At 51.8% G+C, this 55392-nt stretch overlaps 5 protein-coding genes across 5 annotated transcripts; 2 read left to right on the forward strand and 3 right to left on the reverse strand.

The window, feature by feature from the left end:
* Nucleotides 1-16584: 16584 nt before the first annotated feature.
* MIND_00409700 (uncharacterized protein) lies at nt 16585-16963 on the reverse strand (the record flags this gene model as incomplete). Its single annotated transcript, XM_037360921.1, has 3 exons — nt 16585-16598; nt 16646-16778; nt 16841-16963. The coding sequence occupies 3 exons, from the start codon at nt 16961-16963 to the stop codon at nt 16585-16587; spliced, it is 270 nt and encodes an 89-aa protein (XP_037221213.1).
* A 599-nt stretch (nt 16964-17562) lies between these two features.
* Nucleotides 17563-18854, forward strand: MIND_00409800 (uncharacterized protein; the record flags this gene model as incomplete). The annotated part of the gene is made up of 2 exons (XM_037360922.1): nt 17563-18379; nt 18430-18854. 2 exons carry the CDS (start codon nt 17563-17565, stop codon nt 18852-18854), a joined length of 1242 nt encoding a protein of 413 aa, XP_037221214.1.
* A 14079-nt stretch (nt 18855-32933) lies between these two features.
* MIND_00410000 (uncharacterized protein) lies at nt 32934-33391 on the forward strand (the record flags this gene model as incomplete). Its single annotated transcript, XM_037360923.1, has 2 exons — nt 32934-32939; nt 32993-33391. The coding sequence occupies 2 exons, from the start codon at nt 32934-32936 to the stop codon at nt 33389-33391; spliced, it is 405 nt and encodes a 134-aa protein (XP_037221215.1).
* Nucleotides 33392-37481: 4090 nt separating this feature from the next.
* Nucleotides 37482-37865, reverse strand: MIND_00410100 (uncharacterized protein; the record flags this gene model as incomplete). Its single annotated transcript, XM_037360924.1, has 1 exon — nt 37482-37865. The coding sequence occupies one exon, from the start codon at nt 37863-37865 to the stop codon at nt 37482-37484; it is 384 nt and encodes a 127-aa protein (XP_037221216.1).
* A 1263-nt stretch (nt 37866-39128) lies between these two features.
* MIND_00410200 (CxC2 domain-containing protein) lies at nt 39129-41372 on the reverse strand (the record flags this gene model as incomplete). The annotated part of the gene is made up of 8 exons (XM_037360925.1): nt 39129-39714; nt 39763-39908; nt 39956-40121; nt 40173-40366; nt 40412-40786; nt 40831-40898; nt 40955-41049; nt 41104-41372. The coding sequence occupies 8 exons, from the start codon at nt 41370-41372 to the stop codon at nt 39129-39131; spliced, it is 1899 nt and encodes a 632-aa protein (XP_037221217.1).
* Nucleotides 41373-55392: the final 14020 nt, after the last annotated feature.

Here is a 55392-nt window from a genome sequence, read left to right on the forward strand (position 1 = left end):
GGAAACTATGGCGAGAAGATTGTCGCTGCCCACAATGTGGCGCTCCGCTGGCCAGATGCTCCATTCAAGCGCATGTCGATGCAGAACACAAATAATTTATTAGCTTCTCTTAAGTTGTACCTGCTTCAACCATATTTATTACTTAAGTGGCTACACAACTTAAGTTGCACAGGACATTCCAAGGTATCTACAGTAGTATGTGATATTGTACAAGATATCTTAAGTTCAACTATAGGAACTTAAGTTTGGCAGAAAGTTGCCTGGATGCTTAAGCTCTGGGTTACAACTTAAGTCCAAGGAAAGACCATAAAAGGAAATTACGCACCTAGCCCGCTTACTCTTGCGCTGCTCTGGATGATCTTCATCTGGTGCTGCACGTGTTCGTGTTTTCCGCTGAGGGCGCGCATCCAGAGCGGCCTGTGCTGCAGTCCGAGACCGTGAACCACGGGGCTCAGTGGGCGGTGGGACAGTAGCCGATGCTTTTTTCTTCTTTGCCACCGGTGGTTTCGATATGGTCGGCGATTTTGGGGGAGGAGAAGGTGGTTGTGAAGGAGGAGTTGGAGTTTCTGGCGGAGGAGGTGGGAGAGCCGAGGAGTCATCTGGAGGTGGTGCAGAAGATGGCGATGGCGATGGCATTCGATTAGGCACTGGAGACTTGGGTGGTGGCACTGCTCAGAAGAAACCCGCAGAACCTGCTCCTGCATGTTCCGCAAGCTCCATTGCAAGCTCAAGAAGGCGAGGCCGTGATAAATCTAATCCTGTCTGCGTGAAACGGAAACTGAAGACTTCTGTGTCGTAGTATCCACTAGGATTAGCAGATATATCAGCCCAAGGCATATCTGCCTCCCCAAAAGCCGCTGCTAAAAAAACTCGGTAAATGCGGATAGAATCAAGGGAAGAAACAGTACTTACCAAAAGACGCGGTAATGAAGGTCGTCACTGTTTGTGCAAGGACCTTCCCAGATGTTTCATCAACACCATCTGCAGTCAGCGGAAAGATTGGCATCGGAAGGGTAGACGTTGTCTCCTTTGATGCTTGGTAATCTGTTGAATTTGATACATGAGCAATCAAGAACACAAATAAAATGCATACCTTTGAGTGGTTCTTCAATCCACAGATGCATATTATTGACAATGCTCTCCATCACCCCCTTGTGCGCTTCCTGAAACGCTTGCGCAACATGGATACCCTCAGGTACTGCTTCGGCCCTGACTAGCCTCAGAACAGAACAACTAAATCCAAAGTGAAAACACACCATTCAAAATATAGACGTCCATCTTCGCCCAACCATGCGGTGAGGTTAAGCATTGCAAATGGGCAGAATTTGCCCGTCGCATGAGCTGTGTTGGCAAGGTGCTGAATGCCGGCGGGGATCAGACGTTGACGCCTGCAGATTCCAGTTAGCATTATCCACAGTCCCAAGTTCAACAGCACATACTCGGGCCAATCTACTCCTTGGTTACTCTCAGCCAACGCGTCCCATTTCGATTGGTCTGCTTCCTTCCAAAGTGCCGCTTGGGCCTGACGAACTTTGCCACCCATGTTTGAAGAGCCCGCCAGTGTTGCCGCATGTTCTCGAATCGTCTCTACGTTATCTTCATAGAACTTGTCGCGTCCAGTGTAGGTGGCAAGTCCATAGAGATCGGCAAGGGTGCGATCTGGAACAGCAACCGCAGGCCTGAGGGAGTCCCGGGTGTTCTCTACCTTGTTCTTAGTCGCTGTCCGTTTGTTGCTCATGAGACGTTGCGCAGCCTAAAAAAAAATCAGGCCGGTTGAAGGACGAGTACTGACTCAAATCGCGTACCTCGCGCCAACCGGCTAGCCGATAGCCGCGGAGAAGGTGGGTTTTTGCGTCTGCATCTTCCTCTTCATTGTCCGAGTTATCTTCACTCTCCACACCCTTGAAGGTCGGGTGTGCCGCTTTCCAGGCAGCGATGCTCAATGCAATTTGAGCTGTCTCCTCCGCGGCATCACCAGGTTGAACTGCGTGCTGGAACGCCTTCGCGTCGAACATCTTTTGCTTGATATCGTCGTAGACTGCACTTGCCGCCTTGCGACCAAGAGAAACAAGGTCGAGGCCATTGAGAGCATGGTCGAGTAGCCAGCTGCGTTGCCACTGGTTGAGTTTAGGGACTGCGATTTCTTCTCCTTTCGAGACCTTCATCGCAGAGACAGAAGGCAAGGGCATAGTGGCAGGGACGTCCGCCTCGATGTAGGTGGCATACATTTTTTTGGGTTGCTTGCTCATCGTGGGTTTGGTAGTCGGCATCGTTGACAAGATAGTGGTAGGCCTTGAGAGGACGAAGGAGTTTCAAGTTACCGTGACAACTCAGGCTGCTTGAAAGCATTCGCCCGTGACGCGACCGCTCTCGGCGACAAAGCGAATACAGAAAAGGTTCCCACCGTCCAACCTTATAAACGACCACCCTCGCAGACACTGTTTGCATTTTACCCCATTACCATGTCCCTCGACCTCGTCCGCCTGTTTGGTTCCATCCGCCCGCATCCCAACACCAACGCTCGGCATTGGGCAATCTTGCGCAAGGCAGTGGAAGTCGTTCCGCCTATGACCCTGGGCGACAAGTTTGGATCGTCCCCGCAACATCTCCGTGTCGTTATGGGCCGAAATTCACAAACTCGTCTTGGGGGGCTGACGAATAATCATGTCAGTCTATTTCACGATAGCTAACTAAACGGAATCCAAACTCACCACATCGTAGATGGAGAAATGCGAACGGACGGGCGAACTCAAGCTTGTGAAGCAGAATATTGAGGCACCCGATGCTAGCATTCACCAGGAGCTCGCGGCATACATGGCCAGCTTCGACACAGTTTACAAGAAGCAGGGGAAGCAATTTGTTGTACGCGATGCCGCAGCTCTCCCGGCGATGCAGAAAGCGGAGCAGAGGTGGCACCAATTTGCATCCAAGCATCTGGTGAAGCTTGTGAAGCAGAATATTGAGGCACCCGATGCTAGCATTCGCCAGGAGCTCGCGGCATACATGGCCAGCTTCGACGCAGTTTACAAGAAGCAGGGGAAGCAATTTGTTGTACGCGATGCCGCAGCTCTCCCGGCGATGCAGAAAGCGGAGCAGAGGTGGCACCAATTTGCATCCAAGCATCTGGTGAAGCAGGGATGGATTCGGCCTGCATGGGCTTTAGAGCCATTGCCGGGACTTGAGCGAGTCAAAACCGCCTTCCGCATCAAAACTGGTCCCAAGCCGCGGCCACCACAGCCCCATCCGTCTATTCCAGCAACACCCCCTCAGCCGCAGAAACGCGCTTTCATCGATTTGACTGGCAATGATGATACCGGTCCCAAGCCGCGGCCACCACAGCCCCATCCGTCTATTCCAGCAACACCCCCTCAGTCACAGAAACGAGCTTTCATCGATTTGACCCGCGATGACGATGCGCTTGTTGCCAAGAAACGCACCAAGACCTCGACGAGGAGAGGACCGGTGTCGAGTGAGCGGCAGAGCCAGAAGCGGAAGTTGGTGGGGTACATCGACCTGACGAATGATGCTAAAGACCCAAAAGTCATTGATTTGTCAGTAGACTAGTTATCTGTAGACCATTAGTTTACGATATGAAAGTTTTGCGACGATACTTGCCATAATGGATTTCATTTACCACCTTGAAAAGGTCCGGTCTCCTACCTTACTGAGGTAACGGCGCCGAGGAAGGGAGCACATTCTTAACCGAAACAAGCACGGAGTATATTGAAGATTAAACTGTGTATGTATCTGCATCCGCATGAGCTCACGATATCGATTTTCCAAAGGTATACGCGCACCATATCTGTAGTACCGCACTCTCGGCAGCCGTGTAAAGAGCTCAACGGCGGCTCGACACTGCAGATCAGGGTCTCCTCCCTTGCGGTAGCACGACGGCCGCGAATGGCCAGCTGACGAAGACTGTAAACGAGCTCAGGTTCCCAACTTTCGGGTGTCGGCGACAACCCTACACACCTTCACGGAGTCGTTCGGGGATCTGCATCTGCTAGTGACCCTTTTTTTCTGACAATTCCTACCACCGCCCAGTCCGGATTGCCTGCTAATGGCCCTCGTATATGTCGTCGGACCCTTGGCCCGAGACTGAAAGGCAACGAATAAGCTAAGCACTCGACTCGGTATGCTATGGACGACGTACCTTACCACGGCAAGAGGTAGGGACCCAACTCACAGTAGCGCGCACGACAACATGTCGAGGAGCCACGCGGAATGCTCTTTTGGGCTCAGAGTGCGGGCCCGGAGTGGAGCCTGCCTTCTGTGTGTGATCGTGTCGTCGTCAGAGTCTTGCCGTCGTCGTCGTCGTAGGCAAGGCAGTCATGGACCTTCCCACACTGGGTCCAGAGTTGATCCGCACTGCTTCTTCGGCATGACATCGCCATCATCCATCACCGCATGGTTACGCGTCGCTTCTGCTCGTCATCTTCCCTACGATTCGCTGCTCGCATGTCCTGGCCGTCGTCGCATGTGCTGGTTGTGTGCTGGTGGGCGTCGGTAGCACCGCCCGATTCGTTAAATCGTCAACAAAACTCAACTCGTTCCTTACATCGACTTTTCTTGTCAAGTGAGTTGGTTGACCTCTTCAACTATGACTTCCTGCCACCAAATCTGGATAGAGGCTGCTTATCGTTCGACCATCTCCCAGTCACAAACGCTGGCGATGGCGAGCGATCCCATATCTCGTCGTCTTTTGCACCTTGAGTTGGATGCTGACACTCTTTGTAGCGCTGGAAAGCGTGCTTACTTGGAAAAGGCGACGACTTGCAAGACTAAGCGCCAGCGTTCGGTGAGAGACTTGCTCAGGCTGTCCGGAAGAAGTTTGGGCGATTCGTGTTTGGTGGGCGACAGCTTAGTGCTTGCACGGTCAGTACTTTCCTCCGACTCTGTTTGTTTGGTTGCGCTGATATACTTGGACAGTGCCAACACTGGACAATAACACGTTCACAAGCGCTGTTACTCAAGATGGATGCGGGATACATAGGACTCAAAGGAGCAGTCGCTGACAGTACTCTCTTGGAGGGTTGCGCGCGAGCGCCGCCAGGTACCCGTCTCCTGTTTTCTTTACGAGTGGGGGCGATACTGACACTTCCACTGTGGGGGTTCCACAGGCGATGAAGCCCTGCTTGCGGTTGCTGGTGGGTACTTTCACTCGATTTGTCGGCGCTGACATGCTTCAGACGACAAGTTTTTTGAACGCACCGACTTCTGCCGTGTCATGAAGAATGCCGCTGTTGCGATTGGCCACCATGGACGCCGGTGTCCTAATGCTGGGCCTGCTCGCTCATTCACTCTCGTTGACTGCAACGGTATTCACGCAACTGCAATGGTATTCTGCCGTTGCAAAGCTCCTGGCCATCCTACGGGCTATCCCGAATTCCAGCAACTTTTGCGAGGCGGGTATTTTTCCGGGGAGCATCAAGGAACCGAAGACGGGATACACGCTGAACGTGCTCGAGTATTACCAGCAGCAACGTAACCAAGGAAAGGGATCGGTGTATAACTTTGTGCATGTTCTCCAGCGAATGGCCGACCCGTTTTTTTCAACTGCTGTACCTGTGAGAATTCCTACAGTTTTGCGACAAGGCAGTATAACTGATTGAATACCTTGCAGGACATTTACAAGAACTTCCTCGCCATTTCCCGCTTTTACTCCTACCTCGACATAATTATGCGACGTGGTCAAGCGCATGGGCTGGATACTCCTCTTCCTAATGCGTCGCAACGCCCATACCCCAATCGACCTTGCGGAAATTTAGCTTTGCAATGTGCTGCGTGCCCCGAACCTGGGGTCAACATGCCGCTGACAGTGAATATCATACCTTATCTTCGGTAGGTGGTTCCTCCACGGGGGTAGTTCTATTTGCTCAATTGCCGCCACAGCCATCTGATTTCAGTGCATTTAACTCTCGACAGCAACTTTAAAGCAAATGTCTTCTTCAAGCGCGACAACGGTACAGACCGCACCCTGACTGATGGACAGATGTACTTCCCATTGCAAGCGGAGTACGAGCACATCTCCAAGTCATATGTTATTCCGGATGAGGATAAGGTACTTGTCCTTCATGTTTGCCCATTTTTTTTTGTCCACTTATATTACCGTGCAGGAAGCGCCGTGTGGTTCCCACATTGGGTCGATTCGCCATCAGGGCCACGCAAAATACGGAAATACTGCAGTTAGTGGGGTTATCGCTTGTGCCTGTGATCACGCTGTTGTGGGGTCTCTTGTCGACATGCTCAAGGGTGAGGCATTTGCCTTGGTTACCTATGCCCAACGCGAGTCCCTCCGCCACACGCACTCTCCACCTCTCCCTGCCAATGCAACCACGGTGCCACATGTCTATAGCTATGATAGCTATTGCTCCTTTGTTGTCTACCAACTCAAACGAGCCCTTGCAATGTTTCCAGAGGAAAAATGGCTTCATGAGATACTTGAATCTGTCGAGGGCCAGATTCCTGCAGATCACATCAACGGCCACGGACATGATTGTCGGGTTATCTGGCAAGCCGTGTATTTCGCCTGCCGAGCACACTTCCACGGAGAGACGGGGGAGATGATTTGGGCATTCCTTAATCCGCTCGGGTCGTCTACACGACAGATGACTGCCGCTGCTCAACACGACACCATCAACCTTGTTATTGATGGCTGGAACACCTCGAAGGTGTTCCGTCAGGCAGGGCTACTCGCAGCCGAACGCCTTGACGCGCTGCAGCTGTTTGAGCTGCATATGGCTGTTGTAGAAGATCTTGCCCGCCAACATCCTGATGATGTCAGTGCATGGTCCCGGCTTTCCCGAACCCCCCGTAAGTCAAATACCGGAGAGTGGGTCAGTGCTTATCAACACTCATCTACTGCAGGTATGCAAGCGCTCTTTCTGTTTCTCATTTCTGATCTTGTTTCAGTTATTACCATTGAAGATGTTCTTGCAGCTATGATAGTTGAAGAACGCTCTCAATCAGCAACAAGAGTGAGTGGTGATGATGATGCTCCATTGGCTGCCCAGTGGATTCATGATGGGCTACAAATCGAGCGACAGCAGTAAGTATTTCATACTTTTTTTTTTTTTTTTTTTTTTTTTTTGATTTTCTTCTGACCAATTATCTTAGAAAGCTTATTATTGCCCTGCTTACTAGTCATCGTGAACATCCACTTCAAGAAACCTGGGATACAATTACCAGGCTACGTGATGGTGTCAACACGGCACTCAAGCAATTTCGGGAACAACAGCTGAGGGTTTATCCCCGTCTGCAGCTTAGCGCACTTGACGTGGATGAACCAGAGTTGACGGCTGTTCAGCTTCCTTCATGGCGAATCAAGTATCGACAGCGTTCCGAGTTCTCAACTGACCCCCAAGATATCATGTTGCGCAACACAGAGATTAAGCTGCGGTGCAGTCAGGCAGAGAATGGCATTCTCGCTGTTCAGGCGGCATCACTAGCACTCTCGGCAACTAAAAAAGCACGTGAGCTTGATTACCGGGGGCAGGGTGGCATGACTCGCTCACAACGAAATGAGCAAAAAGGAAATCTCGTCAAGGACCACGAAATCGGCATATATAATTGTGCACGTGAGGCCTTAGTCAGTCTGGGCCATATCAAGCGGGATTCTGACAAGCCCTTCCCACCTTTGACTCGACGCGATACCCGACGCAAAGAAACTCATTTACATCATGCTAAAGGCGACTCGCGACTATTCGATGGGACAGCATGGTATCTTCAGAGTGGCACAAAGCCCTTGGTACCCATAATTCGGCAACAGGTGTTGGCTGCAGGGGGGGACTCAGATGATGAGCCACAGTTGCTTACTGGAACACAGTCTCTCAAGCGATCAGGTCAGTGTACAATTCCTTGTTGAACTCAAGTACTGAAGATGATTCCAGGGTTCCATAAATCACCCCGCCCAGCTAAACGGGTAAAAGATATTATGCCTGCCGACAGCAGCGAGGAAGACATGTCTGATACACCATGTGATTCTGATGGTACAGGCACTGATCAGGCACCCAGCAAAAGGAGACAGAAGAAGAAGAAGAAAAAGGGAAAAAGGGTGATGGGTGGATATGGATGGATGGATGGGTGAAGGGAAGGATGGGTGATGGTTCAAAGCTTGCAGAATATAAGCAAGAAGGTGCGCTTCAGACTTCAGAGACATCCAAATTTAACTTTGAATAGCGGACCGTGTGCAATATCTTCGAGCAGAAGCGGAAATGTACCGCTGGCTAGAACAGTATGAGCGGAAACATGCTGAGCTATGGCGTGTTATTGAGCGGTTTGGTCGGGATGCTGCTGTCTGGGATGGCTTGGCAGAACATGCAGAAGCACGTGATGGGGGGATGTCAGGTGCAGTTTCATTTGCCCGAATGCAGGCAGCTATGTCCAAGCGGCTACAGCACAATGCCCGCGCAACATTCCGCAATGCTGACTTGGGTGCCCATCATGACTGGGTCTGTGCCACAAGCTTTGATGACTTGGTTTCACGCATTGATCACTGGCGTGAAGTGGTCTTCAAGTGGATGGATGATATGGTATGAACTATCCTTCAAATATAGTCACTCTGCTAATGTTTCCTCAGGGCATACACCGTGCATATAAGGATTTTTAGTATACATTTAGAGCATTCTTAGCTAAAATAATGGAGAGGATGATATGGTATGAACTATCCTTCAAAGATAGTCACTCTACTGATGTTTTCTCAGGGCATACACCGTGCATATAAAGATTTTTAGTATATATTTAGAGCATTTGTAGTTAAAACTTAAGTTAAACTTGAGTGTTATGTTCAAACTTAAGTGGTAATTGACTGAAGTTCCTAGCCTGGAAACTTAAGTTCTGCAACTAGTCATCTGTGTATATAGCAGAATGAGAGAGGTGAGCCTGGAACTTAAGTTACGGGCCAAAAGTTAAGTTGCAATTTGCTGGAAGCAGTAGAACTTAAGATAAGCTAATTTTATTTCACCAGAACAATAGCGACACCCGACTGATTTATCGTGGGCTGAAGGACAAGAAGTTCAAGTGGGAAAAACTTACCGACGAGCAAGTCGAAGCAGAGCTCAAGAGGTTGAAGCAGCTCGAGGGCGAGGGCAAGATATCTGCGCCTAAAAAACGGAAGCAGCGGGAGCGACAAAGGTGTATCGAGGAAGCGGAAGGCCAATGACATGTCGGATGGGGAAGGCTCTGATGGTGGCTCTGGAGACGAGGAGGAAGATGACGAGGAGAACTCGAGCTTCACTAAGGCGGACATTAACCGCAAACGCAAGATGCTCGAGGCTCTTGCGCGCGCTCACAAAACTGCCAAAACTGCAGCCAAGACCAAGCCGAAAAAGCGACCATCTGTCACTTCTTCCAAGAGCATCAATACCTCCCAAAAGCCTGTGTCGAAGAAACAGCGGCTCAACAATGGGGAAGGGGGCAAGGGTAAACGGAAAAGAGATGATGCGGACTCGGATACTGACTCGGATACTGCCCCAAAGCCTCGCAAAAAGCAGCGACGTGATAAGGGTGTCGACAAGGAGAACAGAGACGACGGTGGAAAAGCCTTGAACCGACTGAAGCAGCGTATGGCCCAGAAGCCTGCAGCTGGTTCTCGTCCCAAACCCCGACCCGCATTTGGCAAAAAGAGTATCAACGAGCAGACCGTCAATGAATCGGAGCAGACTGCTGCTCGTGCCTTTGTCAAGGGGAAGAAGGGGCAGGGGCCACCTGGACACAGAGCTTAGTGGAGCCACACCTACTTAACTTACCAGTCTAATTCTCTTTTCCCATTGTCTTTCTCTTGCGTCGCCTTCTATCACATGACACTACTTTACTATTATCTCATTCTAATAATCACTAGAGTTGTTGACCTTCACTACAGAAAAAGGTTCCGTTTTGAGTCTGCCTTTTAAATGGATTGATGAAATTGATCAGTGCTCCATACCTCAGTGTTCCTCATTAATGACTGACTTACAAAAATCATATACCATTGATGGGATCAAATTTCGTTGATTGGCCGCAAAGCGGCGAAAACCTTTGTTTTAGGTGTTAAAATATGCATTAGCAGAAGTTTCCATATGTAGCCATATCATTGATGGCATCAGATAGGATCAAAATCAATGATTTTCAGTCTGACTGGTAACATTTTAGTAGTGGACACAAATATACTCACCTACCTATATTTCCTTATATGGAAATATGATCAATTGCATCAAAATACACTGATTCATCATTGGGTCACCCCTTAGGACTCAAACAAGCCTGATATCTCAGAATTATTCAGTTTATTGCAGAATTAAAACCTGAATTATCACAGCACAGGCTCCAGAGACATATCCTTTCATGTTAGAGTGGTTTACCAACTGGGTGACCCATTCTAATATGTAGAGATATATGGGATTAACAGGTGGACTCGAAAAGGTTCTTGGGGTTCTTCCTGGAGTGGCGTTTTGGCGACATGGTGGGTGTGGGTAAAGATGAAAAGATTGATGTCAATCGGTGACGTGCTTCTTGTCACCCCTTTCCTTTTTCGTCCTCCTTGCTATTATCACGTTCTCACCGGCTTCCTCGGTGATCTTGGCCTTTCCGGCCTTCGACTCAAAATTTTCACAAGTCCAACTCTGACTCCGACTCTCTCTGATTCCGACTCCTACCTCTACGAACATTGCTCCTGTTTCTTGTGGGCAAGAAACGCAAGAGGGGGATACTGTTATATCCGTGCCGACTCCGGCATCGGTCTCCGATATCCGTCTCCGGTATTTGGTTTTTACGCAATGAAGATTTACTGAGCGTTTCCAATTACCCCGACTTATGATCTATGCAATCATCTATGCCTTGTTCCTCGTATGCAACTCCTCTTCTACTTTACTTGACTTTGTTCTAATCTCGTTACTTACTTTGTTATCCCTTATTCCATTTCCGTTACTTCTCGTACTATAAATTCTTTGATGTATTACTACATACTTCAGTTTGTAAATTAACGTTGCTGGTCTCTATCTCCCAGCGTTGTCCCCGCTCACACCACCGAAAGATTACTAATGAAATGGTAGGCGGGAAGCAGAGGCTTTTGCAGCCCGCGTTGGGAACCATGTCGAGGTCGAGGTGCTGGAGACGCCAGAGGATGTGCGCAGGTTTCGATTTGACTGAAAATGTTGTAAACGTTGGTAAAGCAAAGCATTACAAACTTCAATCTTGCAAAAAAACGACTGAGTTAACAAATTTTATTCGACCATCTTTGCAAAGCTATCTATGGTACATCTTTTTTTGCCACAAAGGCTGCAGAGAATGTCCAGAGCACACATGAGATACAAATGAGATACGAAAACAATGCACGGCAAGCACACCAAGCAACAGGCAACAGTACTTCGGCTTTACTCGTCATCAGAGCCTGGCAGGAATAGCGGCTCGCGTTTTTTGCCTTTGCCCGGCCTGCCAGATAACCCGCCCCCTCTGAACTTGCCCCGCCGAGCAGTTTGCTTGCGTTGAGGCTTTTGGCGAAGGTTCGCGGACGTCGTCGTCGTCGGAGTCGGGCAATTTTGCAAGCCCCCAAACGACAACAATCCCCATACCCAAGCACCCAGCTCATTCACTCAGAATTGCTAGCAAAATGTGGGCTACTGGTCAAGGGTGTTACTCACAAAACCTGGGGGACTGCCCAAGGGTCACAAATGTCACACTTTTTGAAAACTTATTTTATTCATATTTAGGTGTTAGATCATGATATTGATGATGGAATTGATGGCATCTAGATAAAGTAATTGATGTGGAACGATTTTTGATTGACATCAGTGCTTTTGATGGCTCTGTCAAGATACATCAATTTCAACCCAATTAGGATGTATACCTTTGCCCTGCATCACAAGCCTACCTAGATGTTTATCCGGGTCTTCGGCCTGAAGAAATGGTGATTTGCCTTTCCATATCTGGTAATAGCTTAGTCATAGCTATCAAACTCATTGAGATATTCACAATTGATTGAATGTCACATTTTCCTGTCACAGCATCCCGTTTGGGCTTGCCCAGTTTTGCGAGTAACACCCTTGACCAGTAGCCCAGGTTTTGCTAGCAAAACTGACTGCCTATCCTGAAGCACCAGAGCGCGTTCACTGTCACCCGTCTCTCCTTCCCGCGTCGATCGAGCCCACTGGCATTCATGGAGGAGCAACGACTGGTTCCGAATGTTGATGGGGCCGTAGTCATGACGCAAACATGGTGCGTCCCGCGATCTGATGCCTGAGGCCGCCACACACTACTAGTAGGGCCGACGTTTTGTTCAGTCACGCTGGAAACTTCTGACAGGTACCGCCCCGCCGCCGCCGCTGCTGTTGAGCACGCGCCCCATGAACCATCCTCCCGTTACCCACCGGTTCCTGCCAATCCACGTCCTTCGGTCAGACTGTCTCGTCCATCGCCAATCACTCACTGGAACCGCTTGTGCTGCTTCTTCCTCCCGCTCCCGCTCGCGAAACACAACCCTTGGGCTCACGTCAACTGACATTAGCGCTGCAAGATGCCACCTGACGTGGCGCTAAGTATGGTTCACGGAGTCCGATCTCCTCGTGTTCGCACTGCGCATCGGCACCAGTGTGTAATTGACAAAGCAATTATATGTGCGCGACACCCTGTATGGAACATCATTCGGTGCGGTGTCTCAAACTGGTTGTGGCGCGCCTTCTAAATTAGAACCACTTCTGGTCCACACCGTCTGTTGTCTTGCGAGCATGAGGATAGCGCGTTCGACGCGCGCTGTGATCATAGTAGATTTTGAGCGCTATGCCGTTTGAATTTTTCGTACGAGCGCGGCAGCGCAGCGCAGGCAGACAGGCGCGGAAGCGACCTGCAGGGTAGTACTACTGAGGCGGAGGAAACGAGTAGTGGCGGCGAAGAGGTGAACCAGTCCGTTGCGCCGCTGGTTGAAGCGTGCCAACAATGAAGCCCTCTCTCCGCTGCAGCACACGACGCGGCCAACAGAAGGGCGGTAGAGGGAGGAACTTGAAGGAAGAAGAGGGGCATCGGCTCGTGATTGGCCACGCGCGCACAGACCATGCCCTTCAAAGTCGTCGCAAGTACTTACAGCAGTTCCTGAATGTAATGAGAATGTCACAAAAAATTTTGCGCGTTTTGGCACGTGTTCCTAAAAAGGAAATCGTCCCATTTTGCCTCTGTCCGTCATCCCGTCATGCAGCAAGACGAGGTGGACGCTGGTCTGAGCCTCCCCGTCGGTGATACGGACCAGGAAATGATCAACAACACTTTCGAAGAGCTCGCAGCAGGTGCGTACCCCGCTGTCTTCAATTTGTCCCATTCACATACTCCCAGGTTCCTTCAATCGCTTCATTCCCTACAGCCATGCACCCTCGCCGCCCCCAAAGACCACGAAACGCACGCATGCTGCAGCAACCACTGGTGGCAGCAACGGAAAGCGCACTGTCCGCAGAAAGCCTGCTCCATTGAAGCCAAAGGTCGCCACATCGTCCAAGCCTACATCCTCGCGGTCTAGCTCGTCAAAGCCCGTGTCATCCAAGTCCAGCAGCGCGCCTAAGCCGACTTCTTCAGCATCTTCCACCATCGAAATTGATGATTCTGAATCCGACCAAGACATCCCTACCAAGGCGAAGCGTAGCCGTCGAGGGAAGAAAGTCCAGAGTGACGCAGAGGTTGGGAGTGACATGGGCTCCGAAGAGGAGGACATAGACGATGAACCTCCCGTCAAGCTTATCGGGTATGCTTATGTCGAGAAGCGGGGAGTTGCTGCTGCTCGTGGTCGGAAGCCTGCTCCACCCGAACACACCAAGCGTGGCCCCTTCCAGTTCACAAACCGCGACTCCTTCGACAATTTCCTCTCCACATTGGCTCTCACTCTTCCCTGCCCCAAGAATCATCTTGTTGTTTCCGCGTTGGAGGCCAAACCGGACCACCCGGGGAACGCCAAGCTTATGCCTATCGCAAATGAACTTGGCTACGAAGTGCTTGTCCAGAAGCTGGTGGCGCTCAAGTCTTACCAACGAATTGCTCATGTCTACATGCCACCTCCCATGAAGCCTGTTGAGGAGCCGCCGGTGCGTTGTCTTCCCCACTTTCTGCGAACGTGTACTAACCCAGAAACAGCACTGGGATACTGGCATTGATGATACCGATGACACCCGCTTCGACTATTCTTCTATTGAGTCCGTGTCTAATGCAACGACATTCCGCGATGAGATGGTGAGGCACCGTATAGAGCCCTTCAAATTCTGGTCACTGACATCTCATCTGTAGACAAGTCTCACTGCTGGCATTGCGCCATACAAAGAGACACTCGTGACAACATATCCGAAGGGCAACTTTCCCCATCTCAGCCTCGATAAGCGCTTCTACTACGACAAAGACGGCGACCGTTATTTTGAGCTTGACAATCCTAAGCTGACCGTGTGGGGCAAGGCTATGGTTTGTGCTTGTGCTCTATTATTCATCTTGCTAATGAATGGTAGCTGGATGGCAAGACCGATCAGCGTCGACCTCCTCTCAATAACCCGTTTTTTGATGACACAAAGAAGTACATCGTGAAGAAGGCTACCATTCCCGTTCCCGTTCCCGCCCTCGCCCCCCGCCCTCGCCCCCGCCTCCGCCCTCGCCCCCCCTCTTGCCCCTCCACCTGCGCCCGCTGCCCCAGCAATGTCCATTGCTGATATGTATGCGATGCAGCTTCTGGCACAGCAGAACAATCGTATGGTGCTGCCGTTTGGTCAGAATCATGATGGGCTTGTGTCGCAGCATGTCCAGAACCCTACCTCCACCCCACACTCACCTGTCAAACGCCACAAAGTCCCTGTCGAGCGTTTTGTCGAAGCCTACGATTTGGAGCCTAAGGATGTCGCACGTTTGGAAGCAATGGACTTTCGGCCAGGAGACCCGCTTCCCAGAGAGCTCCCAAAAGATGGCATAGATGCGGGATTCAAGACGCTGTCGTGGAGACGTGTTTATGCTGCAAATATCAAGTTCCGGGCGGACCTGAAGGCAGGTGTTTTTGATCATGGAGTGTAGGTGGTTCAGTTCTCTGCTCGGTTCTTCTGCCTCTCTTGTCGCTCTTTCTCGTCGCATATTCTTGTTACTTACACACCATTGTACTCATGCTTACACCTCATATCCACACTTGCACTTTTCGGACTGTATCATATTGCTCGCAACTCACACATTGTACTTCGAATCAATTCCAAATGTACCCTGCATGCCTGAACCACTCCGTTGCCTTCTCTGCTGTAATACAAGCCGTTGAGTCAAGCAATGCAGCCACAGGATCCTCTGCCTGCCCAATTGCATGTCCATTAGCCCGCAGATGGGCCTTCCAGCATGAGAAAGACTCCTCAATGGGGTTGAAATCGGGAGAGTATGGGGGGAGGAAGAGCATCATGATTCCTTTGTTGTCATGAGCGCTGAGCGTAGGCACCATGTCAATGCAGTGTAACACACCTAGATCATCAAGGATCTCCTTCAGAGTGTCGGTGTGGTGTATACGGCAGTTGTCAAGGATGAGTACGCTCTGTGTATCAGGATATGAGTTCATTTGCGGAATCTGAGGAAATGTCAGCAGTAGGTAAATGGTCACTGTAGCCACGCACTACATCCTCAATAATGAAGTCAAAAAACTGGGATGCATTCATTGAGCCCTCCACGATCTGCATTGCAATGTACCCATTCTTTGACATTGCTGCTGTCAACGTATAACGCTGGCCACGAACGAAGGGTGCGGCTAACTGTGCTCGTGTCCCTGCAGCAGAGCGGCCATGGGTACGAGTGAGAGTGCGCTCATCCTTGCTTGACTCATCAATAGCGACAAACTCGAGCCCGGTGCCCGAAAAAAGCTCTGGGTCCTGAATAAGCTCAATATGGTCGGACCGCCGTGTCTCGTCACGTTCCGCCGCAAGCCTCTGGAGAACCTTGCGTGTCAGCCCTGCACGCTCAAGTGTAGCCTGGAGGGCAGAGATGGAGATAGGAAGGTCATGGTAGATAGCAAGGAAAAACTGGAGCTCGCGCAGCATGACAGTTGCATCTTTTTTGAAGACCTCTTTGACGGCAGTCAAGACAGCAAGGCAGACAATGCGGGGGCGACCGATGAATGGGGAACGGGGCTTGCAGGGTGTTCCAAACTCCGCAAATATGCTCCGCCAGCGATACAGGCTGCTCGGGGACACGCACAACACAAAACAGATGTCCTCTTTTGCCCAACCAGCCTGCCAGAGGCGGAGAGCACACCGCTTGAGGTCTTCACTGATCCGGCGGTTGCCCATTGGAGGTATTAGGCTACCAGGACAGTCTACAGAGACGTGGAGATGAGCGCCGGAGTCAAAATGGGACGATTTCCTTTTTAGGAACACGTGCCAAAACGCGCAAAATTTTTTGTGACATTCTCATTACATTCAGGAACTGCTGTAAGGTTTCATCCCGCCGCAAGATAGTAGCCGGCTGCGCTAGCTACTGGTGGTCGTCTTGATGGAAAACGAGCAGGCGCGTTAACTGGCGGCGAACGCGCACATTAGAGGCATACTAGTAGGCGTTCTCAGGCGAGAGCTAAAGTCTGAGCAGGAGGGCATTCGGGATGTGCGTGCTGGCTGCGCAGTGCACGAGAGGTCATGGTCCACAGGCTCGTGTTTGTTGAGAATGCCAGCGTGAAGCGACACCGAGCACGCACCTTTCTCCACTACACCACACCACCCCGCAGAGTACTCTGCCATCCCCAGCGCCAGCAATCTCAACCTTCCTCCAAGTTCCGCGGTCGCGGCACTGGCTTCTGGTGGGATACCGAGTGGAAGCTGGCGTCGCACCTTCAAGTTGGTCCAAGTCAGAGCCAGGAATCCGTGACGCGGATATGTGCGGGACAACGCACCAGTGACGAGAAGAGCCCGTGCTGAAGGAAACAGGGCACCTCATCGCGTCGAGGGCGCCCAACGGAGCATACCCAGCGCTCACGCGCTCGTCGTCGTGGAGCGGAAGAACCGGTGATATCCATCTGTCACGGTGTTACGCCGAGCCGAGAGCCGATCAACGCTCACACGCTCTCTCAGCGCCTCCACGACGACGCGTTGCACTGGCCCGCATCCAGCGCGGTACTGGACGGATGCGCAAGCGGACTGGCGTGGGCCTTTGGTAAGCCTATGGCAGTGTTTTCAGCTGCGAGCCAGGCTGATTCGACGCGGGGCTGTTGTGAGGTGCGTAGTGCGCCCTTTTCGTGTGTAAGGTCGACTCATTTGCGCTGCAGTGAACGATGAAAGTGCCATCCGAGTCCAAAACAGGCCCGCCGGCGTCTTACAATGCGGTGGCCATGTTATAAGACGCGTGGCCAACGGTGGCCTCGGGCCCGGCGCCCCGCACCGGTCACGCCTTCTACGAGTCATGGCACATGGAAGAGCAACAGCGGTCCTCGACTGCAGCTGCTGCCCGCTGCGCCTTTTCCACTCATGTACAGCAGGTGCGAACGCGCTGCGGACCCATCAGCCAAGCCAGCATTCCCTGCCTTGAGGAGCTGGCCGCAACAGACACGGTCTCCCATTGAAACCCATTCTCGTGCGGTTCTTTTCATCCAGCAGTCATTCGACCTATTTATATGCAATGCCAATCAACACAGCCTGTGACAGCCTCCCTCCCTTCTTTCCGCTTGCCGTCATGACCTCCCCTCTCGACAAGCTTCCCATCGAGCTGGTGGATGCCATCGTCGAGTTCCTCCCTGCGAAGGCACTCAAGTCCCTCGCGCTCGCATCTGCGCTCTTCCGCCATCCGTGCCAGCGTTGTCTCTTCTGCAATGTCGCTATACGTCGACCGTTGCTGGACGTTATCCCCCAGACTGGGCCCCAGCCGCCTTCCCTGTCTGACTTCCCCACCTCTCCGCGTCTCCTCGCGAACATCGCATCCCTGACCGTGGCCTTTGCACGCGCTCATGGCTGGCCGGACGAGCCCGCCTTCAGCACCGCCTTATCGGCGATTGCCGCGCATGGCAATGTGCGGCGGCTAGCGGTGATGGGCACGGGACCGTGGGCATGGCTCGCTCCCGACACACGCGCGGCATTGCTAGCAATACTGAACGATGTCCAGTTGAGAACACTCAAGATGCACGACGTCCTCGCATTTCCGGCGGCGGAGATGTACCACTTGCTGTCGCGCGGCGTGGAAAAGACGCTCGTTCTGAGTGGCTGCACATACCGCCTTCACGAGGCTACCGGCTTGGACATGGGCGTAGCGCGTGTGCAGAGCTTGGTGCTTCGCAGTAACCTGGATGAGGCTTACGCGATGCTGGCCTCCACAGAAGCGCCTAGTCTCCAGAATATCACCAAGCTCAGCCTTCGACACGCGGATGTTGACCTGCGGCACAACACCCTCTTCAACTCGACGAGCATTGCTCACGGGCTCGTAGAGCTGACGCTCATCTGCTGTGCGTTCATGGTTGTTTGTTTCGGCATGCTAACATCAATTTGGCGATAGACACGTTGGATGCGCCAGGCGTCGTGCTCCCCGCCGCCCCGCGGCTGCAGCGCCTCGAAGTCCGCACCCATATGTCCTGGATCCTCCCGTACGGCGTGGCCCCGACCCTTGCGGCGCTCCCCAGCTCGCTGCAGCGTTGCGTGTTTGTGTTCACGCTCGCGATCTCCAACCCGCACCGCTTTTACCCCTCAGCGGAGCAGTATGCCCTCTTTGCAGCAGACGACAGCCGCGGCCCGCCATCGGCCGTGGCGGTAGAGCTCGTTGCGCGTGTCGTAAACGGACATGCTGGGGTTGAGCTGGATGTGGCGGATGAGGAGATGGTATGGGAGGAGTTCCAGGACGTTGTGCGAAGGGGATTCGAGGGAAGCAAGGCGCCTGTCGTGCGGAGGACCGTTGCGGAGTTGGATGGCTTCGAGGACGACTAGGTAATCGGTAAGGTCCAGCGCGGCGCAAAACTGGACGGAGTCGAAAGCGCCGCGCAGTGTTGCCAGGCTTATGCGCCAGGGAGCGAGCACATGTGCTTCCTCCTCTCCATATCTCCCTGCCTGCCTTATTGTCCCCCGTGCCCATCTTGGCTGAGTTCGCTCCGCGCAATCAGAGCCATACGCGCGTATGCAGCGTGTCGTTCAGGCACTAGGCGCAGCTAGGGCTCTAATACTACCGATCTCGTCATTCCAACACGTTCAGAAGAAGCGCAAGATAGCGCACCTGACATCCTTCCAACAGCTGGTCTTCTTCAGCCGCGGTGACCATTCCATCTAGGTACTAATCAAACACGTGAGCAAACAGGCCCTGGAGCCTATGACGTCTTACCTTGGGCACGGCCACACGTTCTCCCCGCCCCCGTAGACCCCAGGACGTTGCGCAAGCGGTGGAGGCTCTGGGCACATGGGCGTCGGGACGAAGAAGCGGATGAGGTGGCACGTGCGGCACCGCCTGGTCCGTGCGCGCCATGTCAATCACGCGCCAAGCCTTGCTTCCTTTTCCCCCACTCCCGGAGCGCGTCCTTGTGCTTGCGCGGCTCTGCAGCGGGCGCGCTTACTAGTTCTTGGCGCCGACGACTTGGAATGCTGGCGCGCTGCGTCAGGCGCCGACCCTCACGCATGCAAGCTTGGTGTCTATTCCGTAATACTCACTCTGCTTCAGTGGCTGTGCAGGTCTGGGTCCGAGTCACTCTCCGGACACCCGTGGGTTGACCCGTGCTCATCCCTACGAGTCGGCGCTATTGAAGTCTCATGTAGCGTCAATGCGGACGAATGGGGAGCAGCTGCAGTTAAGCAACTTGAAGTTTGTTGTCAGCCACCACCGCTGGGAACCGTCCCAGATGCGCACTGGGCTACACAGTGGAGTGTAATAGTGAAGATGGTGCGTTCGACGCGCGCCCTGGTTGTGAATGCTTGTTGAATGGTGCTATATTGCTTTTTCCTATAGGGCTACTAGGAGAGAGTTGTGCCAGTAGAAGAGGCCTCAGCACCACGTAGGACCACTCAGCCCATTTGCGCACGCTCGTGAGTCCCATCCCGGTTAGCACATCATCAACGGCGATGGCACTGGGAAAATCAAGTCAGGTGGCGCCCTGGCCGAATGGTGAGACTTTCAGGCTGAGCCGCCAAGAATTCTCACCGCTCTCGTGTACAAGGCCGTCAGCAGCACGCGCGGCCTACACAGCCTGCCGCAGGTCGCCGAGACGCATCGGCAAAGCTGTCTTCAGTTGCGGGGGCTATCCCGGATGTGTTCGGCGCACTCCCGTAACCTCTTCCGGCCGAAACGGCCAGGAGAGGGAGCGGGAGCGTGCAGCTCCAATCCATGAGAGTTTCAACATCAGGAAAAACCTCCTGGAGAAATCTTATGAAATTTCTGGAATTTTCAATGGGCTTTAAAAATCTAGAGAAATTTTACTGGATTCCACAAAATTTCTGGAAATTTCCAATGATTTCTGTAGCATATCAAATCAATAGTCAAATGAACACAAGACCAGGACGGAATATCATGCATAAGAAGGGTGAATGTTTATCTCTACAAGGTCTTATGCCTAGGGTTGCTATTTCAATTCTACACTTCAAAGTAACATTCAGATGGTTTCCAAGTCCGCCATAAAAGACCGGCCCTAAACGTATCATGTTGTTATGTCGTTGACAGATCTTTGATAGATTTGTTACATGTGTGTGACATCAAAAAAAAAAAATCGTACCACTCTTTCCTTTCCCCGCTCATGTTCCCTTTCCCTCTTCTTGAGCCTTTGCTCAGCGCCTTATCCCCCTCTCCAGCGCCCGGCAGCGCGCCGTGCAAGAGGCTGTGTGTTATCGTTGTTCCCATGTCCACGCGCCGTCAGCTCTGACATTGCGCCCTGAAGTCGGCCACCAAGCTACGAACAGCCTCAGAGTGGGCACCCTAACCTGGTACGCCCACTACTCTCCTCTCTGTGTCCTTCCGCTGACGGTTGCCCTAGCTATAACAGTCCTGCGACTGCCTATAGCTAGAGCGAGAGCAGATTATTGCCGCTGCCGCTGCTGGTGCCGCTGCCGCCCAGAACTACGCCGAGCAGGCCGTGGAATACATCCAGACCACTACCGCTATCTCGACCTCGAGTGGTGCAGCGAGTTCACGCACCCGCGCCACACCGTCATCTGGCACAACTTCCAGCGTACCGCCAGCCGCTTCGGCACATACACGGTGTGTCGCTGTCCTCTGCAGAGAAAGGCATCGCTGACCACCTACTAGTACGACTGCTCGCTCAAGATGCCGACCTTTGGGGATGTCGACCTGCAAAGGTTCCGCGAGGTTACGCTCTGCGCGGCCTTCTGGTTCGCGCCGCCCGCGGGCGCCAGATTGCAGGGCGGCGCACTCGTGTACTTGGCCTCACTGCTCACCGACATTGCCGGCACACAGTCGAGCGTCAACGGCCTCAGGGAGGTCCGGAACCTTGCGTGCGACGACCCGAACTCCATTCGAGGGCCATGTGTCGCGTGACTGCACTCTTCGAGGATGCCCGAATATAGGCAGCAGGAACAATTGGGCCATCCCCTATGGTATGTCGCTTCACACCGTTGTCTCGCGTTTGTGCTGACACCGGACAACAGGGCCTGGAAACCTGTGTGGGCATAGGGTGTGGTTGCTGGGATTTGATGACGCCGCAGGACTGTGTTGTAGACATAAAGTCGACCTCTTGTATTGTCGATAGGTCTTGAATATAATAGTGATATTGCTCTAATATGATTGCTCTAATATGATTGAAAGCCATGAAACAGCAGTAAAATGCCTGGAAATTTATGGGAAATTTAGGGGAAATTTACTCTAATTTCTCGAAATTTCTGGGGGACTAAAGGAATCCCAGAAATTCTGGAAATCAGAGAAATCAGTCAAAATTCAAGGTGATTTCGGGAAATTTCCTGAAATCTCATCAAATTTCTGGGGGAGGTTTTTCCTGATGAAGCCAAACGGGCAACGAACACTGCCTGTCGACAAGGCCCGGGGCCACTGGGCTGAATTCTGGCGCGTTCCGCCTATAATTCCTAGGGATACGAGGAGCAGCGTGTCTCTCTTTGCGTATAGATCTCGGGCAGAAGGACCGAGCGGCTGGGTCAGCGCGGACCTTCCTCCGTCTTTTCCAGCGTGTCGGCCCGCCTCCCGCACGTTTGGCCGGGGTCCCGACGGTGCCTCGTCATTCTCCGAGGGCAGGAGCGCACCTTCCGGTGTTCGCGATATGGGGGGAAAGGACAGGGTGTGCCTGCGTAAGTTTTTCGCGCAGGCGTTGACATCAATCTCTGACATCAGCACTCTTCTTTTCGTCTTCCCACCACTCGCCTGAAGCTGAAGGTCGACAACAGTCGTGCTGGACGGGTGCACGCGTGCGGGAGCAGAAGCTTGGGAGGGAGGGAGCCGCATTTTTGGAGCTAGGACATGGTGTGCTCCCGCGATCTTGCTCCCGCGAATGGACCTGCTGACGCATTTTTCTTCTGGACATTGTTTGCGCACGCCTGAAGCTTCCGCCCGGTAGATAAATCCTACAAGGATTCACTGCAGGAGTTCGGGAATAAACGGTGCCCCTTTCAATCCATTATACACCTAAAATCAGTGTACCAAAAAAAGAAAAGTTTTTATACCTCTATTTGCACCCAAAAGAAATTGTTCCAAATTTGCCTGCTTATATGAGAAATAGATGCTATAAACAGACTCAGTTTTGTCCCCCGGTTTGGGGGCAGATTAAACACCCTTTTCTAGACCAGCTTTTGCATCAAAATAGGGACCTAAAAATATGGTCCAGGGCCCTGATATATATCATATAAGTGAATATATGTGAATATTTTTGGTTCATGTTTTGATACAAAAACTGGTCTAGAAAAGGCTGTTTGATCTGCCCCAAAACCAGTTGACAAAACTGAGTCCGTTTATAGTATCTATTTCTCATATAAGCAGGCATATTTGGAACAATTTCTTTTGGGTACGAATAGAGGTATAAAAAAATTCTTTTTTTGATGCATTGATTTTAGGTGTATAATGGATCGAAAGGGGCACTGTTTATTCCCAAACTCCCGCAGGGATTGTTAAGCCAACGGGCATGATGATGGTAAATCACGTTTAACCTGTTCAAGTTAAACAGTGTTAAACGGAATGAGAAACAGCCCAAGTGGGACCACAAAAATGACACCACTGGGAGTTGAACCCAGGATTGCCAACACACACATGCCAGGGACCACAAGTCCAAGAGGGCATAAGAATGTGCCCCATCTATCAGCTGACTGCATAGGATGTTTAATGACTTTAAATCGAACTACATAGCATTTTTTGTCCTTTAACCACAAATAAAACTAATTAACAAGCACTTTGCTGTCTTACTGCTTGTTTATCATGCTTGCTACAACTGATAACTACCTATTTACTGCTGTAGTAAAAAGGTCATCCTCTTTTGCTCTCTTGGCTTGGACCCATTGAACCAAATTAGCATTGTCCTAAAGCAAATCATCATGTCCAGCCTTTTTGATATACACCTCTGTATCCTGGGCCATCCGTTGGTACATAGCAGCTTTCTGTTTTGCATATGCACAGTGTCCAGGATATGTCACAGACTTGGCTAATTGCATCCAAGTGTCCTCCATTTTCAAAAAGCTCCGGCGGACACGAAGAAGTTCTGCTATTTTTTGTTCAACTTGTTCCCTCCACCGAAGCATTTCTGCCTCAGCTCTAAAGCATTGAACACGATCTCCTATATAAATATTTAAGTATTTCTTATCCAAAAACGAATAATTGAATAGATACCTTCCTGTGACCATTCTTCAAGTTCAGTGTCTGACATTTTTGTTAATTTCCCCAACTGCCAGATCCATCCATTGGGACATTCATCTTTTGAGGTTAAGCTCTTTTTTCCAGTTTCTCCCTCATCATTGGCTGTTGTATGGTGCTTCCCGCATCACGGTCCACATTAGCTGCTCTGCGGAAGCCCAAGGGCAAGTCAGCAGCCGCTCCGCCGCCGCTTGATGACGTGAATGTACCCACCCCACCATCCTCGCGTTCCGCATCGCCAGCAGTGGTGCTTCCCACGTCCACGTTGGCCGCTCTGCCAGTGGGGAACCCCAAGGGCAAGTCGGCAGCCGCTGCCAGTGCTTCCAAACCGCCGCTCGGGCTGCCCATAAACCAGCCCACGTTACTATCACCTTCGACACCCCCTTCACGACCCTCGTCTCCCACTGGGGCACTCGCACAGGCCGCCTTCATTCAGAAACCGGCGGAAATCGCCCCGCTGCCAGTGAGCACTGCTGTTGTTACGCCGGCGCCGGCACGGCCTCGAAAGGTGCTTACGAAGCGCAAGGCTGGCGAAACCGATGACAATTCACTGGTCACCAGCAAGCCAGCAAAACGCGCACGAGTTGTTCCGCTTCCTGGGCCGGCGGTGTAAGTCACCATACTTCCATTTGGCTTCATTACTGATCGTTTTGCAGCGCCGGCGGGCAAAACTTGATGGGGTATTATTCTATCATTTGTGTTTATCAAGCTCATAAGGGTTGCAGTGCTGGTTTAATGTGTTGTTTAACAGGAAACTCCAGGTGGGTAAGTTTGAGTTTGGAACCCGATTATTACTGATCTGTGTTTAACTAGTTAAATGTGTTAAATTCTCCTTTCCCTTGGTAAGTCAGCCTGCTCACTCTGTTTCTGTTGAACTCATATATGTTTAACAGGATTTTCCAGTCTGGTAGTATTGTAGCACATATTGCATTAATTAACAGTGTTAAACTTGATTTACCATCTTCATATTGGATTGTTTATCAATCCTTGTAGGGTTACTGCCCGGTATCGGCCTGCTGCCCAGCTGGGATGGATCTGCGCTCCGCAGCTATGCCGTGCCGTTATCGTCAACGGGTCTTTCTACACCTGCACTATGCCGGTGGGTTGTGACCATCCATGAAGCCTTTTTGTTCTAACTCCGCGCTGCGTGAACAACCTCTATACCAGGGCCCTGGCAATGTTCGTGCGCGGGTGCGCGGCAAGCTTTCGTGACCTGTCAAACTGCACATTAGCCGATCAATCCGTGTCGGCGTTAGCGTCTTCCACTTACGATAACAAGAGATCGGCCAAGTCGGCAACGCTCTTTCCGTCGGAGTCTGATCGGAGTCTGAAGACATCGAGTGAACGACTGGGTGGGCTATTGTTGGCATGGCTGCTACACCTTTTCTGTGTGTCCACCGACAGTCCACGTATTATTCATTCTGCGAATCTAACAGTGTGACGATGCCAGTGCGACGCCGCGCGTTCAAACACGGTGCAGAGCATTTCATCTTTTTCATTTTCTCGGTCCCCTAGAGCATCTGGATCCATTCTTTCGATGGTTTCTAGAAATTCATGCATCCATCATTGGAATGTTAAAGTATCTAGCCTTAATGATATATCCCACTCTTGGACCATTGATGTAGTCCGAGTCTACCTCAGCATATCATATCAATCATCTTGCCGATTGGTGCTACTTACCATCCTGAATTCAGTCCAACTTTAGCCCTAGAACATAATCCAGCCTAATACCAGAGATTTGGAGACCAGAGTTGCCTAGCAGTACTTTCAATATTGGTATGGCATTGTCAGTTAAGTCGGTGCTTTGCCTCGGAAACAGTAAAGAGGGCACTGGCAGTAGGATAATGTAGGTTGAAGATAGGTCCAGTATCAATTTGGACAAGGAGGCCACTGGCACTCTTTGGTGCAAGCCACGAAGACGCGGAGACTGATGTATGGACTTGAAATGAAGCTAGATAGTAGAGCATAGTGTAACAATTAAATGTTCCATTCAAATATTATCTATGCTATTTTGAAGTATGCGAATTCTCTTCCTTCCATATACCAACATACATCGGATATGCAGACGCAAATGCGTCGAAGTGGTCTCTTGCATAATCTCGGATTGGTGTTACCGTTCCATCAACCACGATTTCCCAGTCCAAGTCCAGCTTTCTCCCGCGCATTTTAGCTGATTTCTTGCGTTTGGTCGATGGCCCAGCGGACGTCTCCCCTTCGCGTTGACGTTTCGTAGTTGTCTCGGGAAGCGAACGCCGATCGACCACTGGTTGGATCGCTCGCGTTGAGCGTCGCACAGCAGGGACATCAACGACGACGTCCAACGTTGGCCCTTCGACCGGGTCGCCTGCTCCATGTTCGACTTGCGCAGGAGCTGCCGGCGGAACGACCAGAGCTTCCTCACTCTCCTGGACGAAGTCCAGGTAGTGCTTGGTTTGGGCGTTGATGCGAGGTCGACCGACGCGTCCAGATGAGTTAGACTGCCAGATTTGTTAGTACCTTGACTCGAGTCACCAGGGAACACACCTTCGCTTCGGCCTTTGCCTTTGAAAGCTTTGTTTTGGCAAGATGGACCTGTTTCTCGCATACCTTCACCCTATCTTTCGCATCGGTTGAGGGATGAGACTAGGAACAACAATAGAGTCAAAGAGGGAAGCTGACTCGGAGAGCATGGGCACTAACCTTGGCAGCGAGCCTTGCCTTCTTTAGCTCAGACTTCGCCTCTGCCACGCTAACTACGCGCATGCGAACCTTCGAATCGATGAAGCGGCTTCGACGAGTTTTTTCGGATGCGGACAGTCGACGATTATAGCGGCTAAGGTATCGATGAGCGACGCCGTTGTATGCATTTCGCGAGTCGCCAGTGCGGTCCTCTTGCTGAAGCTGAGCCTCAATGGATGCATCTAAAGCTTCATACCTGTAGTGATATCAGCCTCAACAAGTGTCTCGACGCTGGAATACATACTTTTCCATTGATTCGATGACGCTCATCTCCACACCTGTCTGGATGTTATTCCATCGATGCTGGCCTTCACCCGCATTCGTGTTTGGCTCGAGGAGATCCCAGTCGGCGCCAATATTTGAAAGAAACTGTATCAAAGCCGGTCGAAGCCAGCAATGCATCGTCTTGTGGTTGTACCATGCTGAGAACGTCAAATTTGGAACCAGAAGACCGAGTTAGTCTACTTACTTCGAATGCGACCCGTCGGATCAGCTACCCCATTGAGCCACAACTCAAAGCTATCGAGTTCCGCCTGATTTTTGACGTGACGAAGCTCGCGTAGTCGGTTGCGAGTATCTTCGGAGAGGTGTTTCAGATCGTCAATACCACTGAGGAGACAATTAGCTGCTGCTAGTCGAAACTCGAGACCGAAGGTAACAAACCGATTGAAATGAACACTGCAGATGCGAAGCACGTACGATAGTGCCGCTTCTGGAGTGCCAATCCGTGCTTGAGACTCGGGTGTCAACTCATCCCACAGAGCAGCAGCAAATCCGAGAAGCGGTGCTGCCTCCATATCGGAGAGTAGTCCCAGGATTTTACCCCCTCGGTGGACACGCTTGAAACGAAGGGGCTTGCCCGTGAGCTCGAAAACCAAGCGGAATATTTCGGACCAAACGAATTTGAAAGCAGCTTCGTCATGGACCTCCATCCAGACTCTGAGGACCGTGATAACTACGAGTGTTCAATGCGGGGAAGGGGAAGCAAGATCGAGATGAAACATACCCCGAGCATATTTAGCAATCCATCTATTCACTTCAAAGATCTGCATATCGACCTTCTTTACCGGCTTGAATGTAGTATCAACATCGAGAGCGCGCAGGTCATGAATCCGCGTAAGGAGAGCTGCATTGGCACCGACAATGATGCGCTTTCCGTCTCGATAACTCATGCTATGAATATATCGCTTTTGTGGGTCAGAAATGGATTGTTGTCGGGCGACGTAGGTGGCGATTTCTGGCAGGAGTTAAGATGTGGAAGGATATATGCCCTGCCATACCTTCATCCACGGACTCTCCTGTTTGCGACTCTTTTTTGACCTCACGCAAAAGTCGGTTCTTCAGGGCCGTACTCATCAAACTTGAATGATATAGGCTCGGTGTCGTTCCGAGCAGTGCTTTCGTGCTTGGCGCTTTTGAGGAAAAGATGAGAAACGAGTAGAGCAAAGTAATATTAACAAGTACCATTCTCCAGCTTGGCTACAGTTGCACCAGGTCCAAATATACGAGCAGCCTCCTTGTATTTATCCTTCACGGTACGTGGACACTTGGTCCCGATCGCCGTTGGGTGCTTATGGTACGTTTTGGGCTCGGGAAATGCAATAGCCGTACGTATGACGTCCCAATACCCCTCCTTATCCGCATATTTACGCTCCAGAGGACAGAAGAATGTGATTTGAGCTTTACATTCGATTTTGGCGAGGGGTGCAACGAACGGGTGTCCGTCTTTCGAATGATTAAAGTCTGGATTGATACACTCAGCGACAAACCAAGACAGCAGCGGGAAGCTTACCGCAATGTGTCAATGCTGCTGTCTTTGTCCGTACGCTCAGAATCCCCGCACACACTTCCTCCTCATCCTCCTCCTCAACAATCGGCTCCCCTCGTTTTGCTCGTAGGAAGAGATCCTCGTCGACCAGAATCGGGTGGGTTGAGTGGCTGAAGCTAGGTGCGAGTGGAGCATTCGCATTAGTGCACCTCAGGGCATGGTCTTTGCCGTTCGTGCGCTGAAAAGCAATCAGCATTCATCAGCAAGACAGAGCTTGGAGTCTTGGACACACCTGTGCGAGGCGTCGGACATCGCGAGCCATCTGCGCAAATGGCCCGGCATTGCAACTTCTCGATAGCACGAAGAGCACTGTATATAAACCATGTTAGCCACGCAATACAATGAAATAGAACACGCACCTTAGAACTTGTCCGACCAGGGTGTCGTCCTGGCGCTCCTGTTGACGAAGCTTTGCGTCAATGAGCTCGGTCTGAAGGTTCGGATCGAGCGCGCGTCGTGGCTTGTTGATGAACTCAGGGTTGAAAGAGGGACAAACCCACACGCCTCTGCACACGGGCGTCGCTCGCCGACAGGCAATCTTCTCATCAACGTCCCGGCCCCAGAAAAACCCCGACAGATACTTGTCGACATCGCTTTGTCTCCCGGTCGACGACGTGAAAGAATGTGCACACTGAGAAAAGCAATTAGCTTCAATTAGTTGACAGCAGTGCACTTACCAGATTACGGAAAACGTTGTCGACAGTCATGCTGGCAGGGAATTCATCTGGGACATGGATAATAAACGCGGTCGCTCTTGCTGCCTCGAAATGCGGTAGCTCGGACGGCATGCCGGGGACGCGCTCGAGTCGGAAGAACTTCTTCTGAGACGAGAGGTTGACGCCTTCGGGGAATTCGACCACCTCCGACCAGACCCCTTCGTCCAGCCATACTGTATCTGACGGTTTCCACTCGAGACGGTCAAATGGGCCAAGGTCAGTTATGTTGAGCACCCCGTGCTTTTTTGTATGTTTTTGTTTCCGTTGAGATGGCCTCGTGGTAGCGGGATGTAATGGAGCGGACTGTGGCGAAGCCTCGACCGAGATCCTACAAAATAGTCAATATGCGCTGGCAAAGAGAGAAGAACACTCACACTGGCGCTCTTAACGGCTCGTCTTCCTCAAATATGAGTGGGGTAGCGTTCCATCTGCAACAATGAATGTAAGCCAAGAACAGAAACGCATGGATAATCCGACTTACAAAGCTGCATCCTCAGGATCAAGAGCCGCCAGTCCAGGCCGTCCAAAGTCGATCGAAGCGGCTGTCGAGGAGGCGGACGACGGAGGTCTACATTCAGGCATCAGCGAAAGCAGCTTGGAATGCAAATAAAGCACATACCGCGAGCGTGGAGGGTCGTAGACATCTGTTGAAGGCGTTGACATTCGGGAAATGGGAGTCTGAGGCGTCGAGCCGGCGGAAAGAGGTATTGCACTACAGGTAACAAGTGAGATATCGTTACGCGACCAGGATTTGGAGACAAACCTGCTATATATCGTCGAGTGAGTGAAAAGACAGCTAGAGAAGATTAAAAACCACGACTCACAGCCAATCCTGCATATCCGACGCATGAATCGGTCCAGCATCGGATTCTCGACTCGTATGAAGAATGGTAGACCTGCTACCCGTCAGTTTAGTTGATAATGTGTCTATTTTAGCTTACCAGTCGCACCAGTCGTCGCTTACAACGCTCGTCGCTCGGCCTGCATGATAGCTGGAAGAAATTGAGGGGGCAGTATCACTCATGGCAGCGAGACTCACTTTTGTGGGGTGTCGACGTCAAATTTTGCCATGCCTCCGCCCAAATGGCCTATTCCGGGGTCAAAATGCGTCGACCAGTCAGGTCCGCCGGAATTTGGATTGGTCCAGACAGGTGTCGATGTCGGGGGATAAGGAAGTGACGGTGGGATTGTTGGGGCATGATTCCATCGAGGATCGTTGGCCTGAATCAAGCGCGTGGGGTATCCCGTTGCGGATGGCAGTGACATGGAAGATGATGCCATGGCGGTATCGACAGAATCTGTTGGATAGAACCTGTTCTGCGGGTCAGTATGCGGGAGAGCAATATAAACGGCCACGCACGGTGAATGACCCCTGTCCTCGCCGTTTCCGCCGCCAATTCCTCCGCTGTTCACCCACTGCTGCCCGCCGTCGTCCATTGAGGAGCCATACGCCTCCCAGAAGGAATCGTACATGCCCTATGGCGAGTCAGGCCGATGGGGGAAGGTGTTTGGAGCATGTACTCACCGCGTTTGACACGCTAGACCGGCGTCGTCGACGTTGCGAGTGGTGGGGATGGAAAGAGATGACGGAAAAGAAGCAAGCGGCGATCAGCCACGTCACGTCTGACGGACGCGTGACTGGCCATTCTGGGAAATTTCCGATGATGAGCGGAACTCACGAAAGCTGACCGTGAGCCGATGACAGCTCCGCCGACAGCCATCAACCTCACGAAAGTCGACACTCGGCAACATAGCTCACGAAAGCGCTCATCAATCTCACGAAAGCTTCCCATCAATCTCATGACAGCGTATCGCGCGCCCGCGCACGAACATTACTATTACCCGTATACCAGCCGCGGCCGATAGGTGACGGCGAGCGTGCTGCTGGTGTTGTATGTGAAGGCAGTCGTCGCAGGTAGTGTGTAGGAAGGTGGAGGGACAGAGGGAGGGTCTTGCTGGATAATGTGAGCTGTTGTATCAGGCAGAGGCAGTCGCGTACCTTTTGAGGGAATGTACCGAATCTAGACCTGCAGGGTACATCGTTCTCGATTGAATCAGTGTTGCAGCCGTGAGATCGCAGGGGTGGGATCGGTGGCTCGTGAGTATGACGCAGTGAAGGAATGAGCGCAAAGTGGAGCCGTAAATAGCTGGTAGGAAGTGGGTCAAATGGGTAGGAGGAATAATTGAGAAAGCCAACCACGCACCTGCTCGGCCCCAGTGCCGTCCGCTGCCCTTCTAACCCCGGTCCCTCAGAGTATACCCGACACAAATGCGCAGCGCGCGAATGAGTCCGCCGACTCGAATTCTTGAGAGGGCCCGAGGGTGAATTCACCAGTCAGGCCAAAGCAGCATTTTCGCGTACTCGAATAGTCCACCTGCTATGTAGTGAGCGCGGAGCTCCTAAGCACACAGGGCAACTTGAAGACTTAAGAGTAAGACGCACCGTTTGTCCTCGGCCGTCATGCAGCGCTTCAGGGAAAGCGAAATGCACCCGCCCGGGCACAGTCGAGTCCCGTCGTGCCCTCCTCCTCCTGGTCATTGTACGCGGACGACGGACATGGAGGGAGAGGACAAGCGCTGTGATTGCCAATTGGTCAGTTGACGACAGGTTTTCTCTTCTCCCGCTCACCAATCTCTCGGTCAGGCTGCTCTCTGCCTCCGCGCTCCTCATCCTCTGCCAGACCTCGAGCTGCGTACGCTGCCGACCGTTAACATTCAGCATCATTGTCGCGGGCACAAACAAGCAAGCGGGATGAAGGGAAGGTGAGCGAAATGGCACACCCTGCGCAGCGCCACCAAGTGCGTGGCCCAAAAGGACCGTCTTACCGCACCCCTTACACATACAGAGCCGCTTGGGCATCGGTCGCGTACAGCGCTGGATGCGGGCACCTCATTCGAGGTCGTCGTGGCAGCTGTGAGCGAGCGTGGGACCGCTGATCGGACATCGGCGCGAAAGTCACCGCGTGACGCAGCGATGATCCGATTTCTGGCTTTGCTCTTGACGACCACGAGCATCGAGGCAGGCGCGACGGGCCATGTGCCTGGCTGGGCGGAACAAGATTGTCGGGCGTCAAGCGTCCACCGGTTTCACCTTGAACCGGTTCTCGCACCCCCTGTTGTTGCCGGATACAGGCCAGGAGCCGCGTGTCCTGTGTAAACAAGTCAAAATGTCAGCAAGCGCGTTCGCTGGAGCGAGGTCATGGGAACGGAACCGGAACGACGGTGGGAAGCGGATCGAGCGGGGCTGGGTGGGGAGGTCCCGGGAGGGCAGCTGTCGCTGAGCGTGCTATTGTGGGGGATTGTGCCTGAAACCAAGGAATGTTCGTGGTGTTCACGGTGCGTTATCGACCAGCATGGCTGTACCGCCCATACTCACCCATTTTCGCAGGCAAAGCTTTCCTCTTTCATCTCCACAAACACCTAATCATCGTCGCCCCCGGGGTTCTGCCAGTGTACGGACGATGCAGTTATACAAGGCGCTTAGCTTGGACGACCACGACCGACGCGAAAAGTCGCTTGTCTCTCGTAAAACAAGCCCACAGGCGTTGAAGGTGTGGGGCGACTCTTCTGAATAGCTTGGGAGAACCAAAGGTGCGCTTTCATCTATGTTTTCCATGCCCAGCTCAGTTCTTGCAGAAAGCGCCAAACGAGACACTATTCCCCCATCGTTCTCCACTCCTCAAACGGTCCTCTCCACTTTCGTTTCCCGCTCTTCGTCTACACAGTCGCAACACTGACAAACGCGGCAGGCCAGTGCGCCATCCAGAAGAGGCCCGCTGCGCCATGCTGCCCGCGTCTTACAATGTGATGGCCATGTTATAAGACGCGTGGCCAATGGTGGCTGCGCCCTTCTCGTGCCTGGCGCCCCCCCCACCGCTTGCCTCAGCCATGACCTCAGCCGACTTCTTTTGGGGACATTAATCGGGTCATCGCGCGCGTGCAGAGTACTTATTGATACTAGTATGCAGGTGCGTGCCAGCTTTCTCCTTGTTTCTATCGCTGACTGAGAGACTCTGTCTAGCGTCCTCTGTCTAGCGTCCTCTTTTGGCGTCCTGTCCACACCGTCCGCCATCCGGACACGCAAATGCAAATCTCCCCACTAGCAGAACGAACAGGTATATCCCCCTCAGGCTCGCTCCAAGGAACCCTCCTCCTCCGCCTCCCGTCCTCACCAAACCTACGCCTCGCTCGCCACCAAGCCAGGGGGCCGCACACGGGGAAACTGCGCGGGCCGGGGGCGCGAGTGCTTACGCTCGAAGACACCGCACTCGGTGCAGACAATCTTCCCGACAGAGAGCCTGCTGCGACGCCACGTGTTGCTTTCCGTCGTCCAGCAGTTGAAGCAGCACGGGCGGAGCGTGGCCCGGACGGAGGGCGGGGGCGGCGCAGGCGGAGGGCAGTGGCGGCGGGTTGTCGCTGAGTGTGCCGGGCAAGTGTTGCTCCAGGAGCGGCGGCAAGTGCGCGTCAGCGTGGTTGGGTGACATGTCAAGTTGTCAACGGGTGTTGAGTCATCAAGGCGAGGGATACATACATGCTCTGAGACTGCAGTGCAAGACATGCTAGATCTGGGGAAGAGCAGAGGGAAAAAGGGAGTGTAACTTCGCAGGTATATACGCTCAGTTGGCGCGACCGCGGCCCGCGGGTACTTAATCTTTATCTTCTGATCGGAAGTTGGGAGATGCAACACCCAATCTATTGTTTCCTTTCGTTATCACTGCTATAAGTTGTCAGAGTGAGCACTATGATCTATCGGGTGCCAGTGGCTTACATCTTCCCTACCCATTGATATTGAATCTGATGTGGAGACGGACCACGTGCCGACATGTGGTCCGTGCGCGGAAAGGCGGGTAACAAAAATTTCGCATCAATCCGCGCCTTTCCTCTAAACCACGACCACGACGCCACGCGTGCTCTCCGCACAGGACCCCTGTCCCTCCCGAGCTTATCCTCAGGTTTTCCCTTACCGCCCTCCCGTCTCGCCTGTCGACTTGCCGCTCCCCGTTATCGGCACCACCAGCGGCTCTACGCCCGCTGGCCACGCTGGGCCCCGTGGCGTTGCTTCCGCTGGGCCCGACAGCGCTGCCCCGCCCCTCTGCCAGCCGGCGAGGACCCCGTGGCGGCTCGCGCTGCTGCGGGGGGACGTCGTCTGGGCCCTTGTGGCCGGCGCTCTGAGTTGTCGCTGCTGGGGGTCTCCGTGGGTGGCGCGGTGCGACGAGGCAGGGGGCGGGCGCTGCTCGGTCCGGCGGGGCTGTGCCCGGTCTGGCCCCCGGAGTACGGCCCGTCTGGGACCACAGCGCTGTCTCGCACTGTTCCTTCACTGGATCCGTGTAAGTTCGGTATTCCCGTCGATGGGCGGGCGGGCGGTGCATCTCCGCGTGGCGCACGGGGCCCCAGCGCGCGCGGCTCCGTGTACACATTTGAATTCGTCCGTCGTCGTGGCACAATTTTTCATGTTTCTTTCCCCGTCTCGGCGGGTTTCATGGTTGTAGTGTGCAGTTGGAAAAGGTGTGTCTGCCCTCTGTTGTGGACCTACTCAATGGCGCTAAGCCCCTGTCAGTGTTCCTCCAAATCGAAGCATCTTAACGTTGTCTACTGTACACTGGCAAATGAAATTCATCCTCCCCATATCTCCTGGCTGCGCCCTGGAAGTTTCTCGTGATCGCGCGGCTATGTTCTCCGGAGTATATCCCGATTTGTGCCAGTGTTGAAAAGCCGGCGACTCGAAAAACCTAAAACCTATCTCCAGTATACTCACTCAATCCGAATTGAACTTGAACGGAGGAGCTTGCCCGCGCAGCTTGCCACTGTCGTAAGAGGGAGAGGAGCGCGGCCACAGGAGGCCCAAGACGCAGGGCGTCCACCGCCGTTGGGTTGGAAGGCACTGGCAAGCATTCTGCGCGGCAACGCTTCCAGTTGATCGCTTCCCGCGGACCGTGGTCGTCGGCTGACTCATCACTCACATCTTGCTTCTCATTCTCATGGACGACCCGCCCTTCCCCCGCGAGATCGAGCTGCACATCTTCCGCGAGGCGAGTCGACAGGGTGTCTGCGTCTCGAGGGGGGAGCTCTCCTCGTCCGAGACTAACAGCATTCTCAACTCCACGTGCGCTTGGGGCGACGTCTCGGGCGCGCTGGGCCGCTGTGACACGTCAAGAGGTGTTCAGTCATCAAGGCGAGGGATACGCACATGCTCTGCGGGGCAGGACATGTTCGATCTGAGGCTAGGCCCGGGAGAGGTGGCGGTTGGCGGAGGAAGAGCAGAGGTAAGAAGCCAGCGTTCGCAGGTATATACGCTGGACAGGCGCAACCGCGGCCCGCGGCAAAGTGTCTGATCGGAAGTTGGGAGATGCAACACCCAATCTATTTCGGGCGAGCGCCCGCGTGCCGTGATAGTATTGCTATCCCAAACTCCACCCATAATCCCTGACACGAAGCTCTGCCTCCCTGTGGTCTCTGTGTCCATCACCAGCCGCGACAGCGCTAGCGCAAGGTCGTCACCGCCCTGTTCTGCGTTGGGCTGACTTGAACTTGAACGGGAAGAACCACGAGCGCGTCATACGCAGTGAGAGAATGCCGAAGAGTGAAGCGGTGCCTACTTCCTTGCCAACTTGAGTGCCCCGGGCCGCTTGGTCGCCAACGAGTTGCTCCAAACGAGCAACGGAACACCGCGCCACTTTCAAGGTCCTAGACGAGGAGAAGAAGCTCGTACAGTCCGACGCGCAGATGAAGAAGGGCGTTGGCGAGATCCGCCGCGTGTCCTCGGACTCGGTCGTGTCCGGCACTGCTTTGGGGGGGGTCCGGGCGGGAACAAGCAGCAGCCAGAGGTAGGTCGCATGAAGCGCAAGCGGGGGACTCGGAAGAAGGCCGCTGAAGAATGGGCGTGGTAAACCCAGCCCGAACTTGAATAGAACTAAGCAACTGAAGCGTCGCAGTCGCCCGCCCAGTGCTAATGACTAGATATGTTTATCAGTTTATCTCTACGCAAGGAGCACGGCAACGCACCAGTTGCCAGCCACGCACCGCAGTGAAATTCTCTCCGTTCTAGCACCGAGTCCCGAGACCCAGCAAAGCGCGGAATCCGTGACGCGGATATGTGCGGGGACCACGCACCAGTGATGAGAAGGGCCCGTGCGCGTCGGGGCCGGCCAACGGAGCGCACACCCAGCGCTCATTTGCGCGTCGTCGTGGAGCGAAAGACGGAGTGATACACATCCGTCACGGCGTTACGCCGAGCCGAGAGCCGATCAGTTGCTCACACGCTTGCTCAGCGCCTCCACGACGACGCCCAATGTAGCGCGCGCATCCAGCGCGGTACTTCACGGATGCGCAAGCGGCCTGGTATGGGTGTCTGGTGCGTGTATAGCCTTGTTTTCAGCTACAATCCGGGCTCATTCGCTGGAAGATTGCGCCAAACTCGGACTTGGCTGGGACGAGCTGTTAACGACGGAAGACAAGAGCGGGTGGCGATACCCACGGAGACTAGCCGATACGTGAACGCAGGTGCGTGGCTCACTGTCCTTGCATTTTCTCAGCATGCCGACCTGCAGCAAGTCGCGCTGTGATGACGAAAACGGGAAACGACAACGACGACCAGCTGTCAGTGGGGGTACCCTCTCCAAACCAGTGCAGATTGCTTGCGACACCTGTACTCCGGCGCTATATCATATGTGTGTGGCTTGAAGCTCTGTCGCGTGCTATCACTTGCAGACATGACGGCTGAAACAGCGGCCTCGACGCTAACTGCATATCACCACTGACTAACGCGAAAACCAGAGGGTTTGGAAGGACGATACCGGTGGGAAGTATGGACTCCAGTTGGCATGATGGTAACGAGGCGCTCGCGTAAGCCCAACATTGTTGTAGCAGAACCCTGATAACGCACCTTAATGTATCTTTCCCATCGAACAGCCGTTCTCCCCAGTTTGATATAGACAGGAGGATAAGTCAGCCAGCTGTGGATGCCGCGACAAGGCGCCCCACGGGCCACAGCCCGCCCTGTCAATAGACAAGGGCCGCAGCACCGGGTGCCGACCCCATGATGCCCAGCACATGCTAGACGATATACCTGAGCGCCGTACACCTGTTGTTTGCGCCGTCGACCCCAGGACGCACAGCCCGCAGCGGAGCGGTGGGGCACATGGACGTCGGGACGAAGAAGCGATTGACGTGGCACGTGCGGCACCGCCTGGTCCGTGCGCGCCACGTCAATCACGCAGATCTTCGCGTTCCTTCCTTCCTTTCCCCCTCCGCCCCGCCTGATACTCCGCGCCACGGTCTTGCTAACACACGGGTAACGGTGTCGCTTTCGATAGTGTGTGAGCCAACTGCGCTCGTGTTCCAGGCTGACGCGTTCCAGGCTGACGAGTACCCGCATTCTTTGTCCGGCACAACGACACCCACAATGGGCCCGCCTTTGCTGCCGGCAATGATAGCGGAGTGCCGACAAGAAGGTGTAAACGGTGCGTGGGCTGCTGCTATCCGTCCTGTCGGCGCTGCTGACAAACACTCCTCTAGCAGGGAACGCGTTTGGACTCAGAACGTGGTTCCTCGAGCTGTAGCCCACCGGCAATCAACTCAGTCACATGCATGTCATCGCGTACTGCGCCAGACGCCGCTCCGGCAGCCTCCTGGGCGGCGGCTTCGGCCGCTAGCTTATGACGAACACCTGCCAGGAACGCTTCCTTCCCTTCACTCTCGAATGGGTTGCGATAAGGATTTGGTTGCTGTGATGCACCAGACTCCCATTGCTCCGCCAGTGTTGTCCATGTTGCAATTGAGGCAGGCTCAAAGCTACTCTCCAGATCAATGTATGCTTGCCTGGTTTCGATTACGAGTGGTGCTGCCTCCTTGACCTTCTTAAGAAAGCTTGACCCTGTACTTTTTATGAATTTCATCAGGAAAACCCAAATGAACTGGCAGAGCTGGCACCAGGTCTGTCAGCTCTGCCAGTTCACCAGAAGTCGAGCTGGCGCCAATAACGCGTCGCGCGCCAGCCGCTGTCAGAACACCTTCTGCTGTCAGAATATCTCCTAGCGACAGACTTCTCCCAGAAAAACGGTCAGAATTGGATCAGAACTCTACTTATTGCAACAGAAATAGAATGTGAAATCAGATATATTTATTGTAATGTAGCCTACAACACTGTGCTGTCTACTCTGCGCCTCACCATTGATGGTCCCAGCAAGATTCGACTGTGTTCCCCCGCCCCCTCTCCCGTCACCAGATAAACCTCAAACAGCACGACTGGACAGACAATCAGCAATACACAGTCGAACACAAGGAAGACATACCATGTCGAGGGCCACCAATGCGCTCGTTGAAGGCTTCGAAACTGGAACGGTGATTAAGCAATTGTGACTGTAAATATGCGGGAAACTAACCAAAGGCGTGCCACTTTGAGTGGACTTGAGTGGCGCATCCTGCTCCAGCGCATATTGGCGGTCTGAGGTAGGCTCTGTCAGCCGCGCTCGCCGTGGGCCGTGCTGGCCGTGCAATTGTCGATTGCCACCCGTTGTTGGTGGTTCCGCGGGACATTCGAGCCCCAGCTGGCGCCGACGTGGCCCTCCCGCTGCTAAGGTTTTCGAAACGCACTGGCCATCGGGTCGGCGCGCAGCGGCCGGTGCTCCCGTATCCCGTACCTTCCACCAGAGCTGGGGACAACGGTGAGTGAAGGGAAAGGGTCTGGGGAAGAGACAAATGAAAGGTACATACCGTTCTCAGTGGGCACTCCCCTTGCCGACGTTGTCTCCGGCAGCATGACACAATCGAGCGCCCATCGTGTGTTTGGTGTGGTGAGTGCTGAGCGCGTCAGTGACAAGAGCGAGCTGGCGGTGGGGTCAACAAGGCCACGCTGGCAGCACGGAGGTCAAGGGCGGAGGGGTTGAGTGGTTGGGGGGAAGAAAGAAGACGGGTGAGCGTGACATTACAGCGTTTCCGTGACATTACAGCGTTTCCGTTGCCACATGCCCCTCCGGACTCCGGATCAGTTTCACTGTTTCACCGGTATCACTTTGCCTTTGCCAAGTGATCCCAACTGCCAGCATGCCTTCAAGTCGGGTGACTGCCGGCCCTAAAGTTCCTACACCTACAATCTCCAAAGATGTAAGTGGACTATATCAATTGGGCTAATACTACTATAAGCATGTAATTCTACCTATTTAAATCCACCTACTTACCAGTGTATTAGACAGCTGCATCATACTGGCACCAACTGGCAATATTGACAATTCTGGAGCGCACTGGCTCCAGTTGGCACAGTTCCCCAGCTCTGCCAGTGGCTTCCAGTAACTTTGGGTTTTCCTGATGTTGGGACCGGATGATCCGAGCATAAGCAAATATGACATACCAAGACCGATAATCTTCTTGTGATTTTGGTCATTGAAGAAGTCGTCGAGTGCATCGCGGCGTGAACCTGGCCCCATGTTCATAGTACTTCCAGCGAGAGGATTGGTGGCAGCCCAGACCCGTTCCGGAGCCTCACCATCGGTCATCCCCACTGACCGAGTGAGATTGAACGAGAAACGGATGTTGCACTCCTCAATATGTGCCGGGAGATGGAACTTCGGCACCAGGAAGACGAAATACCTGGTTCCATGATCAATCGAAAGCAGGTGGTTGGAATATTTTGCCATCCGTTCCCAGAGATTGATGTGCCACTGGCAGGCAATGTCGTAAGACACAAAAAAAGACACTAGGTCAGTGCCGCTAACGCTTCGGAAAAACATAAAATCCATATTGATATATCTGAATTCATGAGATCAGATAAGATGGGTTAGAAAAGTGTGAACTCACCGCTCGCCGAGCTGTAAATCGCCGACACTGAGTGACCGCTTCATATTGTGTCGCGCGCAATCAACGGCGCCAATTCCCGATGACGCAGTTCCTCGGGCTTCTCGATCCGGCTTATCAACAGCGTCATGTGCAACGCAGCGACTTTTCTGACAGCTGGTGAGTGACGAAAACTTCATTAAGCATCAGTACACACTGGCTGCCGGTCGTTCCAATGCTTTTTGACATGGGACATGTACTCTTCGACTTGACAATAAAAGGCCCATCCATGACCCAACCCGGGATCTTTGGCTTCCGATGAGACATCTTTCCGTTTCAAACGGAAATTTGCATCAATGGCCAAGAACAGTGCAAAAAGAAACCTGAGTGGTTTGTCAGATGCATGATTGACAGAAGACGTAAGCCTTTGATACCGTCTATCTTCTGGTGCCTGGTCCCAGTCAGCTGGAAGGTTTTTCCCTGGGTGCGGACAGGCAGGACAGAGGAGGGCACACTCGCCAGGCTGCGTACCAGCCACACCACTTGTAGAGTTCCCGCGGCCAGCACGCTTAAGCAGTTGAAGATTGCGCCACTGTTTCGTCATGCGGAGAAACTCGTCATAGCGATCCTGATCGATGGTTAGAACGAATTCTCATGCCGGTTGGCAACGTACCTGTGTCCCGGACAGTCCCATGTTATCCGTTTGACGTGCGAGTGAATAGTAGAAGTCGTAAGCACTGCATTTAGACTCGAGGAAGTTGAGATGGAAATGGCGTAGGACATTGATGGTTGCTGCCGTGCGTGGATTAGTCGTTGTTGCCGGATACAGGCCAGCGCGAATGAGTTGTTGGGTTGGTGTTCCATTCGTCAGACAGCCGCAAAAGTCTAATCCAATTTCGTGAATACCATTGGTGTCAATGACAAGAAAATCATCGCCAGCAGCGTGAATCGGTCGCGGACATCGATTACCATCATGCCAATGTCCCAATTGGATGCGGAGGCCGAGTGCTTTCAGTTGCCGCTTCTCAAAGAACGACCCATTCCATTGCTGATGCCCATTTCAGTTGTGTCACGCACAGTCATTGCTCTTACCTCAATTCTGTGGAACGGAAGAGCATGGTGTGCTTGCAAAACACATGCTTGGCATGACAGAGCACCACCTGACACACAATCTTGACATCGGTATTGTGCTGGGCCGACCGTACATGTGCCGCACAATAAATACTGATGTTTTCCGCGCCCTTCTCGTTGGAGCAGTTCCGACAAGAATGTGTCACGATGATAATGAACCCATTGGCGGAGTGGGTCATCCTTGAGTTGTCAGGAAACTTGGTATAACTGAGAGTGTGTAGATGACATACTGACTCGCGAAGCTCACGGGCATACTCCTGAATATCCACCTCAAATTGCACATGATCCTGGTCTTGAGAAACATGTTCGGTATCGGAAACTAGCGGTGATTCCATTGAAGCACTTGGCACTGGTCTTGAAACAGCCGACAAAGCCACAGAACCATCAGAGCGGATGTCGCTGTATTGGTGGATGACAGATTCAGAGGCAAGTGGTTGAGATGACCCAGCTGGGAGGTCAGGAAGAAGGTATGTCAGTGTCTTGTTCTTTCGACGGGGAGGCATTACGATGTAGATAAGAGACGTGGCTTGACATGCACAGCATGTCAATCATGTCTCATGTGACTGATCACCGATCGGGTAATAGGTCCGGCGGACCGGTGACAACCCTTTGTATACTTAGTCCTATACTGTAGTAGTAGTTGAGGTAAAGCCAACACAGTATAAGGTAGCTCCTGTATGTGTATTTCATTTAGGACTTTGCAACCATTAAATTGATGTGAGTGCAGCCATCAATATCAGCTCAATGTATTATAATGTGAGCTATATTTTGTATTTTGAGCTAAGCGCTTGTTATAATATTATGAGAACTTCACCATGGGAGCAACTAGACTGTTGGAGTGGACAGCCAGATGTAGAAAGTCATAGAGCCAGAGAATATTTTAATATCTTACTTTCAATCAGCTAATGTTTGCATAGATATTCTTGGTGAATAAGGCAGATCTAATTTGAATATTAGTAGCTGGGGAGAGAGGATTGGATGGGTATTGTCCTGGCCAAGTTACCTAGCCTGAACTACCTTCATGTGGGTCCATATTTTGAATCCATCACAGAGTATGGATTTCCTTATTTTAATGTGTACAGATGCTTAGAAGGGTATTTTGACAAAATCAAAAACATAGAGCATCTCTATAAAAGTATCCCAATTATACTGTATGGTCAGAATGACTTTACATTCAACTTCACAAATCAGACTCTCTCTAATTGGCATTGTTTTGGGGTATTGGGAGCTATACTCCCCAGATTCTGTGGTCAAATAATGAGAGATAACTTAGCTCAACTGCATCTTGAAGTCTGATGCTCAAAATGGAGGTGTAGAATATTTTTCATGTTGAAAGATATCATGAAATCAGGTTATCACGAACACTGATTTCACCTGGTATACTCTTACCACGATGGTATTCCAACGGGTATGGAGTGATGATGGCAGCTATAAAAAGCATTCAAGGTATTCAAATTTGGCTTATACACTGCTCTTAATGTATTCCTCAACTCTTCTAATAGCAAGCCACTGAAAAAACGAGTCATCGATCACCGACGCTCCCCACAGAAATATCATGCAACGTAGCTTCTACAAGACTATGACACTATGTGCTCTGACAGCTATTCAGGCATGCAGATATACAGTCCCAGAGGCGGCAGCACCGAAAAAAGCTTCTGCTCGCTGAAAGGTATCTTTGCCATTCGGAAATTACGGTGACTTATGCTGACATGCTTATGTGATAGGTCTACAGAGAAGGTCTCATATCTTCCTGCACCGTCTCGTGTGTCGTCCACCCACTTGCTGCGAGTACACGACAGCCCCAAGGTCAATGGGGGGGAGGCCCGACCGGCCAGTGATGCAGAGGAAGAATCTATCGCGGCTCTGGCCCAATCGGTCCAGCATCTCACCTTTGGCAGGCCCAGGCCTTATCCGGAGGATCCTTCGGCAAGGGCGCCAGAGATTGATCTTCCTTTCGGGTGTGACACCATTGTCAGCTGAGCAGAATCTGAGTCTGCGAGCCGGCAAAAAAAGTTGAAACTCACTCGGACACAGCAATGTCAGCTCAATGTTGCAGAGCTCAACGTTAAAGAGCTCACTATTCCCACTCCTGCTGAGCACCGTGGCTGGTCTAGCCCTCCCAAGCCCTATAATGTTCAATATCTTGGAGAGGCATCCTTGGCGCGGATCGTCGCCTGGAGATCAACTGTCACTCCACCCCCTGTGCAAGTCCGGCCTGTGCAACGCATACGCCCAGTTTTTCTTGATCAAGCTCAGTGGGCCGCCCGCGACCCACATCTCCTTCAGCTCGAACGTGCAGCCAAGATTCATGGTATTCGGATGGTGTGTGAGTTTGGGCGCCCATTCCATGCTGAATTGCTTCAGCGTGAATTGGAGGAGGAGAACGTAAAGCACAAATGATGTTCTGTTCACTTGTTAGTTGAATCGGATTCGCAAGCGTACCTTGCTGACAACTTGAGCTTGACCGATTTTTTTTTCGTCTCGACAACAATGCCTGCGGTGCCATGGACAACAACAACCCAACGCGAGCTCCTTGAATCAGAGCTCCTCGGCTTCCAGGAGCACCAGGCCTCTCGGAGCACTAGTGTCTTCTGGCCCAAGCTTCACAAGAAATGGTATGAAGCATTTCCCGAGGAACGGTACATGAGCCCACCACTGCCCTATGGTCCTGAAGCTCGCGAGCTCACGCTGGAGGAGAAGGAGAAACTAGCAGTTGCCATTCTCAAGCGGAATGGGGTATGTTTCTCTGATTGCTCATTCAGTCAAGTCTAACTGTTTATTAGCAGCTCTAGGGTGCTGTGAGTAACTCTGGTTTCAAAACGGTTTCAAAACCGGTTTCGAAACACGTGTGAGTTTTGAAAGCCGCGGCCAGCTGACCCGGTTTCGAAACCGACACATGATGCTCCGGGGAGCCCGGGCCCGGCTGTCAGGGCTTGATACCCTCCCAATATCACCTGCACTTACTGGCGGCAGGCCGGGCAGATGGGTTTTCACGGCAGTGGGGCTCCCCTGCTGCTCCAGTTGGGCTTGGCGCATAGTGTGCCTCGGGATTGTGATACCCGGCGCTGTCCCGAGCTGCCGACTGCCAGCGGACCCCCCCGGCCGGCCGGTTTCGAAACTGTTTCGAAACGGGGGGTGTTTCGAAACCGGTTTCGAAACCAGTGTGAGTAATGTTTTTTGCATTACTCACAGCACCCTAAGCAGCTCAGCAGCTGGTATCTCCGCGAAAGCAAGGAAAAAACGTGGCGTAACACGTACCGGTGTCCGCGGCGGCGCAACCGCGAGTACAGGAGCAAGTGGCAGAGTAGCCTCAACAGTAACCAAGGCTTTTGTTAAACGGATTCAAAAAACAAAGGTGTGTTGTGCATATTTGCTTGCTATATCGACTGAGAAACGACCACGACCAGGGCCGAATTCACCACGAGACCGAGGTATTTGCACGGCTCTTCCCCGATAGAATCAAAGCAGAAATGCTGCGCCGTGGTTGGTCGGACCTGAACGAAGCGGCCCATTATGATCAGCGCGGAAAGGACGACGAGCCTGAGACAAACGAAGAACGACAAACGCAAGTGAAGGCCCTGCAGTCGGCGCGGATGAAGCTCCAGCGAAGTGTTCGAGATGAATTGTGGAGCAAGGCATCAGTGGAGGAACAAGCAAAGGTCAAAGCGGAGATTGCAGCAGAGCAGGAGAAGAAAAAGCTCAGTCTTGAGAAGGACGAGACAGAGGGAATGACTCCAGAGGACTATCAACGGTAAGTTTATCTCAATGGATTGCGTAGCATAACTCAAGTCTAGTAGGGGGTGTCGATGGCGTCGAAGGAATTATCCTCCATACCGGTGAAACCATTGAACATCTCGCTGGGTGGGCAGGCATGACGATTACGGGGGGTCCTATGCCAGGCATGGGTGGGCGGATTGCTGTCAAGATGTATGTGTGACCGTCTTCTCTTGTCTCCCCCACTCACGATAACCTGGCAGCAGCTGCTGGGGCGAAACAGACGGCGGCAAAAACTTCCGTCAATCCCACCCGAAGTTCGCGGAGGCCATTGAGGGTCCGTTCAATGCATTCTTACAACGGTTATTTTGTGCGTGGTCATTTTTTTCTCAATTTTCTCCCTCTCACATCTTGTTCCAGCGGAAGAGGAGCGCAAACGACGAGCAATTCTCACTGAAGATACGACAACCGATCGGGAGGAACAGGACGACAGCGACGACGAGCACGTTGTCTTGCCCAAGCCACGTCGAATCCGTCGCAAAGCCAAGGACCTACCCACTCTCCCTTCCGTCGTTCTGCCAACCCCCGCCCATGTACCACCACCAGCACATGTTTTCTCTCCTGCCTCGACACACTTCAGGGAGCCATGTCCTCCTCCTCGTCCATTACCACCCGCAAGTCAGCCGGCAATAGCTGCTTTATCGATAGGCCCGTTAACGGCGCCATTTGCCCTCGACCCCGATTTCGCGCGCTGGATTACGGACCTCCTCCGCCAAGCGGCAGCGTCGTAGATCTGTCGACAGCTCCCTTCTCTGCTGGGGACCTCGAATTTCCCAGCGAGCAGGCTGGTTTGGGCGCCTCTGTGAATGCGAGACACTTGGATATGGGACTGGGACCGGCGTTTCCAGGATATGGAAGTGGCTGGGACTGGAGTTTCCGGGTGCGAGTGGCCTGCTACCCATGCCCGCACTCCCTAGTTGGCCCAACAGCACCTTCTCGGAGCCTGAGACAGCCGCTGACCGCTTCCGCAACCTGCTGCCACGACTCACACCATACACTGACAGCCCGCCAACACCGTCTTCCCCCCTTCCCCTCAATTTGTTCCCCTCGACAACAACTATTGGCCATGCGGCCTTGGCGTTGCCAAGCCACGGCGGGCGAACGGGATCACCGATTCGGACTACAAACCCATTCTCCGCCACGTTGCACATGGCAACGGAAACTCGGGGCTTGGCTGTACCGGGCCCTACTCTCCTCGTACCCCTTCCTCCCTCCTCTACGACCCTGACTGCTGGCCAAGTGATCTGCGAAACGTCGAGCCGCGGCGCGCTGACCGAGACAACGAACCTCCCTGTCTCATCCGACACAATACCCGAGAGCTCGGCAGCGGAAACCTCGGTCTTGGGCTCTGAGGCGGGCGTTTCAGGCACAGGTGCGGCTGGGAACGGCCCAGCTGCTGGAGGAGGAGGAGAGACACGGAACGGCGCTGGATCTTCCAGCAACGGTGCCACGGCCACTGTATCCGGAAAGCGCGATAGGAAAACAAGCCAGCGAGTCGAGTTTATCGAAAAATGGGGGTTGGCCGCAACAAAGCGCAAGTCCACCCTGACAACGACGGAAGGCACAGCCAGGAAACGGTATGTAGTTTGTTTTGTCTCTATAATGTGTGCACACTGACAGAATGGGTACTAGAGCGAGAAAATCCTGAGCCCCATATTTATGTTGTCATTGACATTAGATATACACATGTCCTAAGCCGCCTCCTGCACTCCGATAAGTCCGATGGGCACACGTGTTTCTGAAGAAAAATCTTACAGTTTTGTTAGAACTTGTATATTGCGGAAGTACTGGTGTGTACCTATACTAAATTCCAACTACTATTGGAGAACTTTATTGTATTATTGCCAACTACCACCAATTGTGCTCCGACCACGTCTGCACGACCTCTAGGGACGTAACCCGACTTAATCGGCGCCTCCTGGCGCTCGGCAGCGGGCCACAGCGGCTGTCGTCGCCGTCGACGACGTTCTCCACGAAATCGGTGAGCGCCGGGCCCATTTCTGGATCCTTCTGGCCGGAACCTTCAGCGCAGGTAGCGTTGACATAACGCTCAAGTTCCACCAACTCCCAAGGGAAACGAGGGAGAGGGTTGCCCCTGCGCGCAACGGAAACTGCCAGGGCAGGTGTCGGCGAGGCCCGGGGCCACCAGGCTGAATCCTTGCCCGTTTCGCCTGGGATTTCCAGGGATACAACGGGACGTGTGCCGCTCCCCTCCTTGAAATTCCCAGGCGGAATGGGCCAGCGGCTGGCTCTGCGCGACCCTCTCGCTGATTTGCCAGGCGACCGGCGTTCCGGCCCGGCGGCAAGTGTGTAGCAGGTATATGAGTGGTGGACAAGATTGAGAGGCTGGGACGAGCGGGGGGGCGAGCCACAGGACGGTACAGGTCTACATTGAGGCAAGACGCAAGGCGGAGGGCCCGGGAGCACGCCGGCAGCCCGCCGGAGCACGCCGGATGGTCCCCGAAGGTGCGCAGAAACGCTGGGGTGGCACGCAATTGGCTGTGGGGTATGCGGGGGGAGGAGGATAGACCGGCAGTTAATCTGCTGGGCCAGGGACGCTGATCATGAACAGCAGGCGCCCGAGCCGGGCGGTTGAATATATATAACGGCGGGTTATGGAAGGCCCCAGGAAGGGAAACGGAGCTGCAGCTTCTCTCCGAGCAGCATGAAGCCCGCTGACGAGTATGCAGGGGCTTACAGGTGGGAGCACCGAGGGCAACCAGGCGCCATTTTGGAGCAGAACCCGGGAGATTGCTGGATATACTGGCTGGAATCCAGCCGCCCGATTGCTGTGAAAGTCAGAGGTCCCACCCATATAATTGAGGACGTCTAGTATGTCCAATTCAGCATCAATTCGCCTGCTGGATGGTTGCCTGTGGGTTGCGTTAGCTAGTGTTCTGCAGGGCCGGGCTTAAGCCCTGAGGCCCGGCCCAGCCAGAGCTCTGCACCGGGCCTGCCAGGGCTCAGGGCTCGGGCTCAGCATTTAGCAAGCCCTGAGCCCGGGGCTTCGGCCCTGTTAGGCCCGGTGCCTCGGCAAGGCCGGTTGATGTGACTTTCTGTCACATCGGTGCTCGGTAACGACCTCCGGACAGGCCGGAACGGTGTTTGCGTGGATCAATATTGATCAATCACCACCTGCCGACAGAAGTGTCCATCGAATTACTGCCTGCCGGTGTGTTGATGCGTGTGATGGCGCATCATCTGTGCTGGTTTCACTTGGCCTGGGCTGTCCAATGGCTCAACATGGTGTCAATAACCCACCAGTGGGTGAACAAGTTAGTATTGCATGATTATACAGCCATTACATAGGTATACTAATGAAACAAACATGCCCTGCCGTCAGACAGGGCTTAAGCCCGAGCCCTGGGCTGGGCCGGGCTGGGCCAGGCTCAGGGCTCGGGCTTGGGATGTTGACCGGCCCAAGCCCTGAAAGCCCGGGCCAAAACAGGGCCGGGCCCGGGCAGCCCGGCCCTGCAGAACACTAGCGTTAGCTATGCTACAAGTCGAAAAAATGCCAGAAGACACGGTTTTGAGCGCATGTTTTGAAAAAATAAGTGGCATTCGTTCATCAGCGCGATTGGCCCGACGCACCATAATACTTTCAGAATTTTCGGGAATTATTTGGGAATGCCTCTGCTCGCTGTCGAGGACGATGACAAGAAGCATTGATTGCTGTGATGGACGTCGTCAGTGAAACGGTAACCAGTACGTCACGCTATGATGACATGCTGATGTGATTGGACTCACTGACGAAGGCAGAGACACACTGATGCATAAAAGCCAGGTCAGAGCTAGAGGCCTTCATTCATCATTCCATGTCTGTGGTGACAGCCAATGATGCATCGGAACCCCAGGTTGGGTACGGACGTTCCCCGAGTTTCTCTCTGTTTCCACTTACTTATCTTCTTCCTCTCTGTAGAATACTCTAGAACAAATAGCAGTACTATATAAAAGACATGTATTAGCTACAAACAATTCATACTCTCCTTCTATCCCCTCTGCTCCTCTGCGCCCTCTTCTCCACCTCCATCCTCAACACTATGTTCTCCGCAGCGAACGCCGCCTCGTCCACCCAGGGTTCTCTGCGGGAGCAAGCCCCTCGCTGCCACGCGACACTGCCATCGGAGCGCAAACGAGGCTGCATCCACACCAATTGCTGTGAGCGTCGGAGTCGCTGCGGCAAGGGAGGCCACAACGGCGGGAAGGTCGAAGTCGGTATGGGCCAGCTGTTGGGGCCATGCGGGGCTGCAGAACAAGAAGTGCCATTTGAGCACGAGGGTCTGTAAGGTCGGCGCAAGCGAGTGCGGGGGCGCAAAGACTCAGTAAGTAAGACGGCGCCTGGGGGATGATATCAGCGATCAGCAGTATGCGACAAGAGGCCACGCACGAGTTTACTCTCCTCCGAGGCGTCAGGCAGGTCCTCTCCCCTAAACACCCGGTGGAAAATGATCTTCAATGAGCGCAGTGCAGGCAGGCAGGCCCACATAGGCGCGAGGAGAGATGACTTCGCGGTTGGCACGTCGAGCAAAAGACACACCAACAGCGGGTGGGACGTTTGTATTAGCTTGCACAGTGTTGAGACATCATCTCCCGGCGGAAAGTTAAGCGTCCTGAGGGCGGATTTATTACCATAGATGAAAAGCTCCACCACAGCAGAAGACCCCGTTGACAGATGCGCAACGGTGCTGACCAATGACCGGCACCCTGAAACAATGTCTGAGATGGCTGGATGCGTGCTAGATATGCCCACGATAGTCAAATCTTCGAGCACAGGAAACTTGGGAAGCAGGGAAGCAAACACTGGCTGGACGGTAAGGTTGGGGTAGAATCTGACGTGCGTCACGGTGGGAAATGTAGGGATGTCGTGTGGGTCCTCGCTCCATGCACGTACATTGCAGGACAGGTCGAGCTCTTTCAGCATTGCAGAGCCGAAGAATGCTCGATACGCAGTGAGGGTGGCGGTGGTGGTCACGGTGTGCTGGGATTCTATCTTCAGCACCAATTTCCGCAGCTTCGCCAAAGCTCTGGTGTTTTCAAAAGCCACAGGCTGTCGGGAGAAGCGACAGACAATATGCAGGACCTTAAGAGACGGCAGCAGATGATAAATGTTCGACAATGCATCAGTCGGCAGGGTGACATCGTCCAGAAGCAGATATTTGAGTTTCGTGAAGCAAGACAAGCGCGAGAAGAATGTATACAGGCCCGAGAGCTGCATTGCAGCCTCCTCGTTATCCTCCGCGACCACTGTATCTGGGGAACGCGAAGTGCGAATTGTGCAGGACCGGACTAAGGGGGCGATAGAGTTGGATGTCCAAGTGTTCAGAATGGAGGCAGCATGTTGGAGCTCTTCTCCCCCCAATAGATGAAAAAGAATATCCCAGCCCCCGTCCCGTCGAGCCATACTGCAGCCATAAGGTACGAAGTCGAAATGCGCGAAGAGCAATGGCCGTGCGAGGGCAGCGAAGGCCCGGCTTGTCTCCGTGACAGATGCAAGTGCAGCTGTTGGAAGAGTTTTGAAAACCTCCAGCCAGAGTTCCGGCGGTGTCGACAAGGGGCGTTGGCATAGATGGTGGTGGTCGTGTGAAGAGAAAAGAAGGTGTGACTAAGCACGGCAACGATCACGTATTCGGATCACTCATTCGACGTGCCAGCGCATCACGTCACTTTCCCGTCACAGTGACTGTCCCGCTTGTCCTGAACCACCAGCACAGCGAATCCTGTCCGATGGCCTCCGGTGAGTGAATCTCGCTGCTTAGCGAGAGGGCACTCACAACAAGCAGAGTCTATGCCCCCCGAGCTCCTCAAAGTCGTCATCAGCTTCATTGACGACTGCAAGACACTCAAGGCCTGTGCCATTGCCTGCCACATCTTCCGTGTACCTTCCCAGAAGCAGCTCTTTGCGTCTTTCACACTCTTTCCGTCATCTCTCCCTGGAACTTCCGTGGCGCCACCTCAGGGCCTTGATGCATTTCTTGCCAAGGCCACACACATCGCCTTCCACATTCGCCGTCTCACCGTCGTCAGCCCACATTACAACAACTGGCTCGGCAATATATTGCCCTACTTTGTGCTATTCACACCTACCAATTCCACTTATCCTTTCATATTAGAATGAACGGCCCGCTGGGCTGCACATTCTAATATGAAGGGATGACCCCAAATGCCCTATGCTGCAATAAATACCCCAATAATTCTGCAACATCTTTAAGTTCTCAAGTCCCTCAGCGCTAAGTCCCTTCTACGCTGCTAATGCTGCAATAATCTACTGCTATCTAATTTAGTTTCCTAAATTGGCAAATATGACATAAATAGTGATAATAGTCACACTTTCTCTACTTAAGTAACAACTTGAAAGTATACTGTATGAGAAGGTCAGATCCTCTTGTCCTGGTCACAATGTCACATAGTATAAGTATAACATGTGTGACAAAATCCTTAAAAATGAAACTTTGTCAGTTGATAATTATGAATAAGTTGTGTACTGTAGGACACAAACAACCAGATGTGACACTGGTATGTGATGCCATAAAGAAGCTATTATATAATCCTATCCCAACTTAGGTTGAAGACAGTTCCTTGCTCACAGCCGTGATTCAAAAATGTTTAGGTGGGAAACGTTAGTGGGAATATATAAAGTTTGCATTTAATTTTTTATTGTGTAAAAAACTTTGAGTTTTTCTGCTTTACTTGGCTGGGGTGAACAGATTTTTAGGACCAAAATATTTAATCTTTTGCAATGAGTTTTTGGGCCAAGAAAAATTTTATATATTCCCACTAACGTTTCTTACCTAAACATTTTTGAATCACGGCTGTGGCTCATGCTGCTACATTTGTCACATAGTGTGACAAACTTCCAAAAAGGAATTTTTTGCTGTTTGACAGTACAATTATCAGTGAATGTCACAGATCGTCACCAATCAAAGCTGTGTATTTTGACTATATAAATAACCTTCATTGAATGACTTATTGTCCCACTTGAATAATTGTGCTAGCACTAGCCAATCATTAGCTGATCTAGTAATATCTTTTGAAGTACACAACCTACATAAGTCATTGAAGCACTATCAATGGTACCTGAATGATAAGATTAATATCCTTGATAATGAAATCTTATCAATATACCTATATCATTTCATGATGATTTATCACATGCATTGATGCTGCAATATCTCCACCGAGTCTGCATGAATTCAGATGATTGTGGTCCTACTAGGTAGCCAGTTATCAAGGCTTGAGATGTCCTGATGTGCTTATAGTTCTATGGGTTGAGGTCATAATATTATACCGGTTTTTTTCTAGGTTTCATATTTTAAATTTAACCAGACACAATGATTCCTTGATATCTTGCTGAGGAATCCACGGATAAACATGATTCAAGTTGTATTATGGTCTAATAAATGTCTATCTCAGATCTAGCAGCCCCCATAATTTTAGGTATCATTTCTAATAGGATATATAACATAACATATATCCTATTAGACCAATCTCCCGATAACTCACTGAGAAGTAAGAGGTCCCCAATGGAATAAGGGTAGGAAGCATACAGAGGGGTCCCCCAATGAGATTAAATTCTCACACTACTTTATATGCATTGAAAATCTTATTATTCCCTATTATACTAATGAATACTACTACTACACATCATACTGGCAATAAAGCCATGATCTACTAGTTGATTATGGATAACAATATATCAAGTTCAGTCAATGAGGTATATATAGATACCCACATACTCTGATTGGTCTCTATATATTCTTAGAAGATAAATTAAGGTGAACATTCCAAAACAGGTTGAGTGCAGAACTGGTTTACATGAAAAGTGGGGTCTATAGACTAAGTACCGAACAATGAGATGCATGTATGGGGGTATTTGGATGTCTACTAGCACCCTGTACTGTGATCAGTTGTGGTTCTGGCATGTGTTACAGCAGGTAGCTGAAGAGAGGGACCTATAGAGCAAAAGAGAGTGTCTTCGCTATTACAACTGGTCAGAAATTAATTTCAAGTATGATCTAAGACATGAATATAGGATTGTATGGACCTTCAAATGAACCTGTCCAGCACTTGAATCAACCCCATAGCTATTCTGGATCTCTTACAGTACCATTATCAGTGTTATCTATCCCAAAAATGATGAGTTCACTATATGATAGCCTTTGTGAATTTCACTGATTTGAGTACATATACTGATAGGGGTATCATGCACCTCTCAGGAAATGTTGCCCCCACCCTTGTGGCATATCTCTATCCTGTGTTATATAGCACCTAAGGTCCCTGGGAATTGAATGACCCTCAAACTTGCTGTGGACTTAGAAATGGGTAGAAGTGTGGGGGACTATCACATGGCATTATATGAACTTAAATCATAAGATTCCATGCATTTAGTCCCAGGATATCAGCAAAATACTGCTCAATTTGGTATTCAGGCATGCTTAGCAGTAAATAGATCAAGGTAATGGCAACATAAAATATAGCTGGTGAGGCTCAAGGATAGTAGGAAGATATACCTTTCAAATAAACTCTTTCCCAGCTTTATTCACCGAAGATAGCTAGAGATATATGTTCATCTTTCAAAGCTAATGGAGATCAAAGGCCACTGATGGGTCAATGCATTGCATTCTCAGTGCCATATTCACTGGGAGTTGAGTGAATACACACCAGAGGCTCACATTGGACTAGCCAAACTCACAACTTAGCTACCTTATATTTTTTAAGTACTAGATATTCTTTTTTTAATGACTCAATAGTTAATATGGTATTCATATCAGATGATAACGATCAAAATACCTTATCAATCAATAGTACTTTTAAGACCCCTCCTCCTAGTACTTCATTCATGCATTTGGCTCAGGCAGCTATGGAGATAGAGGCCTATCAGACCTAGTGATGAATCAATGCTAACACATTTATTGAGCTGCCACAATAGGTTATTTAATGAAAGTTTTTTATATAGTCAAAATATACAACTTTGATTTTGTGACAATATGTGACATTCTCTGATGATTCTGCTGTTCAACTCCAAAAAAATCCTTTTTGGGAGATATGTCACACTTGTGAAATTGTATACTGTTATATAACAGCATATATATATAGCTGAAACCAGCCTTTGATCACCAATATGTGTCAAACCCTGGGTTCAAGAAACCTTTTTCTTCGCCTTTTAAACCTTTTATTCTGGCCCTGGTTGATAAGATAAGACAAGGAGGAGATAAGATAGATGATAAGATGGTGATTGGATCATCAGATGTCGATGCTGATGTTGATTGACAGCGTGGAGTTGGACATGAGGCAAACAGCACGTAAAGGCATGGCTAAAGTATGATGTCATTGCCTCTCGTATTAGGCATGGTAAACACATGGTAGTAGTGTATATAAGTAGAGTAGATTTCATCTTGTACCCCAGTCTTCGAATTGCTTCATCTTTACGATATCTTTTCATGGTGCTTCTTGCTTGCCTTCACTGGCCAACTGGCATCCTCTGAATTGGTGTTGTTTGTGACAATATGTATGGTATAATATAGAGCGTATAAAACAAATAAATGTCACAAACTTATCAACTGACAAAGTTTCCTTTTTTGGAGTTTGTCACACTTGTCATACTATGTGACATTGCCTTTAAGGTACCATTTAACCTTCTCATATAGTATACTTTGAAGTTTTAGCTTACAGGTGACTAATCATCACTATTTATGTCATACTTGCTAATTTAGGAAACTAACTTAGATAGCAGTGGATTATTGCAGCATTAGCAGCGTAGAAGGGACTTAGCGCTGAGGGACTTGAGAACTTAGAGACGTTGCAGAATTATTGGGTATTTATTGCAGCATAGGGCATTTGGGGTCATCCCTTCATATTAGAATGTGCAGCCCAGCGGGCCGTTCATTCTAATATGAAAGGATAAGTGGAATTGGTAGGTGGCTATTCATGCGTCTGACCTGCCTTGTTGTTGACTGCCGCGGGTACAGCCTGAGAGACATGAGCATTACATGGCAGTACTTCCACACCGAGACATTGGCAGCCTTGCGAACTTTTTGCGGCACGGAGGATGGCGTTATGTATCTGACCCAGAAGTGCGCCGTGAGCATCCGCTCTTCTTCATGAATACGACTGTTGACTTGTGCATCAGGAAAAAGCAAAATCCATAGTAGCTAAGGGGGGGAGTTCTGTAGCACAATATAGCCAATGTAGCACCCTCATTGGATTTGTAGTATAATATAGCACTATGTATCTGCAGTGACATATGCTGTAGCTGCATGTTGTATCCGTAGTAGGGCATAAAATACATTGGTTTCAACTTCTGAATCTGACTCTACCAGTAATTACTCGACTCCCCGTAACAATACAAAATCAATATGCCGAAGATAAGGATTGAGATAAAAGGATTGCACCACATCCAGGACATTTCCTGATGTCAATCCCACTGGAATTTCCCAGGGTAATTTGGGAATGAGGTGACAGCTTCGATCGATGAGAGTGATTGGGATAATGGAGGCACGGCGCCGGTTTTGGTGAGTAGCAGCTGAAATTTTAAACATACCAAGGGTTTCCTCCCTTTGGGTAAGTGGCTTGAACCACTCAACATAGGCAAGTGGTGTGTCATATCGCCCATATTCAATGGGAAGTGCAAATATAGCCTGAACATGGCCTACAAACAACCCTGAAAAATGATGTCAGCTTAGGCAAGACTGAATACATTTACACACCTGTCAAACTGAGAGGGTTGTTCTGCTCAGGAGCTGTCTTTCAGGC

This window comes from Mycena indigotica (assembly GCF_014461135.1).
Source record: "Mycena indigotica strain 171206Taipei chromosome Unknown Mind.scaff0004, whole genome shotgun sequence".
Taxonomy (NCBI): Eukaryota; Fungi; Basidiomycota; class Agaricomycetes; order Agaricales; family Mycenaceae; genus Mycena; species Mycena indigotica.